General features: G+C 41.0%; 2 protein-coding genes and 1 pseudogene across 2 annotated transcripts; all 3 read right to left on the bottom strand.

The window, feature by feature from the left end:
- Positions 1-13,015: 13,015 nt before the first annotated feature.
- LOC102894542 lies at positions 13,016-20,185 on the bottom strand (annotated as a pseudogene).
- A 13,533-nt stretch (positions 20,186-33,718) lies between these two features.
- LOC102894292 (C-C motif chemokine 3) lies at positions 33,719-35,161 on the bottom strand. The gene is made up of 3 exons (XM_006925150.1): positions 35,095-35,161; positions 34,307-34,421; positions 33,719-33,854 (listed from the first exon to the last, which is right to left on the bottom strand). The coding sequence occupies exons 1-3, from the start codon at positions 35,159-35,161 to the stop codon at positions 33,719-33,721; spliced, it is 318 nt and encodes a 105-aa protein (XP_006925212.1).
- Positions 35,162-53,251: 18,090 nt separating this feature from the next.
- On the bottom strand, positions 53,252-55,951 carry LOC102898804 (C-C motif chemokine 3). The gene is made up of 3 exons (XM_006924937.3): positions 55,024-55,951; positions 54,193-54,307; positions 53,252-53,769 (listed from the first exon to the last, which is right to left on the bottom strand). The coding sequence occupies exons 1-3, from the start codon at positions 55,097-55,099 to the stop codon at positions 53,679-53,681; spliced, it is 282 nt and encodes a 93-aa protein (XP_006924999.1). The 5' UTR covers positions 55,100-55,951; the 3' UTR covers positions 53,252-53,678.
- Between the last annotated feature and the right edge of the window lie 7,368 nt (positions 55,952-63,319).

Below are 63,319 nucleotides of genomic sequence, written 5' to 3'. Positions count from 1 at the left end.
AAAGACAACCCATATCTGGAGTAAGTGTCAATTCTGCTAAGGTTGGATTGTTCTCCCTTACAGGGTGGCAGGATTCCAATATACTCAACATGTCACTGTATGGCTATATTTTCTCCTTGAGGGCAGGTGCCATGTTCAGACTTGACATATATCTCTGCAGCTAGAAGGTTAGGCATTCAGCAGTGGCAATAATTAAGTTGACCTTGATAAGACAGAACCCATGCTGTTGGGTCCGTGCACAGCCTCCATCCTTGCCACCATAGCATTTCTGTCCATGGGCTCATTGCACTTAGCACTATAGTGGCTGAGGGGGAGAGGCTGGCTGACATTCACAGGACAAGTCATTCTATCCAAATGCTCACTGACTTTCTCCTTTGCCGTGAATGTCCTCCATTGGCTCCCAAGCCCCTTTAATCATGAGTATTTGTCCAGTACTTCCAAACTGCATATGCCTGAATATTGAGCAGGTTCCTGTAGGCATCCTATATCTTAGCCTCAGAGAATTGCTGACACAGGAAAAGAGGGGTATGTATGATGGCCAAGGTGAGATGCTGTCAGATTATACCTACATGGAGCTGGAGAAAGCCTGTGCAAAACTTGCTGTAGTGGTAGCCAGAGCGAGAAATGGGGCTGCTAGAAAGGAAGTGGTAGACAGAGGTGTTTGACGCAATACCAAATACATGTTTGTTTGGTGAAAGAAAAAATGAAGGAACCAATGTCTGTTTTCACAATATACTGCCATTTCTTGACCTCCCTAATGTAGAAAACATTTTGTAAGTGGCTTTTGTGTACTTGCTGAGTCTTTTATTACTTTCCCTCCCCACTTCTATCAAGCATCATTGATGACATTTAAGAATCAGATTAGCTCCATTTGTTACTTAGATTGAGATACACAAGGGAGTAGGCTATGATATACCACATGTGCTGCTCAAGTCGCAAACATCTTCCAGGCTAATAACGACAGCCAGTGCTTTTTGAGCACTTACCACGCTCCAGGAACTTAGTTTGGTGCCTTGTTGGCATCATCGCACAAGGTGAGATGAGGTGTTTACTATTTGAAGTGCTTACTATAATTATTTCATAATATTGCCTAGCATATCCCATAGCTTTTTCCCTTACAGAAATACCAAATATCCTGTTATCTTTGCTTCTAAATTCTGCTCTTAACATATCCCATGATATGTTAAGACGCACAACATGTTCGTCTAGTATAAGCTGAGCTATCCTAAACTGTTACAGTGGAAGTGGAGGTCAAGAGCCGGCACTTTTGAGCTAAAATGTCTCCTCCTTGGGGTCGCCCACCTTCTTTCTCAGACCTGCACTTAGTCTATGGAAATTTTCTGCTGTCACTTTCAACTTCCCCTCTCACACCCTTCTTATCAATCCTTTTGTCTTGTGTCTGGGCAGGTCATAGAGTTTCAGAATAGCTGTTCCACACACGGGTCCCTTCTAAAGAAAGAGGCCTGAAGTTGCAGGGTTCTCCTCTGCATAGATTGCTGTTCCTTGAGTTTCCAAGTGAAGCCATGCCAGATGCCTGACCTCATCTGATAGATGCATGGTGACTAAAGAAGTTCCCTCAGGCTTGGGTTGTTGTCCCAAACAAAGGAGAGGTAATGTTCTAGTTCTCTCTCAGACCAGCTGTACATCCTATTGGGAAAGGCAGTCTGGTGCTTGCAGTCTTCAACCCCTTCATGGCCACATAAGCGTGGCCTTGGGGCTGGAGCACTTCCTTGCCAGAAGATGAAGAGCTGCACAGCTGTGCTGGGCTTATTGCCTTGTGTGGGAATATCTTTCTCTTTTCTGGACTCAATGTGTGCTCCTTCGTTTTGCTTAAGAGTGTACGACATATGGCACCAGGCCAACCCTAGTACTCTACTGGCTTCCAGCAGGGAGGGAATGGAGTCCTTCCCTTGCAGCACAGGAGAGATGACTGCAGATCATTGCCCTACATTGGCTTAGGATGGTACCCGCTGGCCATAAGGGACCAACACTCACCATTGAAGCTGATCTTGCTATGTCTCTTTTCTATGTATGTAGAGTGTTGTTCTGTCCAAAGCCTGTGTAATTCAGTCTTTTGTGGCAACTCTGACACCAATAAACCATGTAGTAGGTTGACATCTTGGAACTACTGTGGTAGACAAGAGGTATCACTTGCTTAACACATCCCAACTTTCAAAACACCAGGACTGGTACTGCTTTTAGACCCAGGCAGGAAAGAGCTCTGCCCTGGACCCCATGCTTTGGAGGACTCTTCATATCATAAACACACATAAAAATTTATCAAGGAACACAAAGGTACCTCTGTCTCTTGAGGTATAGTACTCAGTGTTGGCCCGGCTTGACCTGTAATTCTAAATTTCCACTCTTCTGACAAACATAGTTCATCCCTCAAGGAAAAATGCTTTGCCACCTCTCTTGCCCTCTGTCCTTAAAAAAAAAACAAAACACACCTGAGTGAAATGTTGTGAAGGTTTATAGGTGATGCTGCTGCCAACACTGGAGACAGACCTTCTTTTGGACCATAGAGAAGATTTGAGCAGCAGAAACCTTGAGGCAAGAGAAAAGATAAACCAATTAACTTGTCAAAATCTTTCCCCCAAGATAAGACGAATACTATCCATTTTTGCATAACAAAGAATTGCTTCCCTGTAGTGTTCAGTGTTCAGTTTCTTGCTTATTTTTCGTGTTCCTTTCTGTGGCAGAGGAACCCCCAGATTCAGGCTGTATATGTATAGTTTCACATGGTTGCAATATTAAGCAATTCATTTTACTTATAAATTTGTTAGCTCATTTATAAGTTTAAAATATTGGTATACCTGACATGGAGGCCTCCTGACGGATTCTTGCCATGGACCCTGTAAATGTTGGGTGCAGTTCTGACCAGGACCCACAGAGACAGGGTGGCTGGTGAGGTGACTTTCTTGGCTATACTACCTCCCTCATATCCTTACTGTAAATATCTATGATTGGAGGTAATTTGTGTATGCCTTTTCCTTCCTTGTGCATAATCTTAAACAGCCTCACTATTGCACATAGGAAAACCTTTCTTTTTAAGTAATAAGGAGAGTAACAGATTCTACCAACTCGTCTTCTTGTTTTTACTGATGTCTGTAAGATGGGGCCCAAACTCTTATTAGAGAAACAAAACAAATCCAAATGATAATATCTCCCTAAAGAGTCCCCTAGCTAGAGTCTATTCTGTCTTATAGCATTGAAACTGCTCTGTGATCACAAATGAATGGGGTCCACAGATGTAACCTGACCATTTCCTATATGCCTTGGTGATATCAAGTCAGGTAAGAAGTTTCAATTTTGCGCTAAGCACTTCTTCTAACTCTATCAGAGATTGGGTTTTGGTTTAAATATTCGACTTACTCCTTCCCTTGGTAGATTATTTATAAAAACGGCTGCAGTAATTCCTCCAACCCAGTATGCATGCACTTAGGAAGTCCCTTCCCATACTGACTCTGGTTTCGGCTATGTGACTTAACTTTGGCAGATGGGACAAAAGAAAATGTGATGCAAATGGAGACTTGAAAAGTGCTAACACGTTGAAATGAGACATGCTATTTTTCTTCTGGGAATCTTTATACCATTATATGTCCCAGACCATGCTAGTCTCTTGAAGGCTGAGAGACCACATGGAGGGAAGGATCACCAGATATCCCAGCTGTCTCAGTTGAGAGGTCATCCATCCAGCCCATAGAATTGTGAAAAATAATAAATGCTAGCTTAAAAGTTTATTATTTTTATTTTTTTAATTGACTTTATTTTTAGATTCATGCAAAATTGCGGGGGGAGGTATAGAGATTTCCCATATAATCCCTGCCCCCACACATGCACAACCCTGCCCCTCCCTTATCCATGTCCCCCCACCAGAGTGGTGAATTTGTTATAATTAAGAAACCTACATTGACATATCATTATCACCCAGGTCCATAGTTTACATTATGGTTACTCTTGGTATTATACATTCTATGGGTCTGGTCAAATGTTTAATGATATGAATCCGTCATTATGGAATCAAACAATATTTTTGCTGCCCTAAAGATCCTCTGTGCTCTGTTTATTGATGTACCCTGGCCACCCCTAACTCCTGGCAACCACTGATTTCTTTTCACTGTCTCCATAGTTTTGCCTTTTCCAGAATGTCATATAGTTGGCATTGTACAGTATGTTGTATTTTCAAATTGGCTTATTTCACTTAATAATATGCATTTAAGGTTTTCCACATCTTTTTTATGGCTTGAAAGCTCATTGCTTTTTAGTGCTGATATTCTATTGTCTGGATGAACTACAGTTTATTTATCCATTCATCTACTGAAGAACATCTTGGTAGCCTCCAAGTTTTGGCAATTATGAATAAAACTGCTATTAATATTCACATGTAGGTTGTGGTATGGATATAAATTTTCAGCTTCTTTGGGTAACTATTCAAGAAGCAGGGTTACTGGATCATATGGTAAAGAGTATGTTTAGTTTTATAAGAAACCACCAAACTGTACCATTTTGCATTGGTTCCAGCAATATATGAGAATTTCTGTTGCTCCACATTTTCGCCAGTGTTTAGTGTTGACAGTTGTCTGGATTTTGGCCATTCTAATAGGCGTATAGTGGTATCTCATTGTCGTTAATGATTGTTTTAATCTACTAAATTTTAGGGTGATTTGTTATGCAGCAAAAGCTAATTGATAGTTTCCCCTTCCGGCCATGAAGATTGCCTAATCTTTATAAGTTTGCTGAAAGCAAAAGTTACAGTTCCTCATCCAAGAGGAAGTCCGTTGCTTTTTATTGTTATTGAGGTAAAATTTACATACATAATATTAACCATTAACTATTTTAAAGTGTGCAGTTTTAAAGTGTGCACTTAATACATTCACAATTTGTGTAACTATCACCTCTGTTTAGTTCCAGAACATTTTTATCACTCTGAAAGGAATCCCTGTACCCTGTAAGCAGTCATTCCCATTCTCCCCTCCCCTAACTCCTGGCAACTATTGGTCTACATTCTGTGTCTATAGATTTGCCTATTTCTGGATGATTTGTATATGTGGAATTATAGCCATGTTGTAACACGTATCAGTACTTTATTCCTTTTTATGGCTAAATAATATTCCATTGTATGGCTGTACCACATATTGTTTATCCATTTATCAGTTGCACATTTCAGTTGTTTCCAATTTGTAGATATTATGAATAATGCTGGTATGAACATTCATGTACAAGCTTGTATGTGAACATATGTTCATATATCAGGTTAATGCTGGTCTCATAGAGTAAGTTAGGAAGTATTTCTTTCTCTTTTATTTTTTGGAAGAGTTTGATGTGTTAATTCTTTACATGTTTGGTAGATTTCACCAGTGAAGTTATCTGGTCTGGAGCTTTTCTTTGTTGGGGGATTTAGGCTCATTGCTTTTAGTTAAACTAATACTTGTTAAGGAGGACCACTGTAAGTACTAGTAAAGATGCTTTTATTCTACTTGTGGTAGAGGCGGAGAGGACTGAGAAAGTCCCTGCCATCCAGAGCTGTTGAGCCTTAGTGCCCAACGAAGATTTCAGGGGAAGAAGAGAGAGATCCCTTTGGATTAGAATGATGAGAACAATTCATGAAAGGCAACAATGATGAGAACAATTCATTTGTACTGGTTCTCGAAAATGGGACCGGGACTGTATACCATTTTAAAATGCAGAGAAAGGAGGAAGAGCATTCTAGTTAGAGGTAACTGCAAAAAGTAGTAATAACAGAAGACCTGAGCCACTTACTGTTTTAAGTGTTTTACAAATATTTTATAAAGATTTTTTCACTACATAGGGACAATTGTCGTCTCCTTCTGCAGTTAAGGATACAGAGGCACAGAATAGTGAAGTTATTTGCCCACACAGCTAGAAAGGGGAAAGCTGGAATTCACACCAAGATTTTCTGATACTAGGGCTTGCCCCTTAAAACAAAAGCATGGAAATGATAAAATGTGAGGCATGTTTTGCATCTGTCTATGCACATAATGTATAAATGAGCGTAAACATTTAACATGGTAATCAATACTTTAAGATTATTCTTTAAAGTAAATCAATACTTTAAGACCAAGGGGCTTTTTTAGGAAAAGTAAAGTTGGGAGGTTTATATATGTTTATTTATTTTTTAATCAATCGATCAATTAATTAATTATTTTTTTACGCCTACAGCACCTGGTCTTCCTAGGTGGTCTTCCATCCAAGTACTGACCAGGCCCAACCCTGCTTAGCTTCCAAGATCAGACATCCATATGCTTATCTTTCCCAGTACCCTTCTTTCTTCTGAAAACTATACTTCCCTTCTCTGAGGGAACTTCTCTGCCCATGTAGCTATTAGGTTCTGTGGGGCTCTGTCAATCCTTTGTCACAGGTGTGCACCCACCTTTCAAGCCCAGTAGTTGCAGTTCTTCCCCTTATGATGAAGGGGAGAGGCAGTTCCCTTGAGGTCCTATGGGTGTAGCTGCAGAAGAGCAAGTGAAATCAACACCGGAGTGCCTGGAGTCCTTTGCCCTAGAGCCAGTGTCCCTGTGTCATGCCCCTGGCATTCATTCTTTTTGAGTACATAAACCAATCGATTATTTTTTATTTTTCTTTAGGACGTTTTAAGTGGGCTTTCTGTCACATGGAGCTAAAAGTAAAGGAGCTTCCGTTCCCCACTCCTGGATTCTTTCTTGCTTCCTGCTAAGGATTCTGACTTTCCCTCCTTCAGTTCTAAGATCCTGACCTGTGAGAGGCCCAAATAGAACCACACAAATTCTTGATGTGTCCAGCATGGTTTTAATGGAATAATCCTCTATGTTTTCTGCAAGGTTCTGGCTACCAAATCTACACTAAGGCCTGGAGCCCTGTGGTCTCCAGAGGGCTGGGAATCAGGGCAAAGCTTTGAGCCTCTCCCTGTGTCTGTACATCTGACAGGTGTTCAGAAGTCTGAACTTCCCCTGGAAAGTACCCATCCCTACTTCCTCTTCTCAGGCATCTCCTGGCTTCTCACTACCCCCCTGAAGTCAGCAGAGGATAGAGCTCTTAAAAGAATATGTTACAATTATGTGGGATTTTCTGAGAGATGAAAGAGAGGCAGTGAGTCAGGTCAGTCTCTGGTTCTGCCAGAAGAGTGGTGTGAAACTAAGCCATGTTCACTAGGAGACTTAGACCTGCTTTTCTGTCCCCAAGAACATTAGGAAAAGGGGGAGGAGAAGGAGATGACGAGACCACAGAGAGCCCCTCTTCTGGATGCCTCTTTCTCCTCCTGTTTTTAATTTATGCTTTTCTAACACCTCTTCTCTTCCTCTGCTAACTCCTAACTCCTTCCCTCAGATCCTCCCCAAGGCTGGACTATGCTCAGGATGGACCTGCAGGACTGTCCTCCCTGCAGAAGGAAGGGGTTGCTACCATTTCACAGTCCCCCAAGATCTCAGGAAGATTCTGGGATGGGAAGGGGAGATTTGTCTGCACACAACAGAGCAGAACTTTGACTATGAAGCAGGGAAACTGGATTTGCCTTTGTTTCTGCTTCTGAGAGCTATGTGACCCAAGACAGGACACTTAGCCTTTCTGGGCCTCTGGGCCTTGAATAATAACTGCAAATAACACCAGAGAGGACATTGTACTGGGGTATTGGGATATGGGTTCATGCCTACTGACATAACCTGATTGCTAAAATTTCCAATCTTATGCAATATAGGCAGATATTATTATTGTCCTGTTACAGATGAAGAACCTGAGGCTCAGGAAGCCTAAATGACTCATGGAAGGTCATAAGCTGGTCAGCAGCAGATTTCTAGACTAGAAGCTCCTCAAGAGCAGAGATTCTGACTGTTTCTGCCCATTATTCTTTTCCAGCATGTTGAGAGAATTGGTGGCACAGAGTGAGCTCTCAAAAAAAAAAAAAATCATTCAATACATGTATAAATAAGTGAATGATTGATCAATGAATAAGCCAGGTTGGAACCTAAGTTTGTTTGATTCTAAAGCCTATGATTGCCTATTATGTCTTATCTATATATCAATTATTTTAACAATAATTACCATTTATTAATGCCTTACTATGGGCAGGGCCAGGACTTGGGTGTGGTGAGTGAGGCACTGGCTTTGGACACAAAATTTAAGAGGGCTCCAAAAAACTCAGTAATTAAGATAAATAACATTTTAATAAAACATTAAAAAAATAAAAATACCAAAGAATCCATAATGAACAAAGTATCAAAATATTAAATAAAGACAGGACCAGTAAAAGTGCTGCTATGTGAAGCCATATTGGAACCTGAGGCAAAAAGAAAATCGGTGGGGCTTTCTGTTAGAATATCCACCCATATGTCTTTCCCTCTGTCTGTCCCCCCATCTATGTAATACATACTTACTGAGTGACAACCATGTGCCAGGCCTTCTGCTTGGCACCAAGAATATCACAGAGAGCCAAAAGATCATGTTCCTATTCTCCTGGAGACAAACACTAAGTAAATAATCACACAAGTAAATATATACTTACTTATTCTAATCAATGATGCATTGGAAAGAAATATATTGGGAGCTTAGAGAATACCTTTCTGAGAAGAGAACATTTGAGCTATCTATGAAATGAGCAATGTTAGATAGGTTGAAAAGCAAGAAAGAGAGAGATACAGGTAAAGGAAATAGTTTGGGCAAAGGTTCTGAGGCAGGAAGCCCTAGCACACGTCAGACACTAACTGTGGGTGGAATCCTGAGAGCAGAGGAAGGAAGTACCTGATGGAGCAGGAGAGGCAGACGGCGGTCAGATTGTACAGATGGCACGCACAGGCCATGTTGTGGATGTGAGGTTTATCCTGAGGACAATGGGAAGCTTTTGATGTGTTTTAAGCAGAGAAAGCATGATCAGTTTCACATTTTGGTAAACTCACTCTGCGTAGTGTGTGAAGAATGAATTCAGGACGCCAGAGGTGAAGGCTACTGCAATCCTCCAGACGGAAAAGACCAGGGCAGGACTCAGCTATAGCCATGAGAATGAAGAGAAGATCTCCTAATAATGAGGGCAACTAGCTGGGACCTCCAGCTCATTTGCCAAAGTGGAATAGGGTGGGGGCTTGAGACCAAGCTGTACGACCACTTACTGCAATGACGAAACCTGAAGGAGGAGCAGTTCCACATTCCCAGACAGGCAATATCCATGTCTCAGTTCCCTCTGAGCTGATCACTCAGGTATCAAATGGGAGCAGCCACTGCAAGCTATGGCTTTGTGCTAACTGGGCTGGCCCATCCTCTTAGTATGTCCAATAAGATACACTTCAAAGACCTAGCCTCACTGAGTCTGAATGTCTTTATCCGTAAATGAAATCTATGCCACAGGGTTGCAGGGGGATTAAATGAGATGTCTGTAGAGCACATAATACCTGGCATGTAGTAGGTGCTCCAGAAATTTAAGCACCTTTTCTCCCTCCTGTGACCCAGGTGACTCCCCTCCCTGGTGGGTCAGTTGGCAATGGGCTGTCTGTAGGATTACAAGTCTCAGGTTTTTGTTAGCACCTCTGGCTGCAGTCCTCCCTTCCCAACTGCTTGGCTCTGCAACATTAGACCCTTACCTATGTCCAAGAGCTCACTGTCCCATTCTTCCCTGACCTTCCTTCCATCCTTCCTGGAAGGCTTGGGTGGCCTCAAAGCCCAGAAGCCACCAGATGTTCTTCAGCTCATGGCAGATTCCCGACTTTTAATTTTCGCCTTTAAAAGCCTGTTAAAATGCTCTAGTTAGTCACTCACACTTTAGTATGAAAGGCTCAGAGAGCTGATTTTAGGATGGCATCTGAGTGAGAAGAAAATTGAGGGCACTGGGCAACTAAAGATTAGGATCATGGAGATGTCCTAAAGAGGCCTAAAGGAGGAAGCTGAGGGCATCAGAGGGAGACTCATTTCCTGAATTTTTTCCCCTTTACCAAACTGGGCAACCTTCCTCCTCTCCCCAAAAGACATGTTAAAAAGGATGGTAAATACTACTCATTTGGGCCCAGTACCACTTTGATGCAGATTCACAAAGAAGGTTTTACGTGATTTTTAACCCCTGAATTCACATTGAAGACGCTAGAAGGAGGAGGCAGTGGGAGGTTAAAGAAGAATTCTGGAGAGGCTGTGGTAATGCTGAGAATAGTATTTCTCATAGGGAAGGCTGGAGATGCTTTTCTGTACACTTAAAGTTGGAGAGAGGGGCTTCAACCAGATGACTCAGCAATTTGAGGGATATAGTGGACAGTTGTCTGACTTTGGTCTAGAAAATCTAAACAAAGAGAGATGGGCTGGCCAGCTGCTTTAAGGGTAGCTCAAAGGGGAAAGCTGTTGCACTGAGTGGCTTATTTAGGGCAAAGAGTTATGTGAGTATTTCCTATGGTCCAGGTATGAGCCTTGAGCCAGAGAGAAAGTCAGTGTGGTGTCATCACAGGTCCTGTCCAAGGGGATCACCTGGAAGGGAGAAAAGGCCTCTACAAAGAGAAGTTAACACTGTCATCCTCAGAGCTGAAAAATGAAAGCATCCAGCCCAAACAGAGAAACACTTGACTGTCAAGGAAGCCGCAGGTGAGAGGTTCCAATGGTAGGTAGGCAGGTAGTGGGCACTGTAGAGAAAGGGTTAGCTTTAAATACCTGCCATGCCACAGAGCACTGGTGCTAGATGTCAGGAGAGACTGTTCAAAAAGGAACTTTCTAGCTCCCCTCGCCTTTTATTTCTATTGAGATAAAATTCACCATTTTAAACTAGACAATTCAGTGGTTTTTATACACTCATGAGGTTGTGCATCTATCACCACTATCTAATTTCAGGACATTTTGAAATCACTCCTGTTGGGTCAGAAATGTGAGGAAGTTCAAGGGCTGGGTGGAGAAAACCCTCCTTCCTTGACTTGCAGGCTTTCTATCTGCAAGAGGCTCAGTGTGGGACAGGGGGAAAACCTTGTCACAGTGGCAAGATTGAAATCAGACTTTCACAGAGGATTGCAAGTTTTATTTATTTATTTTTACTGATACTGTGTTTTGTGACTTAAGTGACTGCAGAATGGTTGGTATTATTTGAGAACAACTAAGAAAATCATGAGGATAGCCTTGAGTTTTATCAAGGGGAAGAGGAATAAATGGTTAGCACTCAGAATTAAAGACACAGCAGGATACTAAAACTAAAGTTGCTATACAATTTGCTCCCAAATTTGTCCCCATTCAAGGTATCAGTGACACATACGTAGGGCCTCTGATATATGTACATTACGGGATGTCTGACTCTTCTGGGATTGAGACTGATGCCAAATGCTTAACAGTGGTCTGCAGGTGGTCTCCTCAAGGGCTGCTCCTGGGCACTCACTGGGTGGAGAAGCTCTTTCAAGGTCTCTGAGACCCTTCTTTGGGCTCATTTCTTGTAAAGCCTGGCTAGGCTGGCTTTAGGACTTTATGCCATCACCTAGAGCAGCCCCTCCCTCTCCAAATATTTGCTAAAGCACTTCCTATCTTTGGGCTTCTGGAGGTTCAAAGAGGAACAGAGCAGAGTCCCTGACTCACTCAGTTCCATCCCTTTTCTGGAATTGGCCTTCTCTGACCTTTTGGTAATTCCGTCTTTCCAGTTAAAAGTAACAAACATCTCTGTTAAGCAGACATGTGGTTGGATCATTGCTTCTGCTTTTTGAAAAGCTGTAGAGTAAAAGCCACATCACCAGGTCTGAAGGGGAGTGATGGGGTTAAATTTTATGATGTGGTTGACAATAAGACAGGATTTGGGGGAGGAGAACCCCTTTCAATACTTTTCCAATAGTGGAACCCAGTGCTTAAAAACTACCCTGCTTTTTGTTTTAGTGGAGGTGAGCTCATTTTCTCTCCCCTGTTGCAATAGTCTTGAATAAAGTCTTGTTTCCTGTTTATCTAGTGGCATATTTTACTTTGCCACTGCAAGTCCCAGTGGTGGGGATCATGGGACAGGGCATCTGTCTTATAGCTGCTTGCCCATCGATCTCCATAACCCTCACCCACTCCTCCTTCTTGCTTTCCCCAACCGCCACCCAGAGCTCAGAGCCTCCACTTCTGCTTCCCATGTGTGTCCTGGGTTCTGATCTCTTTTGCTATGTTTGATCTGTTCTTAGCACTCTGTCTATTTTCCATGTCCTAGGAATTTTTTTTTTCAATTTTAACAAAGGATTTATTTGCTAGATCCCCCAAAAGCAAAATTCAGAAAATGCCCACTCTTCCGGCAAGAATAATTCTACAATAAAACATCTTCAGTCATCATCCTCTCCTCCTTTCTCAACATGTGCCCTTTCAGTGTCCATCATCACAAAGCAGACACACTTCCAGAAATACTCTGTAAAGGCACATGGCAATGTCCTACTCCTACCGCTAGTATACCTCCCAGCAGGTTAAGTGGAGCCTTTTCTATAGCCTCTTTCTTTAGATAGAAATTTATCGAAAAGTTTTCTTTTAACAAAATATTTAAAGATCCCTCCCCTTCCTCCCCTTGCTCATTCCACTTCAGTTATCTACTGGAAAAGTACAGAACTGAAAAGATTTTTCTTTCGCTGTGATCAAAACACTGAATCTTGAAGAATATCTAGGTTACTAATTTTTTGGGTTATATACCTAGAGATCTACAGAGGAAATCAAACCTCAAGTTCTGCTGCTTGCCAAAATGTATAACAGAAGAGAAGATTTGACTAGAACAGCTGAAAAAAAACTAACGGTCAGTCATGATGGAGCAAAGCAGGCTTTTTCAACTATCAACAGACTCTACCTCATTGATCACAAATCCTGCAGAGATCCAGAAAAATCTGAGTCTCAGATATAGAATATATTTCAAAGAGAGCCAGCAGAGAGTGTTTGAGATATATGAACAGAGTAGAATGCTGGTGAAGGCACAGAGCAAAGAATCTCATAGAGCTTTTAGTGTCATTTTCATTTAATAATCCAGTAGTATAGCAACTTAAAGACCTTGGCTGTGATCACACCAGGAGTTTTTATGGAATTGTTGTAGGAAACATAAGTGGCAGCTGATATTTCCTGGCTCACTGTGCTAAGTGAGCAGCTCCTGCACCAACTCCTCAGGGGGACCTGGATCGGGCATGTAACATAGGTATTTCTTGCTGGATGAGAGCTCTTTGGTGAACACTCTTTTAGGGAAAACTTTCTTGGCTTCCTCTTCAGGGATAGTTGGAAGGACCATCACGCTGTCTCCATCCTCTAATCAGCGGGGGTGGCAACCATCTTTTCCACTGTCAGCTGGAAAGAGATAACTACTCTGAGAATCTCATCAAGGTTCCTGCCGCTGGTCACTGGGTAGAGGATCGACAGCTTCAGTTTCTTATCAGGACCAAAAATAAACACCACAGGAGCTGACACAGGCATACCCTTTTTGTCCTTCTCTGCTGAGTCCAGCATGCCCAACAGGATGGCGAACTCCTAATACTTATCGTCAGTGACGGAAAAGGTAACTCTTCTGTGGGCTCCTTACCATAGTAAGCATCAATATCCTTACTATAGGCAAGATGGTCTTCAGTGCTGTCTATTGAAAGGGCAATCAGCTTAACGTTCCTCTTGGCAAATTCTGGTGCCAGCTTTGCAGCTCTGCCAGGCTCTGTGGTACATACTGACGTGAAGTCCTGAGAGTGAGAGAAGAGAATGCCCTGTGAGTCTCCCAGACAGCCATGGAAATGGATGCGGCTGATGGTCATATTGGCCTTGACGTTGGGGGCCTCGTACCCCAGAAGGAAACCTCTGGATGTGGAAGCAGTGGTGATGCTGGAGAGCCATCTCCTAGGGATTTGATGAAAACTCTAAACTATAGATCTTCCCTCCTGCCATGCACTCCTTATCTTTGGTTTCTCCAAAATTATTGTTTCCATAGGTTTTGGGCTAGAGGAGTTCTAAATGTGGGTGGTCTGCCACCTTGTACTGAACACACCATTAATTTCTAACCTGGCCCCACGGGTTCTTTCTCTTTGTAAAGAGATCTTTGAACCCAAATTCCTGGCCAGTTAATAAGAGCCTATCAAAAATATCAGAAAAAGCAAACAATTACCTATCCCTATAAGTAAGGAAATAAACTAATAGCGAAAGAAAATAATAATGGAAAATTCAGTTTAAACTGCTTTTCTCAAACAGTGCAGATTTATTAACTTCCATAAAGCAAAAAGTAGTCCCAAACCCTCAATACAATCCCATTTTGTCCCCATTTGATGACTCACTGGTAAAGAGCACCTGCAAGTCATTTATCCACTTACTTATTTCTTCCTTCATTATTAGGTGTTGAGTAAGAGGATGGGAAGACACCTTAAAGTGACACATTATGCAGGCACAAAGCTAGGCTTATGGAGGAAAAACTTACAGCAAGTTCCCCTCATCCCATGGAGAGGCATTATCCAGCCAGGTACCACTGGATGCAGCTTGGGGAATACTTCTGAAGAGATATCCTGCCCCTGAGTTGCTTCATAAATTTATAGGGAAGTTCGGAGGGGGGAACCAACTGGTCATGGAGTAATGGGAGCTTTCAGGACTGGTCTTGCTGGGAAGAGAAACATCTGGAGTTTAGATGCCAGGTGCCCTGGGATTTTGCATACTAGCATAAGTATTACCTTTTCTTAGAAAGTAAATGTTTTGAACTTTATGGGTCATACAAAATCTCTGTCACACCTGCTCAACTCTGTACTTATAGAACAGAAGCAACCATGGGCAATATGTAAACAAATGGGCATGACTGTGTTCCAATAAAACTTTATTTATAAAAATAGGCAACACCTGGTAGAATCTTGCTGATCCAACTTATTTTTAGGGTAAAGATTGGAGTCGGGAGATGCTGCCTGGGCCATCAGCAAAGAGTTTGCCTCCTAATTCACCTATCCAATACTACTTGGCAGTCTTGTGAGGGAGAAAAATATTAAAGAAATAATCACATATAACAAATATATAATTTTAAAACATGATAAAGGATTAGTTATTGGATTTTATTAAACAGTATGACTGGAGACCAAACTTACACTAAGGGTTAAAACAGATCCTCTCTAAGGAAGGATCATTTAACTAGGACCTAAAGGATAGGTGGGAGTTGGCCAGCTGAGAGTGGGTAGAATTGAAACCCTAGGAGAGGAAATAGCATGTGCAAAGGCCCTGAGACAAAAACGACGATAATGCCTCTGAAGTAGCCAAAGAAGGTCAGTGTGGACGGAGCACCTAAAAAAGAGAGAGGGTGGGGCAGGATGAGTCTCAGGAGGTAGACAGGGGCCCAATTATGAGGCATCTGGCAGGACATGTTATAAGGATTTTGGATTTTATTCTAGGTACAATGGGAAACTCTTGGAAGATTTTCAGGTGGTCACAGTGGAGAATGGAAGGAATAAGAGAAGAAAGGAAATGGAGAGAACAAGTGGACATATTGTCATCAGGGTGAGAGATCAGGATGACATCTGTCGGTGTGAGTGTTTTCATGTCTACAGGTATGTTTGTGTGTAGAGAGCTATTTGCAATTACTTTGATTTTTAAATAAATATTAGTTCAGTAGAGCAATAACTTTAAAAATTAGTTTCCTATAAGCCTTTTGCTTTACCCATCTTAACCTATTTATAAGGCCAGCAAAATTGAAGAGGTCCTGATTAATGCTGAACCAAGTAGACTAGACTGCCCTTAAACAAGCAGTCCTATTTACAACTTTGTTCATTAAATTTTTGTAAACAATTTAAGCCGCTTTTATTAATGTAATATATTGAATTTTTAAAAGTGCTCTGCATGTCCAATCTAACACTCAGGACCTCCCAAAGTACTTCACTCCTGTAAATAAAAACAAATTAAACTTATAAAGGTGGAAAATCAAGTTATATAAAACATTCCAATATTCTCTGTTAATTTAGCCAAACTTTTTTATATAATTCTACTCAAAGTCACAAGTATAAGATAATTTAATTACACATTTTTATTGGAATCACAAGGATAATCTGTTATGTACAATAATATACCATACTAAAATATATTATAAATGCTTTAATTTCCAAATCATATAGATAATTCCAGTGATTACAAACCTATTCCTAATCTTTGCATATAACTTTTAATATTCTGAGCCTGATTTACATCTTCCTATCTATGTTTAATTATGAACTTTCTGAAGCTTACTCTCTAGGGTACTGTGTGTTTATCTTACACAAATTGAGATTATTGGGCCAATTATTTATGGTTTCCACCAGATTACCATCCTGGCACCAGAGGTTGCTTATTGGCTAAAAGGGGCTTCAGATACAGGCTCGTACACTTCAAGAGTAATTCCTCTCCACCTTGACTGGGCACTTGGAGCTCTATCTTGCAAGTCGATGTCAACAGGAAGCTTAGAGTTCACTTCTTTTAAAAAAGGTTAGTGTCTTCTAGGTTCTAATTATGCCCTCGAGTGATTCTTTTGTTTGACCTGTGTAGGCAGCAGCCAGCACCTTCACTGAGGATGTAGCAAACTTTCCTCATGGCTAGGCTAGTTTTTTTTTTTCATTTCTTTAGTTGCTTAGGACATTTGTTACCTTCCCCTCTGGCACTAATGACACTAATGCTTATCCATTAGATCTTTCTGTAATTTTCTCTGATATGTATAGATGGAATTTTGCATTCCCTACTAAGGTTATGACTGACTTCCTTCAGCAATTTCTTTCTGCATAATTGAATTCTGAATTTTCATGGTTTTTCTTACTGCCTGGGCACCATTTGTAGATGCCTGATTCGATTCTGTGTACCTGCCAAACCCATGTTCAGTTCTGAGGCACATCATGAGGTCATACAGATGAAAATTTGGACTGGGGTGATGGTGAAGGAGCTTAAGCAAATGGATTTGAGAGAGATTTTGGCAGAGCTGACAGAATTTGTTGATGGATTGGATGGGGGGATGAGGGAGAGGCCTTTCAAGGATGACTTCCTGTTTTCAGCTTGAGCATCTTGGAGAATGGAGATTCTATTTCTTGAGAAGAGTAGCTCAGAAAAGGAGCACAGCATATGGCAGTTATAGTTCCACATTCACAGGATTCACAGGATCTCAGTATCTGTTCAGCTTCTCGCAGGGCCAAGCACCGCAGGTAACTAAGGGGAAGAGCCACACCTGAATGGCAGCAGGAGCGAACTGCCATTGTACTCTACTTTCTGTAACCTGTCCTGCAAAATTCATTAGTGGCTATCCCCCAGCTGGGAAGAAGCACTCTTTAAGACAGAGTTGTTCCAAATGTTCTCTCCCGGAAGCCCTCTCTGCTTCAGGCATGTTTCTGAGACTATGTGACTTCGTTCGTTCATTCATTCATTCATTCATTCATTCATTCATTCAACAAATAGTTTCCAGTGTCTACTCTGTACCAGGTGTTCTCTAAGCATTCAGGGTAGAGCAGTGAATAAATATCAAAAATCTCTACCTCATGAAGTTTACATTCTAACTTCAAGGAGACAGATAATAAATACATAGTACAACACAAGTTGACAAGTGCTATGGAGTCAAAAAAATCAAGTAGAGAAGGAGGTTGAGGAATTGTGCGGAGAGAGAGGTGCTACATAATATAGGAGGTTCGAGGAAGGCCTTCCTGATAAGGTGGCATTTGACCCGGAGGAAGCTGACCAGATATGGAGGAGGAGTACTCTGATAGAGGGAACAGGCACAAAACCCTGGGCCTGGGTCTTGCCTGTTGAGTTTGGAGAACAGCAGGCATTGAACTGGAATGGAAGAAGCTAGGGAGGAGGTAGGAGATGAGGTCAGATGTTATGGGGGCTGGTGGGCAGAATCTTGCAGGCATTGTAAGGACTTTGACTCTGAGTTAGGAAGCCATTGGGGATTTTTGAGCAGGAGAATAGAATGATCTGACTTATGTTTGAAAAGGATCATTGGCTATTCCGTTGAGAGATTACAAGCATGCAGCCGCTAAGGAGGCTATTTCAGTCATCTTGGTGAGAGACAGTGGGTTGTGGAATAGCAGGGGAGGTGGCAGTGGGTGCTCAGGTTTTGGATGTAATCAGGTACAACATATGCGAATTGGGAAAGAAAGAACAGAATCATGAATGACTACAAGATTTTGTTCTAAGCAGCTGGAAAGATGGACCTGCCATTTTCTTAAACAGGGAAGACAAAGAAGAAGCAGATTTGGGGACTTCACTTTTGGATCAGATAATTTTGAGAAACTATTAGATACCTTAGTGGAGATGTCCAGGCTGGAGAGGTATAATTTTGGAAGTTGTCAGTATGTAGGGGAATATGGAAGCTGTGAGTCTGGCTGAGATTGCCTGGGAAGTGAGATCGACAGAGATGAGTTAGGAGGAACTGTGCCCTGCATCCAGGCTGGAGAGGTATAATTTTGGAAGTTGTCAGTATGTAGGGGAATATGGAAGCTGTGAGTCTGGCTGAGATTGCCTGGGAAGTGAGTGAGATCAACAGAGATGAGTTAGGAGGAACTGTGCCCTGCATGGACTTTATAGTAAAATGGGAGTAATGATCTCTACACCAAAGGAATGTGGGGATGATTAAACGATGTTGTGCATGTAGTGGACTTCGCACAATTCTTGGCACATAGTAGGTGCTTCTTTAAGTTCCTTACTTCCCCCTGCAGGCAGACACTTCCACCTTGCTGGTGGCCAGGTGGCTGTGGGTTACCTGTATGACACGAGTATCATGTCTTTGTGTCCCTGCTGCTTAATCTCTGTCTACAGCTGTGGTGACCAGCTTGGTCCTCCAGCTTCAGGAAATTTTCTGTGCCCAACAGTGCACCGCCTTTACCCCTGTGCTCCCTCCCATCATCCTTCCCAGAGACCTTAGGCTTTCTCCAACCCCTCACTGATTCTTGTCCCTTTGTCTTTAGGATTTGAGCTCCACAGAAATTTTGATCACATTTTAGTGTGAATGGAGGTACAGAGAACTGGTTTTCAGCTCTCTGGGATTTGCGTGAGAGACGGAGCCCAATAGTGTTAGGGCTCTAAGGACTGGAGCTGGGCCTTGATTGGGGGGAATGTGAGAACACCAAAGATAGACTTTGCTAATTTCCTTACTTTACTCCTGACAGTAGATGGTCCCCATACCATACCACTACACTCATGGATGTACAGAGATTTCTTACCTGTAGTGTCAAATAGCATCCCTCTTCCACAGGAGCTTAGGATTGAAGGAGAAATCCATGAAGTGCCTTCCCCAAGGCCTGAGTTAGAGGGCAGGGCCACACCAGAGTCCCCAAACCGCTTCTCCAGTCTGCATCTAGCAAAGCATGGTCAGGCTGGTGTCAGCCTCAGCATCCAAAAACAGAGTATAGCACCTCCTGCCTACCTCCCCTTTCCTCCTCGTACCCACGTAACCTGGCTCTGTCTTTAGTTGGGGTAGTAGTGGGGGTTGGTCAAATTTCCAAAGTCATTGTCACATCAGGCATCAAGGAAAGGGGCCAAGGGAGCATCTGAAGAGATTGCAGGACTTCAGTGGTTGGGACAAGAGGCTTTGGGCAGGGAGGACAAGGAGGTGCTATTTATACTAGGTCTTGAAGGGTAGACAGAGAAGTAAATGTTTTAAATGGTTGAGATGGGGGAAGAGCTTTCAAGGAAGGATGAGTTGTAGCCCATGCATGGACAAAAGGAATAAGGAGGTATGTTAGTTATGTGCCTCAACTATCCAGTTCACATGCAAACAAACAATATTTAACATGGTTGCCTGTATTTTCACACCGTTCCCATTATCTAAGGTCCTGAATAGTTACTTGTTTTCCATACCCCGAATCTAACTCTGCCCTCATCATTCCACTATTTAAATTAGTTGATACTGAAGTGTTTAGAAAAGTACCTGACACGTAGTAAATATCATAGAGGTGTCTGTAAAATAAAAGAAATATTTTATTTCTTTTGTTGTTTTGCAACAGAACAAATTTAAACCACCAAGTTCTCTTTCTATAGCACAGTTTTATTCCAGCCAGGTGCCTGCAAAGGGAAGACAGATGCTACCTGGGGATCAAAGCATCCTCAGGCCCCCGAGGTGGGATATCATGGCAAAGCTTCAGGAGAAAGCAGAATTCATCAGAGCATGAGAGCAAGAATGGGCTTCATTTCAGGACAATGCCCAGGGACTGCCTAGGGCTGAGAGAGTTGGTTAGGGAAGGAGGATAGCTCTGTGGCCTCTTCTCATTTCCTTGGGCTTTGGTGGTCCCACGGCTCCCAGATCGCATGACTTGTGGTTCAGGTATCTTGATGTACTGTGGCACCCAGGCATCACTGGGGTTGGCACAGAACTTATATCTATTTTTGATAAGAAAGCTGTGGAGCAAGAAGGAGAATGAGAAACTGAGAGTCAGCAGCCAGGAGAGGAGCACATTTCACTCCACCCCACGCTTTTCCCAGTGTGAAATTCCCCCTCCCTCTCTCTGTCAATGTGGCCCCTTGCCGAGAGAGACCTCCGCCCCTATGCCCGCTTTACTGCTAGTCTCTCTTGTTTCCCGGGGAGTCAGTGAAGTCCCCACCAGGCAGTCCCCACTAGTTTTCTCTTCCCCAACTCCTTCCTATCCACAGGGACCAGCTCCCACCACCTCCCTGCAGGCCCAGCTTGTGTGCGGAAGTCCCCAGGCGCCCCTCGGCAGCCTCCTCCTAGAATCCCAACCCCTTGCTTCTGTCTCCCAGGCCCTGCTGGTTCTCAGCATTTGCACCCCCTTCCATTGTTGGCTGGGTTGTACTTACACGACCCCAAGCGTGTAGCACAGGTCACTGGTCCTGTCATAACTTTTCACAAGACGGAGTGGGATTTTTGGAGAGGTATAGGAGAAACAGCAGGTAGCCTGGTTGTTAGCTGGTTCTGTAAGGTAGAGAGCATATGATACTAAAGACTTCTCTGCAAGGAAGCTTAGACCTGTATCTGTATTCCAGGGAGCACTGGGGAGGGCTGAAGCGGGAAGAAGAGACAAGACAGGAGCCCATGGGAGAGAATGTGGCCTGGCCTCTCTCTGGCAGTTCTTCTTCCCCACATCTTAAATAATCTTCCTTTTACATCCGCCCCCACCCCATCCCGCCCACACACACTGCCAGGCCTCCTAACCTCTCCTTCTCTCAGACCCGCCCCAGAGCTGGGATGTGACTCTGTGGCCATAGTGTTTCAAATTTCTGACAGTCTTTGGGATTTGGGAATAAGAAATCAAAATTCCTGGGAATTCCCCAAATCATAAATTATTCTGTATTTTTCATAACTTTATTTTCATGTTTTTAAATATTAATGAGTGATGATACAGTAAACATGATAGGGTTGTACTAAAATTTTTGGAGGTTTTCTATAAAAAAATAATAAATGCAAGATTTATTATGATGTCTATGTGTTGTGACACAATTATATATTTAATAACATGTCGAAGGTTCTCTTATAGATACAGTTGGTAATAGAAAACGTGACAAGAAGGGAACATTAACACAAAAAAGTGTCCAATAAAAATTGAAAAAAATACTACAACTATTTAATAGTTAAAGTATTTGAAAGTTATTATCCAAAAATAAAAATTTAAAACACAGGAAGCATTAATTGCCTCATTTGTAGTCTTTGTCTTTGTTTTGTAACATATATTCCAGACATAGAAAATTTTTTCCATTTTGCATTGATGTTGGCCAGATTGTTGAGACAGTGTCCAAAAGCTTCAGGTTGGGTGTTAGAGAACACAGTGCTTCGCATAAACTCATTTCCTTTTTTAACGATGGGCATATCTTATCTGTTTGTCCTGACTTTGATTTTTCCATTCAAATTGATACTGCTTTTGCTAATTTAGATTTTATATACAAATTAGCAAATGTTTCTGGTTTCATTTCCCAGCATTCCATGACATTTATGTATTTTCTCTTTGTATTTCTTCTGTTAAACCATTTATAAAAAACTGTAGCCAATAGCAATTACTCAAAGACTGGGCAATGTCAGTGAACATTATTGTTCAAATAGTATAATATTCATATCGCCTAGTAAGAATCACAGTTTCAATTGCCAACTTGAGGACATACTTTGCTTCTAAATTCTAAAACTTGTTATTTCTTGAAACATCACTTATATGATTTGTGTAAAATGTGCTATATATACAAACTCATTCATATTTATCTAGCAGTGGACAGGGCCATGAACTCATACCTGTAACATGGCAATGGCTTCAAGCTGATGGACTGTGACTTCTCACCTATGTTTTTGAACTTCATAAAAATGGAATCATTATTATGATGCATTCTTCTACCGCTTTTTTTCTGTTAACGTTATGCTTCCAAGATTCACCCATATTACTGTTTGCAGGTATAGTATGTTTGCTTTCACTCCTGCTGATATTGCAGTGTATGAATAACTATGATTTAATTTTTCATTTGCCCCTTTTTATGTTTGCTAATGCCAGCAAGGCTGCTGTGAGCGTTCTTGTGCATGGTTCCCAGTGTACACGTGCAAGGGTATCTGTGGGATGTGTCTAGGAGTGGCTATGTGTACCTTTACTTTATAGGTGACAACAGTCTTTTCTAACAAACGATAAGAGCAATTCACACTCCCAGCAGCAGGGTGTGTGTATCAGTTATTTAATATTGAGTGGACATAAAATACAGATTGAGAATGAAGAGTAACAACACAACACACTCCTGCATCTTCTCTAATATTAATACTTCTCAAATTTTGCATTTAATTAAATTTTGAGGGAGCAGCCCTGGATGGAGGAGGGTGTCTGCCTAAACCCAGCTCATTGAAGCCACTGAAATCCCTTGTGTGACTGAAAGGAAAAAGGTGAAGAGAAGTGAGAGTGGGTCATGTGATCTCTCATGAACATTTAGTTAATAACACAATTCAAAATCAAAAAGGAAATAGAACCATAAAATAGCATACCTAAATTTAAAATAAATGTAAACAGAGCCCTGGAATTTGTCTGGAAGCGGCTTCTGAGGTCACAGGGGCTGTGCCTGGCTCAGGACCCTGTGCCCAATCTGTTCACATCTCTAGCATTTTCCTTGTAGGTTCCAGACCCCCTCAAAGATCTAATTCCAATTGTTTATGTATTCCTGGACCACAGCTTGCTAGGGCTGCCATAGACCTTTCCAGTCTCTTATATGGAGGAAGCATTGGTGAGAGGGAGAAATATATAAAAGGGAACAATTTAGCAGCAGAACGCCTGTGGGATATCCTCTCTCTCCCTCCCTTCCCTCTCCTTCCCTTACTGGGATCCAAAAGACAGTCTATTTTCAGAACCAGGAATATTCCAGTGTCCCTCAACTTTTTTTCATTGCTCATAGGGACTGACTTCCTTCTGCTATCCTCTCCTCTCCTCTATTCTCTGCCTGGAGGGAGCTCTTCCTTGACTTCCTGCTAGTCCTGAGCCTATGTAGAAACATCCCCGGAATCACTTCCTGAGTCCTGCACACCTGGCGGGGCCCCAGGAGGCTGGGCCTTCCCAGGATGGTGCCCCATCTGCCTGTCTGTGCCTTGCTGCTGTGAGTTCTGCTCCATTTCATGTCTTGCAGGTTCTCTCTCTCCGCAGGGGTGTGCAAGGGGCCCGGCTCTGACATGGTGCCAGGATGGGAGCATCAGCTGCTGGTCTCTAATAGGAAATTTGTGAGGAGACTTGGCGAGAAACGTATGAGAAGCAGCAAGTATTTATTAATTTTTATTAATCTTTCCAAATGACCAATTTTTGACTTTGTTGATTTTCTCTTTTGTTGGTTTTCTGTGTCATTGCTTATCAATCTTATTTTCTTACTTATTTTGGGTATAATTTGCTCAATTTTTCCTAGCTTACTAAGGTGGAAGCTTTATTAATTTATTTCATGCCTTTCTTCTTTTCTAACAAAAATTTAAAGCTATAAACTCTCTTCTAGGCTCTGCTTTAGCTTCATTTTTTAATACAATGCGTTTTTATCATCATTTTGTTCAAAATGTTTTTTAATTTCCCTATTTGTCGTGTGGGTAATTTAGAGTTGTATTCTTTATTTCCAAGTATTTGAGAATTTTCTAGGCATTTTATTGTTATTGATTCTAATTAAATTCCATTATAGTCAGAGAGTATACTCTTATTTTCATTCTTGGATATTTATTGAGACTTATTTCTTTGCCAGCATATAGTATATCTTGGTGAATGTACCATGCACATGTGAAAAGAATATGTATTCTGTACTTGTATTTTCAGCAGTTGATTATGTTATGCTTAGCTATCATTTTATACTTATCTTGGTTGGGGTTCCTGATCTTTGTGGCTCTGTAGTTTGATGTCTTTCATCCATCATGTCTTCAAATGATTTTTCTTTCTCATTTTCTAACTCTCTTTCTGGTACTCCAAGTATATGTATGTTAATTTGTTTGATATTTTCTTACATATCTTGTATGTGCTCTTTTTTATTTTCAACGTTTGATATTTTCTTACATATCTTGTATGTGCTCTTCTTTTTTACTTTCAATCTTCTTCACTTTTTGTGGTTCAGTTTAGATGTTTTCTTTGACCTGTCTTCAAGTCTACTGATTTTTTTTTTTCTTTTCTCTGTCTAGTCTGCTGTTAGCCCAGGCAATGCAATCTGGATTTATAAGATCTTATTTTTCATTTCTAGTGTTCTTGTTTGTTTCTTTTAAAAGGTTTCAGAGTCTGTGATGAAATTCCCATCTCTTCATTCATGATGATCACCTTTTCTACTAAATCTTTACTCATTTCTATCAGTTTTAAAAAAGTCTCCATTTGATAATTTCAACATCTGGGCCATCTTTAGTAATATTTCTATTGAATGTTTCTTTTTTTGATCCCAGGTCACATTTTCTTGTTTCTTCCTATGTCTCATAATTTTTTTTATTGTGTTGGTTATTTTGTATAGAACAATAGGAACTGAGGCAAATAATATACCCAGAATAAGCATGCTTCTTCTTTCATGCTGCTAAACTATAAGGCTAATTCAATCTGATCTATAGTTGAGCTGGATCTGGGCTTTGTTGCAGCTTTAGTTTGACTCATTTTTCACTGGCTTTAAATATTCTGAGGGGGAAAGGTCAAGACTTATATTTCAGCAGAGTTTGAGATCTGGGCATTGGCAAGTTCTCACGATCTCTAAGTCTTGCCAGCTTTCTAAACCATAGAAGATCTTTTTAATTTATAACCCATTTGCCCATCTGAGTCACTGGTAATTTTTCTTTACAATACTGCTTTCAGCTTTCTACACCTCAGGAGATTTCTTTTTGCTTATTTGCTCTAACCATAGAGTTTGAAGGGCAGCTGCCTTATACTCTGTGAAGAGGTAGAATGTCCTAGAGGGGTTTCTCTATGCTCTCCTACCCACTACCTTCAATAGCTAAATGCTTATAATGCCTTCAATAGATTTATCTCAGCTTTCCTGCCATGCTCTCAGCTTTTGGTAGCTGAAAACATGGAGAAAGTTGGATGAGTTTCTTTCATTTGTTCTGCCTCCTGCCTTTGGGGTGTAGTTGCTCTGAAGTTGGTGGAGGCCCCACACATCTCAGGGGGCTCTCCCTCAGATCTGCTGCCCCAACTGTGAGTCTGTTCATCATGATCTTTGTGAAGACTGTAGGAAAGAGGTGGCAGATGGGTGCACATTTCCTCTGTGTCTGGAATTCTAATCTGCTATGTTAACCCACACATAGCTAGTGGAGGTTAAAGTTCTGAAGGTCACTTTTTGGAGTTTAGTACATTTTGCTTTATTATTTTTTTTTCATTTGTAGTCTTGTGTGCGTGTGTGTGTGTGTATGTGTGTTTGTGTGATTATGTTTACTAAGGTATAGTTTAAATATGTATAAAATTGACCATTTTTAAGTGTACAGTTTGATGAGTTTTGAAAAATGTATAAAATCATGTAACCATCACCACAATCAAGATTTAAAATATTTCCATCACTCCAAAAAGTACCCTTGTATCCCTTTTGCAGTCATCACCTTCCCTCATCTCCAGTCTGCGGCAACAACTGATCAGACAACTGTCCCTATAGTTTTACTTTTTCCACAGTATTATGTAAGTAGAATTATTCAATACACAGCCTTTTCAATCTGGATTCTTTAGCTTAATATTACGCTTGTGAGATTTATCCATGTTGTTGCATGTATCAGTAGTTGGCTTCTTTTTGTTGCTAAGTAATAATCCTTTGCATGGATGTATAGTCAGTTCTGCTATAATGCTTATTTAGAGAATGAGAATTTATTCCAATATGATTGATATATTAGGAAACAGTTTGAGCCTAACACAGATTCTTCCATTTGCTTACATATGATTTTATCTGTGAAAAAACAGTGGGTGAACAAGCCTCACAGGAATACACAAAACACAGACATTTCAAACACCTACCAGCTACTTCAGTTTACCAGACGTCATGAGCCACACGCATCTACAACTGAAGTTCCAACTTTCTTTCTGATTTCAGATAGCCCTCCTTCTACCACTTTACAATAACTCACAGCTGCAACCCTTCTGACTCTCACTTCTACAAGTAAACTCCAGGTTTTTTTCAAAGTAAAGTGCCATATTTATTGTAGTATTTATATTAACTATTTAACGTGGGCAAAACTGTACTATCATTTTAATTAGATTTCTGTATTTGAAAGTGCACTGATACATGTTTGAGTGTTGTGTGCTCAACCCCATTTCCCTTAAGTCCTGTGGTTTTTATTGCATAATTTGGCATTGTGCAGTGATTTTTAGGAATACATGTGTCATTTAATAGCAGAACTGACTGTACCACAATTTGTTTATCCATCTACCACTTGATGGACTTTTGGATTTTATTTTGAGTAAAGTTTGGAGAAATTTTGAATAAAACTGTTATAAACATTTGTGTACAAGTCTTTAGACATATAGATGAAAATAGTAGAAAGTCAGAGGGGACAAATATAAAGATCCTGATATGGATGGAACCTTGACCATGTCTGTATATAGGAGAACTTGGCATGGAGTTCACTCTTCATTTATACTCCAAACCCTCAGCTACCTGTTGTATTTAGTGCCACCAACATATTTATTTTCAAGTCTAATAGTAGTAAGAAAGGATAATGGGGAAAGGTAAAATGTTTATTTCTTTTAGAAGCAAAATTATAATATTTAATACACTTAGATATGTAATATGTCTGTTATTTTCTTTATTTGTTCTTAACTTATGGAGAATATAAACCCTTATATAAGCTATGTATATCTTTTCTGAAAGTGGGGAAGTAGTTGAGGATTTCCTGTCTAAGTCGTAGAGTTCTGGTGTAATCTTATCAGTGGTTATTCTCCTTTATTTTCCAGCAGTAGGCAGCATCACTATTCTCTGTCATTTTGAAATTTCCTGTTGTAATTTACCAAGATGCTGACTGGGATGGATCTTGTTGCAAAAAACTGTTGTCTCATTCAAAAAAGACCATGCCATATATCCCCTGCAGAGAGGCCATCCCCTAGAGACAGATGGTGCCTACTTCTCCCCATACCTCTGGTCTATCGAAGCAGGAGATTTTATTTTAGGGACTATAAATTATGGTTTAACTTATAACATATTATTTCAGCTTTGGCTTTCCAGGATGCCATCTCCATCATAAGGCATGTTTCATTGCAGTGGCATGTCTCCTCTTTTTTGTTTTTTCCTCACTTCTCCAGTTTTCCTAAACTTCCCCTTTCATCCCTCTAATCAGTATTATTGATGTTCAAAAAAAAACCCAAAAAACCAAGCAACACAATGGCCATGAGTCCAAGCCTTACTTTTAAACAAATAAAAACATCTCTGTTATATAAAAGGTTATAACATAGTACAAAGATCAAACATTTGTTGAAAAATGAATATTTATAAATTTTTATTTGTTGATGGATTTGGTCCAATGTCTAGAGAGAAGATTTAATGCAGTCATTCAGTGTCACTTTGAATCACTATGAGATTTCTTAGAGGAAACATTCAATAGAAAATATAATTCAAAATTGGAAATATATAATAAAGGTGAAATAACTCAAATAAAATTTAAGTATGGAAGGCTCCAAAGTTTGGTTAATGGAAGGTAGGGTTTAGACCTATAAAAGTGGTAGCTTTTGGAGTTGCAGGTACCATTCTTGCTCAAGTCCTTGCTCCCCAATCTACTGATGGATTTGGTTCTTTCTTTCTGGACCCCTTAGATTCAGCTTCAGATTCCTGATGTACACCTTGACCCAGGCATCACTGGGGTTGCACAGACCAGTCAACCTCTTTTAGTTTGGAAGCTGTGGAGAGAAGAATAAAGATTAAGGAGGAGATAGCCAGCAAGGAAACTTCTGGGCTGATGGTGGCCCTTCCATCCCTCTTTCTGATGTGACATCTCAGGGTCAGTCACTTTCTTAGAAATCAGCACCCATACCTCAGGAGCCCCAGTTTCTCTGAATATATCATAGGGATCTCCTCATACAGCTTCCCTCCTGCTGTTACTTCCTCCCCACTCTTCTTCTGCACTCGGCCAACTTCTCTTGGTTCTTTATTAGCTCTGGACTGGCTCAGAAGACACCCGAAGGTCTCTTTTGTACCTGAGATGGGTCCAGAGATCTGGGTATTACATAATTGTGCCCAGTCTACCCCCCTATATCCATGGGGGCTGCTCCCTTCCTTGGGGTTTCCCAGTTTCTCATCCAGGAATGGGCAGGAGGGATGGCTTTTACACAACACTGGGCTTAGAGCACTGGCTGCTGGCTTCATAAGAGTCTGTAAAAAATCTTGAGAGATCTTCCAAAGGGTATAAGAGAAGCAGCAGGAGGCTAAGGAGTCAATACCAATGGTAGGAGGAGGCACAGCAAGAAACTGAGTCATTCAAAGCTAAAGTAAAATCAACTTCTCCTTGCCCTCTACCCCTGAAAAGATGAGAAGGAACTAGGAAGACATAACATTTCTTAAAGTTAGGGAACTCAAATGAACTGGGGCATGTTCTTTTTTCCTAGAAATTCTTTCTTCCTTCCTCCCTCCCTCCCCACCCTCTTTCTTTCTTTCTTTCTTTCTTTTCTTTTCTTTTCTTTTCTTTTCTTTTCTTTTCTTTCATAAAGGAAATCCATCTAGCCCATGATGTTACAGCACAACAGCAGAGCTCAAGCTGGGATATCTCTTATGTCACCCAAACAACAGGGTTTGGAGGAAGAGCTGACATATCTAAACTTACCTGCATCAATGGTAAATAAATAGACCTGGAGTATGCCTCTTGCCAATTATTCAGTGAATTTGACCTAAATTATCTTATTTATAAAGTGGAATTAACCTCTCTTGTTCTCTCTCTTTCTGAACGACTTGGTAGAATTTGATAGTCTGGACCCTTTTGAAAGAGAGACCAGGGTGATTCAAATCCACATGTTGAGTGCTCTATTTTCACTCAAGTGATCTTTGTCATCAGGGCATGTTTGATATAGATTTACCTGGGGCTAGAGAGGGTGACTTCTGGAAAAGACAGAATGGATGGTGGTCTCCCATAGTATTGAGGAGGTCTGGGAGCAGGGGGTCATGGTGAATTTCAAATGCTTCTGTAATGCTGGCAAGAGGTTCTGAGCTTGAGCATTAACACAGCTAAGAGAAGACATGGACACTTGCAGCTGGCACCTCCTTGGGTTCAGACCATTACTCCTTCTCTGGTATTGGAAGGTGGAAACTGGAGGTGATTGTAGGGGAAGAGTTTAATCACAATGTTGGTGTCATGCTGTGAGTTGCACAATCCAGTGATTGTCAATACCCTTTGGTTAACCAAGGGTTCAGAGTAATACTTGCAAGAATAGCTCAACTTCTCCATTGGTTGGGGGCACTTCTGAAGAAAATATTTGCTCAATTCATTGAGATCATTCTGAAGAAATTATTTCCATAGTTAGTGGGTGACAAGGAGTTGGTATTGCCACAGGCATCTTTGCAAGGACAGCTGTATCTATGAACTGTGGGTCAACTGTTTCTCTCCCATAGAGCAGAACATGCTGATGTTCCTTCACAACTGCTCTGGCTACGCAGAAGTGATATAAATGATGATGTCACTACAGTCTAAGTCATAAATAATCCTCAGCAGCTGGAATGAAAGAACCTCAGTCTAAGATGGCTTCCTTAGTCATATGTCTGATGCCTGGGCTGGGATGGTTGAAGGTTGGCTCAGCTGGAGCTATCAGCTGGAGCCGTCTACATGTGGCCTTCCATGATAGCATTCTTAAGACCCAAAGACAAGTGTTCTCGGTGAATAAGGTAGAAGCCGCATGGCCTTTTATGATCTAGATACAGAAGTCACATCGCATCTCTTCCACTATAAACTATTATTGATCAAAGCAGCTACCAACCTGTCTAGATTCAAGGAGAGGAGACCTAGATCCCATCTCTCCATGAGAGATGTGTCAAAGAAATTGTGGCCATGTTTTAAAATCACTACGGTATTTTATCTGTAAATATTTGCATTAGTTTCTTATTGCTGCTGTAACAAATTATCACAAATTTACTGGCTAGAACAACATAAACTTACTCTCTTACGTTTTTGGAGGTAAAAAGTCTGAAAAGGGTCTCACTGGTTAAAACCAAGGTGTCTATAGGGCTGCATTCCTTTTTGGAAGCTCTAATGTAGAATCCATTTTTTTTTTTATTGTCTTTTTTTTTTTGGCTTCTGGAGGCTGCCCACATTCCTTGGCTACACCAACTTTGTGATTACATTGGACCCACTCAGATAATCGAGGATAGCTTTTCCATTTCAAAGTCAGTTGATTAGCAGTCTTGATCCCTCCTTGCTCTGTAACATAACATATTCACAGGTTTCAGGGGTTAGCACGTGCACATCTTTGGCAGGGCTGGCGGTGGGGACATTATTCTGCCTACCACAATATTTCAGTCCCTATCTTAAAAATAAGGATTAAAAAATACAATCACAAAACCATTGCTTATTTTCCATCTGTATATCCTCTTCAGTGAAATGTCTGTTCATGACTTTTGCCCATTTTCTAATTGAATTGTTCATTGTTTTTACTGAGGGTTCTATGTATATTCCAAATATAATTCCTCTGTCAAATATATGGTTTGAAGATATTTTTTCCCATTCTGTACTTTTTAAAAAAAAATCTTCTTGATAGAGTCTTGAAGAACAAAACTTTAAAATTTTGATGAAGTCTAACTTATTAACTTTTCCTTTTATGAATTATGCTTGGTGTCAAATCTGAGAACTCTAGGTCTTGAGATTTTCTCTTTAATTCATTTTTTTTTCCTAAAAATTTTATAGTTTTATGTTTTCCATTTAAGTCTATAATCCCTTTTGAGTTAATTTTTGTGTAAGGTGTGAGGTTAGGGTCAAGGTTCTTCTTCTCCACCTCTTCTTCCTTCTTTTTGTCTATGTATGTTCAACTGTTCCAGCACCATTTATTAAAGAGGCTATCCTTCCTTCCTATTCCTTCTGTAAGTATTTGGTAGAATTTGCTTATGAAGCCAGTAAGATATGAAGATTTTTTTTGCAAAGAATTTTAATTACTGGTTTAATTTCTTAAAAGAAATAGAATTATTTATATTTTCCATATCTTTTTGTTACATAGTCTTCTTGTGTCAGTAAATTATATTCCTGATAAGAGAGAAAAGGGATTGTACTTTAAAAGAACAGCAAAATTTTGTAAGCATTTATCATCCTGAGCTGGGGAAGTACCCGGGGATTGAATTTTGAAGATGCTTAATTAAAGAAGCTGGGACACAAGAATAGATAAAGGAGAGCTTATTGACTTGGTGATACTCTTTCTGGAAAAAGACTGTAACTTCCTGATAAAGATCCCAGGGTTTGGTGCAAATTTGTTTCCAGGAAAGCTCCAGAAGCCTGGAGAAAGCAAGGCTTGTACTGAATGAAGTTAAAATACCGGAATTGTCATGACAGATGGCGGAGGAAGGGATGAAAAAGTTCATGGAAGTGGGCATGCTGGAGTGTATATACTATGTGAGGCTGGAAGACCCACCAATTATATTCCATGGGAAGGCCCAGAGAACACATTGTTCACCAAAGCTATCAGGATTCATGGATGAGACGGACACCAGCATCTCTAAAAAGTTCAGTGGTATCTCTCCTCTGTAGGCCAGGGCTGATAGTGGGAGTGGCTGGCAATAAGAATGATGCCCTCCCTCCTCGAATCTTCAAAATCATATCTTCATTAGTTTTGTTGAAATTTTAGCCATTATCTCTTTAGATACATCTGCTGTCTAATTCTCTCTCTCCTCTCATTTAGGGATTCCAATTAAGCACACAACAGATACCCTACGCTATCCTCTGTGTTCTCCTATCCTCTCATTTATATTTTCCATTCTTCTGTTTCTCTTTGTTTCATTTTGCTGTGTTTTAACTTTACCTACATTTCTTCAGTTGTGATTAATATGCTGTGTTTTTATTTCAGTTATTGCATTTTTCAGTTCTAGAATTTATTTTGACTTCTACAAATCTGCGATGATACTCGTTATAGTTTCCAGTTCCTTGCCAAAAAGTTCAAGCTTTTTTTTTTTTTTTTGGTGGGGGTGGGGGTCGGGCATTAGTTCCATCAGCATCTGGGATCATGTTAAAAAAATTTCAGAGTTTGAGATTTTCTAGACCATGCAGGTGTCTGAAGCTGGCCTCCTGTCTGTTGAAGGGCTGGTTCACTTCTAATTTACTTTTACTCCCAGGACATCAGCCCAAACAGAGAATGATTTCTTAAGGTCTTTTCATTTGGGCAGCCCTGGACTTTCAGTTTTCCTCCAGCTCATTGAGGCTGTGAAAGGTCCAGCTCACCTTCTCAGACACCTCTTCCAAATTGCAAACAGCCTCACTCTAGAAGAGGCATCTAATACCAGGCTCACATCTATGGATCTGTCTTCTCTGGGATCTTAAACTAACAATTCCTTACTCCTTGCTTGCCTAACTAGGCTCTCTCTTATCAGGGAGTTATGCATTCCTGGTAAATCTGTTTCAAGTGGAACATAGGCACGTTGAGACTATTTCCTAGTGGTTCGTTAAGAATGTGGGACTTGCTCTGGTCTGCAGTTTGACCCCACATTACTAGCTATGTGACCTTGGGCAAGTGTCTTAAGCTCACTGAAACTGTTTCCTCATGTGTCAAAGGGGGATAATCAGAATATATACAACACAATGATATTTTGAAGATTAGACAATACATGGAAATCCCTTAGTATAGGGTGTGGTTCATAGTAAGTCCTCAAAAACTGTTAGTCTTCATTCTTAAGAAAGCTGAATTTATAAAAATCCATAAATATGCATGAGAGAATGCTTTGCTTTAGTGTTCATTTATGTGGCGGATTTCCCTGGTGTGTATACATTCGCATTTGTCTTTAATACTTTGCTTCTTTTTAGCCTAGGAGCAATGTGTCTCTGGTGTAAAGCCTGGTGTCATTGGAATGACAGTCATCCCCTTTCTCTTGCCTTCCCTTCTTACTCAGATGCCTCTAATCATTCCATCTCATTCCTCCAGACAATGAAACTGATTTATCAGAAGGGGGAGAACACAAAAGAATAGCCAGAAGTCCAAGATTTACTTTAGAAAACAAAAAGAATCTTTATTATCCTGACAGTTTTAACAGAGTAAAGGGCTCATACAAACTCGATAAGCATCTGTTGATAGGTTTGGTCCAATGTCTACCCAAAGACAGGAGCACAATCATTCACCATCACCCTGAATATGAGTCAACCACTGAATGATTGGGAAAGGGTTTGGGAATAAGAGGATGTTATATGATTTCTCAGAGAAAGCATCAAATTGAATAAAATGATTTCTAATATTTAACACCTTATTAAATTAAAGAAAGGTTTCGGAATGCGGTGAGTGGATGAGGGAAGGAGTCGTAAGAGAGGGAACTTCTGGGGTTGCTGGGCATTCCCCTACTTTTGTTCCTTGCTACCCTCTGGAACGCTGGACCACCGGACCAGTTGGGGATTCTCCAGGTGGCTGATGTATTCCTGAACCCAGGCATTGTGGGGATCGGCACAGATATGCTGGCCCTTTTTGGTGAGAAAGCTATGGAGAGAGCAGAGGTATTATATAGGGCATGCATGATCATCTGTAGCCCCTCAGCTTCATCCCTGTGGGCAGCTTAGAGCTAGTCCACCTTATCAAAGATTCATCTCCAAACCTCAGATACTATCGGTCCTTCTGAGTGACTTATGGACATAACCTAAGGCTACCTCCTTTCTGCTGTCTCTTTCTCTCCTCTCTTCCCTCTACTTCTGGGCACATCTTCCCTGGCTCCCCGTAGGTTCCATTTCATGTCAGGAAACAGCCCCAGTGGCCTTTTTCTGTGTCCTGCATGGAAAAAAAGGCCCCCAGAGGGCTGGGCTTTCCCAGGATGGCTGCTTATCCACCAGAGGGTACACAAGTGGACAACTACTCCCTGCTCAGACTCCTACGGACACTCTCCTGCTCCCATGTCCTGTGTCTCCCCAGGGGTGAGCAAGAGGACTGGCACTTACATAACACCATGTTTGGAGCACTGGCCACTGGTCTTAAAATAGGTAACCACACGTCCGCGGGGGATCGGCCGGGACGTGTAGGTGAAGCAGCAGGTGGATGCCACGTTAGTCTTATCTGTGGGGGAATAAGAACAACAGGAGTTTCTCAGGAGCACAGGCACGCCCGAGAGGGTCAGACAGAAGTAGAGAGAGACGGCATAGCTCAGCCATGAGACTTGAGGGAAAAGGAAAATGGAAATAATTTGACTTTGTTTGTTTTTCATTAATTTCCTTAGTCTTATCTTTGGTTTTGTCTCTTCATTTTGGTCTCTATCTTACTCTACAGGGAACCAAACTCTAGATATCTGCTTCCTTTTCCTAACTCTTTTTGGAGAAAATTTATTATTTAATCCATTAAATCATAAGATAGCTGAGGGAAAATAGGGACAATTCTTGCAACTCTGGGGAATAGCTAAGGTAGGCAATTCTAAAACTTACCAGCACCAACGAGATCTAAATAGACCTAGACTCTACCTCATGCTAATAACCCAATAAATTAGACTTTAATGACCTCATCCAAAAGGTGAGATAAGATCTCTCCTAACTCCCATCCTGCAGCCCAAATCAATAGACTTTTTTTTTTTTTTTAACCCTCTTGAGGAAAACAAGTGTCGTTTTTGAAACCCCATTCGAGATTTTCTAATTTCCCACGGAGGTTCTCAGGCCAGAGCACTTGGAAGATGTGGTCTGACTTCTGTCCAGAGTTCGGGGAGCAACTGTCCTTAAAGGAAACTAGACAATATACTCACTTTCATCATAGGAGCAGAGGGCCATAGTGCAGAGGAGGACAAGGACGGTAGCACCAAGGACCTTCATGGCGCTGGGCAGGCAGAGGAGTGTGGGCAGAACTGAGATGGGGCTTTGGAATTCTCTACTGCTGCCTTCTTTCTGAGATCTTCACTCTCTTTCCTCCTTTTATAGGCAGCCCTGGATAGTGGGAACATAGAAATCGGAGGTGCCTAAACAAGAAATTTTAAGTATAGTGTTGTCATGTGAGTCGTACAACACAGGATTGCCTAGGGTTACCAGAGAGGTTTAGGGTAAACACAAGAATGGTTCAGTTGCTAATTTGGTTGGAGTGCTTATTGAGGAAGTTGTTTCTCCAGATGAGTGACCAGGAATTGACATGATCCAAGGATCATGCTTAGCTGTTTCCTGTTCACATGACAGACATCTCTCTGAAGTAAGTGGTCACAGCCCCCTTCCATAGAGCAGAGCACTTTGATGGGCTTCACAGTGTTCTGACCACATATATGTGACATTTGTAATAATATCACTGAGTCTCAAGCAGTATAAGCCAAGCTAGCCACACCATAGATGGAAAGAACAGAATTGGGAAGCCTACGCTGGATGTGGATCAGCAGCAGTCTTAACACACGTCCACACTCTTTGAACAAGAAATTCTACTTCCTGTAATTTATCCTATGGAAATGAACTCGCAAATGGGGAACATTTTAATGACAATGTTGTTTGTTACAGCTTCTCTATTGTTAAATAAGTGACACCAAACTACACACTCCACAGTGTTGGAATGATAAAGTAAATCCACTGAGGGACCACTAGCCAGCCTCTTAAACAAATAGAATGACATGAAAATACTTAATTTTTAATATTAAATATTAACAAACAAGATGCAAAATTTCATATGTAATTTTATTTCAAAAATCCTGGGAAGAAAATAAAAACAGAAAGAAATAAAGCTTCCTACCTATGCCTATAGGATCCTCACCCCATGTCCCATGGGTTGTCTCTCCCCACAAGCCCTGCTTCTCTCCAGGAAGGAAGAATAGTACTGACATTACATGAGGGTAGGAACACTGACCATTATTAGTGTCACCGTGATTATCAACATATTTGTGATGGCTTTAGAGAGAAGCAAGGGAAGCGGCAGGCAGTGGGGTGTCTGCCCTATCCGCGAGTAAGTAGCAATCGAGAGCCTGAGAAAAGCCAAGTCAACTTCTTCCACCCTCTAAGGGGGCCAGCAAAAAGCTGAGGGAGATGTTTCTGCTCAGGGCTGCAAAGTAGGGCACAAAGGGAACCAAGGAAGCTAAGCATTTCTTTACCTTGAATTTTTGACTCTCTGCCTCTGTCTTAGCCTCTAGCGCCCTCTTCAGGGACCAAAGCTATTGGAACAGTTGACCCTTGTTCCATCTCTTTTGGGGAACTTCATCTGGTCCACAGATGATTCTGTAAATCACCTCAAAGGTGGATCTCCTTGGGAGAACTAAGGGGAATCTGCCATTTGGCTTATCCTAAGAATCAAATGGACCTGGGTTTGAATCTTGTTAATGGTTGAGTTAGCCCTCAATTTCCCAACTAAAAATGGGTCCTAGCCTTCCTCAGATCCAGAGACTAGTGAACAAATACTCCCTGCTCAGACTCCTACGGACACTTCCCTGCTCCCATGTCCTGTGTCTCCCCAGGGGTGAGCAAGAGTACTGGCACTTACATAACACCATGTTTGGAGCATGGATAGATAAAATTCTTTGGGAAATAGCCCAGAACATTTTGAAATGTTCTATGTTCTTCACTTTCACTTAGGGAATCTCAAGCCATAGGACTTAAGTGATAAGGTTTAGACATCAGTCCAGAGCGTTGGGACACAACTCTAAAAGGAAGAAAGGATGAGGGCTGAGAGAGCCTTGTGGTACAGATAATACTTGTGAGCTGAGGGCCATGGAGAGGAGATGTCCACAGGGGCAGCTAGGAAGAGTTTGCTGATGTTGAGCAGGCTTAGGAGTATGGGCAAAGCCAAGGCAGGGCAGGGCACTCACTGCTGCCTACATCTTTCTAGTGTCCAGCCTTTGTCCTTGCTTATTTATAGGCAACTCTAAACCATGAGGAACTGGTGGCTGGGGATGGCCAGAGGGGAAGTTGGTGTCATGAGTTGCACATGCTGGGGTACCAGGGTCACACAGAGGTTCAAGGTATATAAGAATAGCTTGATTGCTCACTTCTTGGGGGTGATTGTGTGGAAATGTTTTGGACAGTGAGAAGAGGTGAGATGATGTTAATGTCAGAGGTAACATAGAGAGATCTATAGATTAACAGGAGCCAGGAGTTGTTATCACTGAGGTACCAAGCTTAACTGGTTCCTTTGATCAAGAACATCTCTGTCTATGAATGGCATCATTCTCTTTTCCCTTCCACAGAGCAGACACATCTAAGGTTCTTCACAGGTGTTTTGACTGCGTAGATGTGACATATATAATGATACCACAGAGTCTTAAGTAGCTTGAACCATGTTTGATCTAGACCCAGTTGGGTAGAATAGAATTGTGAAAGCCTGGGCTACAGACATGACAGGAGTGACAAGGTCAGCTTTTTAAACATTCACAAACATTCATCAAACATTTACAGGTCCCTACAATATGCCATCACTGTGTTTAACAGTAAGGCAAAGAAATGATATGGGGTGTCTATATAGATCAGGAGCCTTGAATGTTCTTGTTTTTTGACACAGAAAGTCTATAGCTAGGAAAATATTCAACAGAAATAACATTATTTATTATTTATGAAGAAAGTTTTCTACATGTAGACGTTTGGTACAGTTTATTTATAACAAAAATTGGAACCAGTTCAAGAGTGCTATAATAGTGCATAATAATAGTAATGCAATAGGCAACTCTTAAACATACTGGAATGATTTTTAACAGTTTTATAATGTTAAGTAAAAATAAGAAAAATACAAAATTACATCTATAATGTGACTACAATAATGACCCTCTAAAACACAAAATAAATAAAGGAAGTAAGCGAAGAGAACTATCATGAGCCTAGAAAAAATGCACTTGAAAGAAGTAAACCAAAATGTTATAGTGGTTAGAGTTGGGTAATAATTTTTCCTACCTTCAAGAAAAGAAACTTTGCTCAGATTATGCCTCAATAGATGCCACATTACGACAGGGAGAATGCAGAGGAAAACCTCCCACATCCTTACTTGTCCTTGCTTTGCTGTCTACCTAGCTTTCAGAAACAAATGTTTTTGTTCTTTTCCGTATTTTATATATTTTTAAAATTAGCTCTTACCGCTTCTGAGGGGGTAACCTACAGTTCACATAATAAATCATGTAAAAAACCCCAATTTGAATTAAAAACACTAGTAACCTTACTTTTTCTTTACTCCTGTGAGACTCCCTCCTGTGCCAGTGCATGAGACTTTGTGACAATGTGATGCCCAAGCAGTGATAGCCATTTTGTAACTATGAGGTGATAAGTAGTCCAAAGAAGAAAACCAACAAAATGATGAGGAAAGGGAGAAGTTTTAAGAAGAGTCCTTGATGACATCATCGAACTGTCAGACAAACCCTGAGAAGGCCATCTTGACTTTATAAGAAAGCAAAATGTTCTAGGATTTTTGAGGAATGAGGACTTCCTATTTAAATTGATATACTCTCTGAGTTTTTAAGGGCTAATTATTTTTACAAGAAGTGAATATACTATAATTTATTTAATTGTAGACCGTCTTTTTAATTGTTACAAACAAGCTGTGACAAACACCATTATGCATACAACTTTCTTCATCTTTGCGTTTATATCCATAGGATAGAGCCCTGGCAGAGTGCTTTGCTTGTCAAAAGTAAAAACATTTTAAGGCTCATCATTGATATTAGCCCCCATTTGGCCCAGCTAACCCAGGGACCAGCTGTTTTGTGTTGGTCTCAGCCTATCAATAGTGATACTAGAAGTGCCTGGGGGCACTCACCTGGGCCCATACTACTTGTGGCAAGCCCTTACAGACATTTCTCTGATAGTAGCTAAAGTGTGGCTGGACCTAGCCCTGTGGTTCTTATTACAATTGCAATATACCCTTCAGCAATAATGATCAGAGAACTTTGAAAATACAAGTTTTATTACTCCCAAGTCCTAGAGGGTATACAGCATGCCCAGGGCCACACACCAAGTTTGTGAGTAAAGAGCTTGCATCTGGGATTCTGCCTTTATTGGGGTCAAGGTAGGGTGCCTAGGGTTTTGCAGGTTCACTCTTTATTGTTGAATTTTAAATATTAAGTGGCAGTTAAAGCCCAGAACGGAAAAAGTAGAGTCAATCAAGTGGTAAGTTATTTAAGTCATCCAGGACTTTCTACATATGGAAATTCATAGGTGGGGCAGCCTGGCTCTTTATCTAGTTGTGTGGCTGGCAATATGTTTATTCAAGATGGATATCTTTGAAATAGATGTCTCCACAATCAGAAGCTTAATGTCAGGCACTTACATTACAATTAAAAAAACTAATTGTCAGGCACTTAACACTGCACAGGCCTATTGTGAAATTCAGTGATTGTTTGATAAATGAGCCACGGTCTGAAAGGCCAGCCTCCATCTCGTGCCCTTCTGTAGCAGAGGCTTCCCCATTTCTGCTGTCTCCATCCAGAATTTGGTTTTAGCTTGTGTCGTCCTTCGCAAGACTCTATGGCATTATCTATGTTACATCTATGCCATTGGAACAGCTGGGATGGATATCAAGAGGTTCAGCTCTTTGGGAAAATTTCTTGAGCTACAGATCTGCTCTTGTGAGAAGGTGCCAGCTAATGTGGTCCCAGGGTCACACCAGCATCTCACCTTTTCCCAATGTGGAAACCATTTCCTTATCAAGTAAGCAAACAAACCATGCTTGCAAATAGCCTGCACCCTTGTAGTGACCCAATGCTTTTTGGCTTATGCAATTCACAGCATGGCATGAATTCTTTCTGAATTTCTGATTGTCCTTCGAATTGTCCTTTATTCTAGGACATCCAACTGTAAAGTGAATCACTTGCAGACACTTCCACTTTTTACAAGTTACTCTCTCGACATCTCTTTACTGGGTTTTAAGGGGAGGAGAAGTGATGGTCTGTCCTCCACAAAGGTAGAACCCACTAGGCTGGCCACTTTCCTTCCCCTTCATATATCTCTGTATCTCTATATATCACGAACTTGTCAGTTTGCCTGAGCCAAACTGAGCAAGGAAGAAGAAAATGAGATAAGAGGCAGGGCAGAGAAAGGAGTGTTGGGGGCAGCGGCACTCTGACCACACAGAATCGGTGACCCTGTGGAAGGTGTCTGGGCTTGAGCCTTCTTCTCAATGACATTACACATAGACTGAGGAATCATATATCTTACCTTGTCTAGGGAAGACCCAGTTTATGCCAGTCATGGCAGCATAATTACTAACAGTATGGAGGGACTCTAACAGCAGGAGCTGGTTGGTTGGTCTCAGGGCTGATGTCCACAAAGCTCCCTGGCTGTGTGAACAAAGGGTGCTGAAGTCCAGTCTGCACTTCATCTGTAAATTCTTGTGCCTGGCAAAGGGCTAGGTGCACTTCAAGAAGATGCCTTTTCTTAGTGTGCTCAGGCTAGCAAAGGCCCAGGTATGCTGTCAGTAGTGTGAGCTGAGGGAAGGATGTTGGGCAAGATTTTACTCTCTTGCCCAACAGGGAACTATGCAGAGAGAAGAGTCACATGACCCCCCTCCATGCGAAGGAATGCATGTGCTTCCCAAGAATATCAGTGGCCTGTCAATATTAAAAAGCAAAGCAGAGATAACAAGCAGAGGGGAACAGGGACTGCATCTGTGAGCAGTTGAGATGTTTTCTCTTTACTCCATATCACCCCACATAGACCACCCCGTCCCTGCAATACCAGAGGAGTTAGGCCTTGAGAAGAGAGCTGGGGGAGGTATCCAGAAACAAACTAAAGCCTCATCACACTCTAACACCTCTGCGCCTGATTTGCACTTGCAGGGGGTATGAAAGGTAAGAGAAGAGATGAGATCAAATTTGAGATTAGAGTTTTAAACTGAATGAATTTTAATGATTAAATGTGACCAGAAAGTTACGAGGTCTGCCCAAAATGTTAAGGTAGAGCCAATGGTAGGAGAAAAGTTTAGTGTTTTATGTTTCTACTCTGTAAGAGTCAGGGTAGGACAAGTTATATGTAGGTAACAAACAAACCCCCAATGGATTAAAATAAAAGTTTCTCACTGGCCAATATCTGATATAGGTTAGATCATTGGTTCTCAAAATTTACTGTGCATCCGAATCACCTGGAAGGTTTGTTTAAACAGAGATTCCTGGATCTCACCCAAGAGACTCTGATTCTGTCTGTCTGGGATACGGCTCAAGATTCTGCTTTTTTGGTGAGCTCTCTTAGGTGATGCTGATGCCGCTGGGCCATAAACTATACTTTGAGTAATACTGATCCTAGTATTACTGGGACTCAAGAATCCAGGATACTTCCATCTTGTAGCTATGATTTTTGAATGAGAAAGAAGGAGATAGAAAGGACATACTGCTTTTAACTGTCTTGGCCCTGAAATGACACATATCACTTCTGCATACAGTCTGTTGACCAGAATTAGTCACATGAGCTCAGTTCACCTGCAGTGTAGTAAAACATATGAACCAAGGAGCATTAACTTCCCTGCCACTTATTCTCAGACAAGAGGCTAATTATTGAAAGAGGCCCAAACAATGTGAACTTACAGTCCATGAGGGATGAGGGTCTTTTGCTTTTCCTTTTCCTTTTCCTCTGATTATTATAAGGTGAATGTTTAGTATTCATCTTACACATGAAGTATGCATGCAATATTCAGGCTGTCAAGATGTGGACTGAATCAATTCATGTGTCAAGCTCTATTGGGAAATATTTCAAAGTTCATGAGCCAGTTGTATAAGTTATCAGATGTTGAGAGCCCATAGAAGAAGAAAGGATGAGACTAGGGCTTCTATTATCACTCCTAATAATGCTGCCACACTTGTCATGAGTGGTTTGCTATAGTTTTGGGCAGAAGGAGAAATTTTTTGAGATCAAAATGTGAAGGGATTATAAAATATTGCATGGGAAAAGCTCTGCGTGCAGGTGTGTGTGTGTGTGGAGAGAAAGAGAGAATGGGAGAGGGAGAGAGAAAGAGAGAGAGAAAGAGAGAATCTTTAGTCAAAATGTACACCTTGGAGCTAGACAGGGTAAGTTTGTGGCTTTGATCTCTTGATACAATAGATAACATGATATTAATGAACATTCAAAAGTTCTCTGAGCCAGACTGAAATCTAAAAGGCTCATTCCTCAGGTAGACCCAGATCTTGAGCAAGTGGTTCCGATATCTCATATCATAATTGGGAGTGGGTTGTGGGAGAATGAGAACAAGGAGGGCCGAGAAGGGGAAAGTTTTTAGAGTAAGCCGCTAACTCTTAAAATCTTGTCTTTTGAATTAAAAAATAACATGCTGATATGTATACCATATCAAAGGACAAAGAATGGAAAATGAAAAGTAGAGATCTTTATTTCTTAAAAACCATATTTGCCAGAGGAAATCATATTTAACAGTTTGAGAAACATAAGATGTCTTTCTTATGTTTATGTAACTATGTATAGCTTTATCAAAGCCTATATTATTATATGTATTCTGAAGCAAATATGTGATAATATAGATATTAGTCTGATTATCAATACACGTATGGGATGTATATTCTATATACATAGTTTTACATTAATATCATCTATATCTTTTCATCTCAATACATCTACATGTACTTCATCCTGTTCCGTGGTTTCAAATTTATTATATGGCTATACTATGATGTTTTAAACTATTCCTCTTTTGATAAATTTGTTTCTTTTTTTTGTTGCTTTTACAAGCAGGGCTGCAAAGAACATCATGTGCCTGTACCTTTGTGTCTTTAGATAGAGTTTCTCAAAATAGATTCCTAGAAATAAGATAGTTAGATTGAGGAGTATATACATTTTAAAATTTGCTAGAAACTGTGTCATTGCTCTTCAAAAACCCAGACTACCAAAATTCTACTTTTTGATACTAAAAAATAGATAGTTTAAAACAAAATGAGGAAGAGCTTAGTGGTAAATCCTTATTGATTAATTCAGTGATTTTTGGTCTTCTATTTGCATGTAAATCACATGGGGGTTTGGTAAAAATCTAGATCCCCAGATCCAAACTCAAGAAATTCTATTGTGGGCACTTTAAACAACCATCCCAGGTATTTCTGGGATGCTGTGAGAAACAATAGTACAGATTTGCATTCTTATATTATTTATTAGCTGCATGACAGTGAGCAAGTTGTTTTAACTCTCCGAGTCAACATTTCTTTTCCTATCAAATGGGGCTAATAATAGTACTTAGCCCTTGGTGAAATTGTTAGGATTTAAAAGACAGAACATAATTCTTAAGAAAGCTCAATTTATAGAAAAATAAACTTAAATGCATGAATGTTCATCAAGAATGAATTTACTTAGTACATATACATTATAAACTAGGTATATAATATTCTGTAAAATAATCATTGTTTTATTAAATAACGGTTTATTTGTATTTTTATTATTTTTTAATGTTTAATTTTGGACTTTAAGGAATATGTAGACACAGGTATTATTGTCGCTTCCTTTCTGCTGACTTCCCCTCTTCAGATTGTCCTACTCTTTGTCCCCCATCATTTTTTCTTCAACCAGAAATCCCGACTTTTTCACAAAACAAAACCAATAGAATCAATATTGATGATTTTATAGAATCGCATATTTTGATAAAATAAAAAAAAAATAAGATTGGTTTATTTTTTAAAATTCCATTATGTCACATAGCTTAACACAGAAATGGTAAATAACATTCTATAAATATTTGTAGTTGACAGTTTTGAAACAATTTCCCTTAGAAAATGCTAAACATAACCACTCACCTACATACTGAAAATGTGTCAACCATTGTGTGATTGGAGGGGTGTGGGGGGTGGTGAAGAGTGTGTCAAAACCAAGCAGCCAAAAACATATGGAAACACATTACAAAAGTTAAATAGTCTAAATAAATTAAAATTTATATTAAGAATCCTAGAACGTGGTTGCTTGACAACCAGCTCATAGTAGAAGTAACTTCAGGAGTTGAAGGAACATTCGTTCCTTGGGCTCAGGTCCCTAAGCCCTAATTTACCCACAGGTGTAAGTGGTTTCTTGTTGCTTCCAGGTTGCTCAGGGTTTCAGTTCTAAGGTAAATAATGTACTTTACATGAGGACCTAGCAGGGTTGGCACAGACTTGCTGGCCTCTTCGGTATGAAAGCTCTGAAGAGGAATAGTGTTATAAAAATTGAGGAATCAGTAAGAGAATCCCTGGTCACATGTCACTCCCTTCCAACCTTCTCTGCCTGGGGAAGCACAGGGTCTGCCAGTTTTCTCAGGACCATTCCCCAACCTCAGATCCCTAGACCTTCTCGCAATGACTTAGGTGGTCTTCTCAGGCAGCCTTTGTCTACTATCACCTTCTCCTCAACTCCCCCTGCCTAGGGCAGTTCCTCCCTGGCTCCCAGGCCCAGACCAGGGTAGAGAATACCTGCATGGCCTCTCCCTGTGTCCTGCCACCAGATTGGACCTCAAAGCTCGGGGTTTCCTAGGATGGCCCTCATCCACCTGCTGATGCCTTTGCAGGCTGCTCCCTACTCCAAGTCCTGGCTCCATCCCTACATGTCCTGCCTTTTCCCAGAGATGGGCAGGGGGACTAGTTCTTATGTAGCTCTGGCTGCTGGTCTCATAAGAGCCATCTGTTATTTTGCCAGAGATCTGCCAAGGAAACTTGGAAAAAGCAGCAGATGCTCCAGGGCCTGTGCCCACTCTGAGGAAAGGGGTAGCCTGAGCCAGGGCCATTTTTCATTGAAACAGGTGAGCCAGCTCCTTCTGTCCAATGATCAAGTCAGAGGAAAGAAGATGTAAATAGCATCATCATTCAGTAGGAATGAGGAGAACTGGAAGGAGGTTGGGAATTTCTCATCTCATCAATTTTTTTCTATCTCTTATTTTTTTTTTTTTTACTAAGGTTTTATCTTTGTTTTGTTTGTTTGTGACATATTCCTTTGTTTCCTCATTTTGCTTGACTCTCTGTGTCGGTTTCTGTACATTAAATAAAACAGCCATTTCTCCCAGTCTTGAAGGAGTGGCCTTAGATTGGAGGTAAACCTTGTCATTCAACCTCACCCTAGCTCTTGGTTGTCTTTTGAATCTTTGTGATTATCCAAGTAGCCTGATTTATTTTTCCTGGTTGTTCAGAGTGTGCCAACACCTGTCGATGTCCCAAAAAGGGGTATCCCAGCACCTGAATTCAGGCTGATTGGAAGCCAGATCCTCAGGCAGAAGCTTTTAAAGGATGCAAATATATACAGCCCAGTGGGACTGCAAGTATAAGCCCTGCTGGCCACCAGACCAGGTGATCTGGAGGTATCCCTTGGGTGATAGTCACAAAAATTGGGGCTCCGGATGAGTGTATAAGCTCCTTTCTGAGAGATATCAGCGAGATGTAGTGAGGCAGAGGGAGAATGCAAAGGTGGTGTCCCCTGGCCTCCATTCCCTGGGAGCACCTGTAGCCTCTAGATGTGTGCCTAACCCGAATTCTGCCCCTCAGGCCAAAGCACCACAGCCAGCAAATGGGCTTTTACAGAGAGACTGGGGTGTATTTCAGTCTGTTGTTTGTGCAGTGCCCTGCAAGTGGTAGCCTATTCTCCCCATTGTTATAGTCTTTCTGATCGTTACAGTCCCATGGGACCCAGGAACTCAAGTGCCCCTGCCTCGCTCCTGCCAATAGAGCCAGATAAGATGTTGATGGGGCAGCCCCTGAGTGGCAGTCACAAAAACCCGGGTACCACACATGTGTAAGAGTGCCCTTCTGGGAGATACTGGTGCTGTGGAGCGTGGCAGAGGGAGAGCATAAAGATAGCATACTCTTGGGGGCGGGGAGAAAAACAGTGGCACCTGCTGGCTTTAGCAAAGCGGAGGGAGAATGCAAAATGGTGCCCACTAGTTGGAGGGTAAAGATGGTACATGCTGAGGAAAAAAAAGTCTAGAGTTAAAAAATAATAATAAAACTGAAAGAAAAAAAGGCGCCAGCCAGCTTTAGCAAGGCCAATGCTCTAATGTTAACAGATGAACAGCATAGGAAATGCAGTCAGCATTAATGTAATGGCTACGTGTAGAGCCAGAAGAGAGACCGAGCAATCAAGGGGATCGTTTTATAAACCATATAAATGTCTAACCAATGTACTGTATACTTGAAACTAATAATAAAATTTTTTAAAAAATGATAAAAATTTTTCAAAAAATGAATGTCTCTGACATAAAATCTGGGCGCTTTCAGAAGGCTGCTTCTGCACTGGGCCCTGGGGAGAGTCTGTGCCATTTCTCAGTTCCCTACAGGCTTTTGGGTGTCTTAGACTGGGCCTGTTGTTTTTCAAGGCCAGATGTTTGAGGAGCTTGTCTCTCAGCTGCAGAGCTTAAAAGTTGGTCACCTGATTTGGAACATTAAACGCTTCACTCCTCGGGGAGAAGCTCTGGGTTTGTGAGCTCCCTCCTGGTTGCACAGCTGCATCTCAGCCTCTTCCACTCTCCTTGATGTGGCTCTTTTCTCATTTGCCCATGTGAAGTAGCTCACTGCTCAGCTAGTTTTCAGGTCTTTTTCAGAGAAAATTGTTCCCCATGTAGCTATAGATACAGTGTGTCTGCGGGAGGAGGTAAATTCAGGGTCTCTTTATGTCATCATCTTAAACTACATTCTCTATCTCCTATTTTTCTCTTAGTTTTGGTCTCTGTCTCTCTGTGGGAATGTAGCTAATGGAACAGTCTGCCTCTTGTTCCATTTCTATTCGGGAAACTTAATCCAGTCTAGAAGATATTTTTTCCAGCAAGAGACTGTCTCTGTAAGTCACCTATAATGTTGTACTGAGGTGAGTTTATTACTCAGCTGATCACTGGGAAGCAAGTGAAGTTGGATTCTGCCTCTTATGGAAAACCTACTCATTTTTCCATTCCCAGAATAGGACAAGCCCCCACTCTGCCTTCCAGGTATATAGAATAGAAAGCTATAACTCCTTTGGGAAGAAAAGTTCCCTGAAGAGATAACCCGGAGAATTCTGAAAACCCCTTGAGAAGTTCTCAGTTTCACCTGAGTGCCCCCAGACTTTGGTGATGATGGTCTGACCTGAGCCAGAAAGTGGGGAGACAACAGCAAATGGCAGCAGAAAGACCCTCATGAGAAGAGGCCTAAGATCAGAGGGCCATGGTGAGGAGGACAGCAAGAGCCCAAGACTCACTGATGCCAGCCTTCTTCTGGGGCCCAAGCTGTGTCCCCTACTCTTAGGTAAGCCCTGGACCATGGGAAGATGGAAACTGGGGGTGATAAGAAAGGAAGTGTTTAAGTGATGACTTGTTGACTTGTATATGGGGTCTTGGGTAACCACAGGGCTCAGGGGATTTGCAAGAATAGTTCCAAGTGCTCACTTGATTGGGGCTGTTGATGGGGAAGTGGTTTACACAGTGAGAGAAGTTGAGAGGTTCACATCACCTGGGACAACACTTAGCTGGTTTCTTCTCACTAGAGCTCTCTAATCATAGTTTCCCCCAGCAGAACAGAAACACCTCTGTTATTCCACAGCCGTTCTAACTGCATAGTTGTTACATATGCCATGAGTCCTGAGCAGTACAACCCAGCTTAAACTACACTCAGATGGACGGAGCTGTATTAGCGATGCCTGGGCTTCAGGAGTCATGAGAACACAGGCAGCCTTTCAAACACCTGCCCCTTCCAGGGAGATTCATCAAGGTCCCCAATATGCACAAAGCAAAGGGCATAAAGACGTGTTAGATACGGATGCTAATGTACGTAAGGAACTTTAAGGTGATCTTACCCTTTGGCCAAGATAATCCATGGTTAGAAATTTATTTCTAATGTAAGTAACTTCCAATATGGAAAAAAGACTTATGCATAAGAATTTTTGTTCCTCGGCATATTGATAGCAATTTAAAATTGGACCCAATTTAAATCATCTATGATATGGAAATGGCAAAGAAAATTATGGCATCTTCACTTGGTTGGCTATTAGGGAGCCTTTACAATGTGATGACATGAGAAATGCTTATGTTACAATGATAAGTTTTAAAAAACCCAAGATGCAAATCATCTCATTTTAATTAGGACCCACCCAGTATCTGGGGAAGTGGCCAATTCCACATAATATTTTTTGTGGATGCTCTTCCCAGGAAAGAAGGAGAATGGAAGCAGCAAATATGAGGTGTCCCCTGTCATCTTACCCTTTGGCCATCTAATAGTAAAGGACTTCCCTCTCTTCCTCAGCATGGGCAATTTCAGTAATGACGACTCATTACTCTGAGAGTTCTTTCATTTTCTCTGTCCCTGGTCTTCTGCTTATATGAAGCAGGGTGGGTGGTGCTTGGTGCAGGCCCATTTCTACCCTACTTAGTATGTCCTGGAGCAATCATGTAGCTTCATTTTTTGGAAGTTACTTTGGCACCACAAATTGCTGAATGTCTGTTTAGCCTCAGATTTGGGCAATAGTCATTTATAAGGCAACAGGAAATACACAAGTCAGCATTTAAAAACAGAATAATTCAGGGTGGTGGAAGACTAACAGTTTCTAACCTAGACAGCAAAGGAGAAGAAATGTCCATCACATACAAAGTGTTAGTATTCTTTATATATCAAGAAAAAAAAAAATCCACAGGAAAAAGACAAACATGTTATAATGAAAACATGTTTTTCCTGACCAGCATCTATTCTACATCCTTCCTAATGCCATAACCCCATAGTTCCTCTGGGAAGCCACTCTTCCCTGTAATTCTTACGCTATACATTTATGTGAAATTCATCCAAACTACAATCTAAGAATTTGGCTTTATTTGCTTAAGCAGATCGATGAAACCCATCCCCATAGCCACAGCAATCGATTAGGTATTGGGTTTCTGACCTAAGTCGGTCAAATCTATTTTTTTCAATGGGGACACAGCCTCTCTCTACCTTGAAGAAAATGAACAAGGAATCATGTAACACTGTAAGGTACCAGCAGCCATCCTGGGACTCTCACATGGAAAGGGCATCAGAAAGAGAAGAAAATAGGGCCTGTGTGATGTCACAGGGCCTTGCCCAGAGCCAGAGCCACCCCCATGCCCTTTGGTCTTGTATCCACAAGTTTCGTTTATTCAAGCTTCTTTGAGTTAGATTTGTTTGCTTGCTTTTTTTTAATCTTTGAAACTACCAGCAGCCCGAGGAATACTGAGTCCTGTATCTGTGCAGAGGTACAGGGTCTCTTAAAAGTAACAGCCCCTGACTGAAGTATGGGATTGGCAGAACTGAAAAAGTAGGAGGCAGTTTGGTGAGGGCTTTGTTAAATGGAAGTTGTTTTTAAACTTTGTTGTGCATAAGAATTACCTGGAGATTTGTTAAAATACAAATTACTGTGCCCCACCTTCTAAAAGTGAAGAGGAGGGCTCATAATTTGCATTTCTAATGAGCTCCCAGGTGTTGCTGTACTGTCATCTGGGCACCACCTTTTGAGAACTGCTCTTGCATGGCATTGCCGCACTGTTGGTTGAACTGTGGTCTGTCGAATGTCAGTGCTAAGACCCTGTGCCAGATACTAAGGCTGCAACATTGAGGAATTTGATAGGTAAGATTCTGATATTGGAATATAATAGCTACTTCTTGCATCTATGAGTAAGATCCCTTAAATGAGTTTAGACTGCTTTGAAATGGGCTCTTCCAAAACTGGAAAAGGAAAAAAATTGGCTTTGCTAAGAAAGGCCTTTCTAACGTGTTGACTGTTTCCAATAATCATGAATCTAGAAGGGCTGTAAATGCGGAAATTTCTACTCCAGGCTAAAGTTAGTGACAGCAGGAAGGTGAGAGACTTAATAGGAGAGAAATCTGGGGTCCAGCTGTGGCCCTAAATCCTGCTCCCCACCCTCTCTTGTGAAATATTTGTCATCCTTACTTAAAATGGACAATCAGCTCCTTGTGAAGGTGTTGGGAGGATGCGGCTTTGTGTTGGGCCTCAAATATTTATCATTTCCCCATGTTGCCCCACCTCTGCAGGGGCCAAGATGGACGCAGAAGTCTCTCAGCAGAGGGCTGGGAGGTAGGGGTATAAGTGTGAGTGTAGTATTGAGACTCAATACCACACATTCCCAACCCCAGTTAAAATGTAAGATAAAGGATTGGACAAGCACTCTGCATTTGGTTCTCTAGCTCATGGAATTGACTAGAAGCAAAGAGATCAGAAACCTACTATTATTAAAAGGCTTCTCATTGCCAAAGAAACCATAAGACTAGCCCCAAATGACCGTTGATTGCTCAACACCTAAGGCGAATCTCAGGCTTCTAATTTATACGGACAGGAAGTAGGCAGCTCCCAGAAAAGGGCTCTTCCCCAGCACACATATGTGTCCACGGAGGACGTTCCCCAGGAAGGTTAACCAGAGAAGCTGACCCAGAATCTCATGCATGTCTCAGACCTTGCAAGGCCCTATAAACTGGTTAACAGTGCAATCCTCATTCCCCCTTCCCTCACAGAGGTCTTCGTTCTATTACTCTGTTCACAATACTTGTATTTAGGGAATGTTGAGCTGATTAAGCTTCTCATTTGGCTTTGGGTTGCTGGGCCTCGAGAAAAAGGTCAATGTAAATGAGCAGATTTGTTTGTCCCAAGATGCTGGAAGCCAACAGAGGAGAAATGGCAACACTTTCCCTGCGTTTTTGGAGACAAAGACTGTTCCTCCCGTTCTCCTGACAATGCCTTCACACTTACCACAGGTGTGGGTGGTAATGGTGTTAGGGGAATAGCCCCTCATAATGGAAGGGGATGATTATATGTTGCGTGGAAGATGCGTGTGTGTGTGTGTGTGTGTGTGTGTGTGTGTGTGTGTGTGTGTGTGATGTGAAAGCCTTGGGCAAAAAGACTAGTTTATTGCACTGCCTTCATTATATAAAAGCCATTATGGCATCAAGACTGTTATGACTGGCCCAGCTGAGCTCTATCTTCTCTGTGTCAACTTAGAATCCTAATAGAAAATCGTTCTGCTGGGTAGAATATCATCCATCAAAGGGTAGGGTAAGATAAGACCAGAGAGTTAAGCAATACCTACTCACTAAGAAATAAATTGACTAAAAAGGAACTGAACAAAATAAAAATGAAAAGTATCCATTCCTAAAAAAGTAATATATTAATCTCATTTCCTCTAAGAAACCGCAGTTAGCTATTTACCTTTCCAAATATTTGCAAATATCTATATTAATATGACTTTAAAAAATAAAAACAAAAATAATATCATTTTATACATACAGTTCTATAGCATACATGTAAGAGTATATATGCATATAGTAGATGTAAACAGATATACCTTTTGCACATAATATTATGGACACTTTCTATAAATATTATAGACATGTATTCTTTTTATTGACTGCAAAATATTCCATTGGTGGGCATCTCAATCCTCTACCAATTTAATCCTTTACTGATGGTCGTTTCCATTTTGCTGTTTAAAATCACGCTGCGAAGAATATCCTTGTGCCTATATATTTCTGTCCTTTGGTAGTGTCAGTGCAAAATAGATTCCTAGAAATGGAAATCAGGTCGAATGATATCTAGGTCAAATAATAAAAGTGCATTTTAATGTTTGCTTAATAGGAGTGTTTAATTGTACTGGAAAGAGTTCAATCACTAAAATTCTAAACTAATTTTGGGTATAAAAATTATTTTATTTTTTATTTTTTAATTAAATTTATTGGGATGACATTGGTTAAATATCATAATTACATAGGTTCCAAGTGTACAATGTAATAATACATTATCTGTATGTGCATTGTGTGTTCACTACCCAAAGTCAAATCTCCTTCCGTCACCATTTACTTGACCCCCTTTACCCTCATCTATCTCCCACCTCTCAGCCCTTTCCCTCTGGTAACCACTAAACTGTTGTCTGTGTCTATGAGTTTTTATTTGTTTGTCTTGTTCATTTGTTGCTTTCTGTTTTATAACCCACATATATGTGAAATCATGTGGTTCTCATCTTTTTCTGTCTGACTTACTTCACTTAGCATGAAATTAGATTATCTTAAACAAAATGAAACAAAATCGTGACTCATAAAATTTTATACATGTTTTGGTTTTCACATGTCTTTTGAATTTCTCCTTCTTTGGCAAAAAGGACCCTGGCTTAGTGTACATTTCTTATAACTCTAACTCAGGCAATCCATCTGTTAAATAACTCAGCTTTCTCAGGAAACTTATTATGTAGAATCCTCCTCCGCATGTAGGCTGGTTGTCTTTCCCTTTCACATTAGTCATTTATTTTGTGGAGCATGGGTTTAAGGAAAATAATGTGCAATATACCTATTACCAAATGCAGATATGTGCTGCATTTGGAAAGAATGGTAAATCCTGTTGACTATTTCAGTGGTTCTCTCAGCTGTTAACATGCATGTTGAAAACCTGATAGGCTTGGTACAAATATCAATTCTCAGGTTCACACCTAAAAATTCTGATGTGAGTGGCTTAAACAATCATTGCTTGCGATTTGAGTACAGGTACATTGCCTTTTGAGAAATAACTTGACCAGCGGTCAAGCATAACGTATAGTTATATCAAAATCCAGTTTTGCAACTTAATTGTATCATTTACTTGCTGATCTTGGCTAAGCTGCTTAACTTCTCTGAGTGCCAGCCCCAGTCTACACTTCTGTCAGATGAGGATATTAATAGTACTTAAGCTATACTGTCTCATTGTGAGGATCAAGTGGACACTGCCTAAAAAAGTACTCCGCCTAGAGTAAGTCTCAAATATGTTAGTAATTCTTATTAAGAAAGCTCGATTAATCATAAATATATACTACGGATATTGTTCTTAACGTTATCCATTCTAGTAGTGAATTTTCCTAGAGTGTGTACATTATGATTTGATTTTTAAGATATTCATAATTTCAATGTTCTGGCAATGGGGCTCCAGTGTAAAGCAGAGTATCTCTGTGGTAGCCCCCCTTCCATCTCTCCTAATTTCTCTCCATTTCACATCTTCCTATTCTTTGCCTGTTATATTCCTTTCAACCAATGATCCTGATTTGCCAGATAAATGAAACCAAAATGAAACCAATGCCAGTTTACTTTTTAAAAGAGCATCTTTATTATTTCTCTGGGCTGAGCGCAGCACTGAACAGAAAGATTTAATACATATTTGTCAGTCTGGTGGCTTTGGTGCCACCTCTGTCTAGAACAAACTGATGACAGTTCCTTAATTGTCACCAATCACAGTGCAAATGAAAGAGGAGGGGAAGGGTGCTGAAGGAGGTATCCTGAGATCTCTTGGAGCAAAGAGTTCCAAACACAGAGTGACATTCTAAATAAATTACGAAAATTAAATAGTATAAATAAATATACATTTAAGTTAGGAAGAGTCCCAGAGTATGGGTTGGCGACAGCCTGCCCATAGGAGAGGTAGCTGTGGAGGTTACAAGGGTGTTTCCAAGGCTCAGGCCCCTGCTCCCCATCGGCCCGCCAAGGTCACCAGGTTCCTTCCAGGCCACTCAGGCGTTCAGCTCAAGATCACTGACGTATTCCTGGACCCAGGCCTCACTGGGGTCAGCACAAACCTGCCGGCCTCTTCTGGTTTGGAAGCTATGGAGAAAGTGGAAGGATTACACATTGAGGAATCCAGCAGGGAGAACTGGGACCACCCTGACCCCTCCACCCCACTCTTTTATCCTGGGCAGTCCAGGGCCCTGCCCACTTTCTCGGAGATCCTCTGCCTATCTCAGTCTAGGCAGCTGCTCTCACTGACTCAGGGGCTCCCTCAGAGGATCCTGCTGCTGACTCCTTCCTCTCACTTCCCTCTAGGCTGGGCCAGCCCTCCCTGACTCTGAAAGCTCCTGGCCAGGTCAGGTCACACCTCAGAGACCTGGGTCCTACATACTTGATAAGACATCCTAGAGGACAGGGCCTTTCAGAATGGTGCCTCTGGTCTGTCTGTGCCCTTGGGCACTGCCCCCACTCCACACACTTTCTGCCTCTCCAGAGGTGGGCAGGAAGACTGGCACTTACATGACACCGGGCTTGGAGCACTGGCTGCTGGTCTCAAAATAGTCGGCTATAAATTTGCGTGGAAACTGCCGGGAGATATAGGAGAAGCAGCAGGAAGTCGGTGTGTCCGCGCCATCTGTAGAGGAAGGGACAGAATGAGCCTGAGTCATAGTTCAGAATGAAAGGCGAGATCTGAGATCTAGTCCCCGAGAGGGTGAGGAAGACAGGGAGGAAGACAGCCTTGCTCACAGCGTGGGCTGGGAGACAAGGTCACTAGAGGGCCTTAGGTGTTTTTGCCTAGAAATATCCCTGTCTCTGTCCTTGTTACTGTCTGTATCCTTCTTTCTCTTTGACTTCATTGTGGGCGGTCTTTGCCTTTGTAATGCAGACATCCAAGCAGACTGTTCTCATCTCCCTTCAGGAAATTTTATCTGGTTCAAGAAGCCATACCCCAACAAAAGGGAAACCTTGGACATCTCTCCTAAGATATCCCACGGACAGAGTTCTTGGAGGGACCTGGGTTGAGTAAGTGGAAGAATGACACCACTGGAAGGCAAGCAGACTTGGATTCTGCCTCTTACAAACTCATTTGCTTAGGTCCCTATTTTACCATTTGTAAATGGAATTGTTACTCCCCTACCCAACTTTGGCTCTCAGATATGGGGACTAGCCTAGCTAATACTCTTTTATGAGATGAAAATAAAAGTCTTGCAGAAAAAAGCAAAGATCTTTTGTAATGCTTTAGGAAATTCTCTATTTTCTCTTAGGGGCTCTTAAGACCACAAGAAAAGATGGATGTGGTCTGACCATGGCCAGAGAGGGGTGATACCCACAGCAACAACACAGACTCACATGGCGCAGAGAAGACCTGGCTGCAGAGGGCCATGGTGCAGAGAAGAACGGCGAGGGCAGCCCCGGAGACCTTCATGATGCTGAGCGGGTGGAGTGTGGGCTTGAGCGTCAAGAGAGCAGAGATGAGAGTGAGCTCTTGCTGCTGGCTGCGTCCTTCTGGAGTGCGAAGCCATCTCCCCTGATCTTTATAGGCGGACTTCGCGGATGAGGAAATGGAATCTGGGGGTGAGGAGGGAAATTTTTAAGCATGGTGGTACTGTCATGCTGGATGTTGCACAACTCAAGGTCCCGGGCAACCACAGGGGCTCAGGATATCCAAGAATAGCTTTTCTGAGCTATAAGTTTCAGCCCACAACTCGTGACTTGTTCTGGTTTCTTGTGAGGAAATGGTTTCCTCTGAGAGCAGGAGAGAGAAGAGTGTGTGTTGACCTGGGGCTATTCTTAGCTGGTCCCTTTCCATAGTAACTGATCTATACGTGAACTGTCCAGCTCCATCTTTTCCACAGAGCTGAAACTCCTGTGCCTCCTCAGCTGCTCTAACCACATGGAGAGGGTAGATGTGATGATGCCACAGAGAGTGGATTAGCCTCCCTTGCGTGCAAGAGAGGAATCCCCGCGAGAGGACTAGGAAGCATGAGGTCATGTTTCTGTCATTTGTTCATTCATCAAACAGTCACTGAATGACTAAGGTCACTGGGTTAAACACCAGTTGAGAATCATAAAGATCCATTAGATGTAGGTGTTCATGTTTCAGGAGCCTAAAAATATTTATGCTCATGAACCTAAGAACACATTTTTAGGGAAGAGTTCTGAAGAAACAAACCCAAATATGGAAGCATCTTCAAACATAAAGACATCTGACCCCACATCATTTGTACCTCTAAAATAAGGACACCTAAAATTTCCTTTATCAGGGAATGATAAATTTCCTTTATCAGGGAATGATAAATGGACTTTTTATTATCAAACCCTTAAACTGAAGTGAAGTAGCATAAATATAATCATAAGATCAGTTGTAAAAAAGTGAGATGAAAAATTGTACAAATTGTACAAGATGAAGAATTGTACAAATATATATGTACACACATATATGACAAATATTATGACCATATATGTATTTTATATATATATATAAATGCTGGGCATGGAAAAAATAAAAAGCATTGGAAATGAATGCCCGAAAGCATCAACAGTACTTATATATGTGTGATAGATCTATGAGTGCTTAATTTTCTTGTTTTCCTCTTTTTTCTGGAGTATTCTCACTTTTTTTAAAAAAAGTGAGAATGTATCACCTTCCTTGTCAGCCCACAGATACACAAACACATTTTGTTTTGAAACATTTACAACATTGGTTGGAAGTAGGTTGTTAATTATTTAATTTTAATTTGAAAGAAATTTTTGAGAAATATACTGAAGTTTTTGTCCAATGGTCTTTGCTAGAATGGAGACTTGATTTCCATTTCTCTGACCTATTTTAAGGAACTCATATGATTACATAAATAATGCCACATTCAAAGCAGTTTTCTTTTCTTCTTCTTTTCATTCATAATTTCAGTGGTGTGAAAGGGTTTACTTTCTCAATGAGATCTGTATTTTATCCTTTTCCATTCTTTATTATTTTATTGTTACATAATCAATAAGCATAGATCACATTTTATATTGAAAAGTAGATTTAGTTCTTTTTGATGGTCTGTCTTCTAGATGTTCCTCGTCTAGTAGGGGCAGGTAAAGTATATAAATGGGTAACCACAGCACTTAGCAGAAAGTGCAAAGATTTCTAGGAGAAAAATAAATGAAAGCTCAGAACACCAGGAGGAGGGAGCAATGATCTCTCTCGGGCAGGTTGAGGAAGGCTTCATGGAAGGGACGGAACTTTGATTGGGTCTTGAAAGCTACATGGGATTGGCACATACACAGATGGGGTGGTAGTAGAGGTCCAGCTGGTGCAGAGTCATAGGTGTGAAACTGCTATCTCAGCAGGAGTGAACAGTTCAGTGTAGCTGCAGATGGATGGAGCAAATATGGATGATGAAACTAAATTGGGGCCAAACCAGGAGAATTTTGAATTTCCCTAGCAGAAGTTAGAACAATGGAGGAAACAAGACATAAGCAAAGTGAGACTACACCTTAAGAATTCTGACCTCCCTGTGTCTATAGAGTTACTTCTCTTAAAACATATGAGCAGTGTTTTATCCCATCCCTATGATTGCTAATGATGGTTGTGAGGGAGGCAAAGCAAAGACAAGATCAGGGGGCACCAGCAGATTTCGCTGAGGCTTTAGCAAGTAGGTGTGTTCCTTTGTTACTGTCAGTTCCTAAAAAGGAGTCTATCACTTGTTTTACTGGAAACTCTAGATCACAAATGGTGCCTCCTCCTCACCCCACCTCCTCTGCCTCAGCTATCAGTTGATACCCTAAGTTGCATTCCCTCCTTTACTTCTTGGGGGGAACCCCCTTTATGATTCAGTTTCTGAAAGCTGTCTTCTGTAAGTTGGAGAGGGCAAGAAGAAGGAAATGGAAACTGCTGAATCAGTAACTTTCTGATAGTGCATCTTATTATCTACCTCTATGGTGACAGCGCTTACCGCATGGTGTTACAATGAGCTATTTCTCTAATTTTCTCTTCAAAAAATTTAGACCATGTCCTGTGGACTTTAAACCAAATTCATATCATGTCTTGCTGATGGATTTAAACCAAATCCTAGCACATGATGATTATGACATAATGAGTTTTATAACATAGTCTCTAGTTTTTATAATTTTATTCTTTTTAAAAAAGGCGATTCATTGAATATAAAATTCTATCATAGTGATTATATATTTGTAAGATTTTCCATACCAATCCTAAAACCAAAAAATAGCCTTTTATCATATGTGTTTTATTTTATTGGAAAAGAACATACTTGTATGCAAAGTGTGTGCTTATTATGCACACATTGAATGAATAATGTTTGGGAGCCTTAGGATGGTTGAATTGGTTTTGAGGGGTCTTAGAAATTTTCTAGGAGGCAAATTGATGTTCCCAGGTAAAATGATTTCTCCAGGATCACACAAATAGAGTTGGTCAGTTTTATATTTCACTGTCTGCATTATCTCCAGCAATAAACACAATGCCTGACACAATAGAGCTTAATAAATATTCAGTGAATCACTGAATATTCACTGTTTTGACATACAGTATGTGCTATGCTCAAAGTCCCACTATGGAGTTGAAATATTAATATTATATAAAGGATCAGAAAGGCCATGGTGTCAAGGTCTTGATCTTTGGGAGCTACCCAAGATCTCTTAGGAGGTGGTGACAGGAAGTCAACATGGTGGATCCATCAGCATGGAGGGGCTTGATTTGTGTCCTAGTTTTCTGGCTCATTCCAGCATCTTTGAGGCCCTACCTCTGTCCAGCAGAGTGTCCCAGCCACGAGCACAGAGAATTCTGGCTGAACAGTTCATGTTCTGTAATATCACAGCCTTTGTCCTGCTCTGCTTACCTCTTCTTTGCTTCCCAAGCCCCGGACCTCCTGGATCGGTTTTCTTCCAGTTTCTGGCCCTGCAATTCCACTTCCCCAGGTGTCAATCTCAATTCCCTCCCTGTGATAACAGTGGTTCCCATGGGTGGGTTCGGCCCAGTTTTGGCCTCCTTTTGTCAGATGTGGCCTTGAGTCAGATTGCAGCAAGCTCAGCCTCCTCTTTCATGGGGGTGGAAACAGTATCCTAGGGACCCCTTTCTGGCATCCTAGAGAGACAAGGTCTCCATGAAGCCCCTTCTCTCTGCTTGTCTATCTTGAGTTCTCGTCATTCCTGTCTGGCCATTGTGTGTTGTGTGTGTGTGTATGCAGTAGATCAAGGTATACATCTTAGTATTGGATTAGATCCTTCCCCCTGCTCCTCTACTCATCCTTCTGTACTCTCTGTTCAGCGAAAAGTGTCCCCTTCCATCCAGCTTCCAAGCAAAAAACTTGAGAGTCACCTTGGCCTGTCCTTCCCCTTCACCTCCTACATCTACAGTGGTCCTTCCTTGTCTGCGGTTTTGCTTTCCTGGGTTTGTTACTGCAGTCAAGCATGGTCAAAATATTAAGTGGAAAATTCAGATATAAATAATTCATAAGTTTTAAATTGTACACTGTCCTGCTCCATCCCACTGGGGACATAAATCATCTCTTGGTCTCCACGCTATATGTGCTACCTGCCAGTTTGTCACTTAGTAGCCATCTCAGTTCTCAGATCACTGTTGGTATCACAGTGCTTGTGTTCAAGTTAACACTTATTTTACTTAATGTTGTCACCAAAACTCAAGAGTAGTGATGCTGGCTATTTGTATATGCCAAAGAGAAGCTGGAAAGTGCCTCCTTTAAGTGAAAAGGTATGTATGTAGTATAGATAAGGTTCAGATTTGAGGTTTTAGGCATCCACTGGGGGTCTTGGAACATATCCCCCACTATTGTATTCAATCTATTGTATTTTGAAATTGTACACTGGGGGTCTTGGAACATATCCCCCACAGATAAGCGTGAGGGACTATTGTATTCAATCTATTGTATTTTGAAATTGTCTATCTGCTTCTTACCATTCCCACTGCCATTGTCTTAGGTCAGGACCATATCACTTCTTACCATGACAGCTGTAACAATGTTCTACCACTGTTTTTTTCTTCCAGTTTGCCTCTCTTCAATCTGTCCCGTCATCGCACAGCATGCAAAGTGATTTTGCTGATCAGTCTCTGTCGCTTTCTGTTGAAAATCCTTCAAGTATTTTGCATTGTTTCCAGCATGAAATGGAAGCTTCTCTGTAACCTGAGCCCTGTCTTCCTCGCTGGCCACATCTCTTGCTACCTTCAGACTTCCTGGAAACCAAGACTCAGCCCTCTGAACTACATGTAATTCCTTAAAAGTGCAGATCTCTTTTCTGCTTTTCATGAATGAGTTGTCAACTTGACAAGGCACAATTTCCCCTTCTTGTAAATCACAAGGAAGAGTGAAATGCTTTAAGCACGAGTACGTCCTATGGCAGCTGCTGAGATTAATATGTAGAACAAATAAGAAAAATCACTATTTAATTCCCTTCATTTTCTAAGGAAAAGAGAGAAATCCATGGATTCCACTGTTCAAACACATGCGAAATGTAAAACGGAAAGACATTTTACATCATAATTACAGAACTTTGGCTGTTAAGCTTTCACACAAATTTATAATAAGCACATTTTCTTCCTTGGTGTCATTTCCAAATCTATCATGTATTAGCTGTGTGTTCTTCCATAGTTACTTACCTCTCTGTGCTTTGGTTTCCTCATGTGTGAAAAGGGATAATAATAGTATCTACCTCAGAGGATTGCTATGGGAATGAAATACATTAGTTTTTATAAAAGTATTTGAATATCAGTGGCTCACAGTAAGTGCTATGTATTAGTTACTGTTATCATTATTATCCAAATATTTCAATTAATCTATTTTATATATTTAAAAAATGCAGGTCCTTTGTTCTTTGCCTGTATAACCCCACCCCATGCTCTTTGCTTGGCTGATCATCTTCAAGTCGCAGCTCAATTTATAATAGAGAAAAGTTAGAATAACCTGAATGGACTGACCTAAGTAACAGAAGGGTTAAATATAAATTTTGGTATAATGTCTTGGTATTTCCATGCAATGAAATATCATGCATGTCAATTTTGAAAAAATTTTTGAGTTCTTAATGACATGGGTAAATATAAAGTAACAATAATAAGATACACTAACAGTATTAAGCAACAATAGTAAAATGCTAAACTAAAGAATGCTGGGTAATTTTTGTTTTCTTATTTATGATTTCCTATATTTTCTAAATTTTGTATGGTGACCATGTATATTTTCTATTGAAAACAAAGCAAACTAGTATAAAGTTTTTTATACTAGTTTTTAGAAGCCTTTCTTAACACTTTACCACCACTTTCCAAGGCATGCATCCCCAATGCCTGACATAGTACCTGTCATATAGTGGGTACTCAATAAAGTTTTGCTGAATTACTTTTCTCTCTTTCTGGATATTTCAGTCTGGAAAGAGCTAGAAAGAGGTGTAAAAGCATTGTTTGAAGGAAGAAAGTTGCTTCATAAAGAATACTGAAGGTTTTCTTGAACTCCAAAGAGCAGACTGTGGTGGGTGATAAAGGCCCTTTCCACTTTAAGAAGAGTGAGGTGGCTGGCTGAGGGGTGGAGTATGGCCACTCATATAATGAACTGCTCCAATCAGTTCACTGTCTTCCACCATCCTGAGCCCTGCACTTTGCGTAACTGTATACTTCTTTCTTCAATCTACAATCCCATTTCCCCCAAGTGACTTGGCTCCCATATTGGCAAAGCCAAAGGATTTGCCTCTTTTTGGTTTATTATTGTGGCAAAATGACCAAAATATTTCAATTAATCTATTTTATATATTGAAAAAGTACAGGTCTTTTGTTCTTTGCCTGAATGACCATGTGTTCAGCTCACCTTGGATTTCCAGTCTCAAGGAATCACTTGCAAAGACTTCTCTAGTCTAAGCATTCCATCTCCTAGGGGTGTGCACTCTCAGCCCCAACACCCAGTTGTCTCCCCAACACTCATGCATCTCAGCTCTCTCTAGGAGAACACAGAATGTCAGGATTGACCACCTCTACTACCTGCTCCTCAGCAGCTTTGTAATCTTTTCTGAGAGTCTGGCACCTTCAGAGAGATTCCCTACATGTGCTCTCTCAAAGGGTCACAGCTATAAAGGAAGTTTGATCATCTCAGGACCAAGACTCGGAAGACCTTGTATCTTGACACTCATCCTTTGCAGCCACGATCCAGTCTTTTAACTTCTCTAGGTTTGCTTCCTAACCTGTTCTGCAGCAAAACAGATTAGGATTAGATAAAACCATGGACATGGACATGCAGGGAGAAATCAAAAGTACCAGGCCTTTGCGAGTTCATATTACTGCTGGGGTTGCCAGTCCTGCCTGCAGTTTACTGATGCTGGGACGACAAAATGACGAAACAGATATGAAAGTGCCCAGAATGGAGTTATGAGCACAGTGCCAGTCAAGGGTGTAGAACGGGAAACTTCTATATTACCACGAGTGAGGGGAAGTGAAGTTTCCTTATAGTGATTGGGCGGGTAACCCACAGAATGCATTTGGTACTCCCTGGAACCATGGTTGACACCTGCTGTCACTTCTCACACCCCTAACTGGAAAGAGTTGAGTCCTAAAATAGTATCACTTTTATAAAAACCATTGGGTATGTGGGTCGAGGGCAGGGAAATTATCACGTTATCGGAACTGAGGGATCACATTTTGAATAGAGTGTCAGAATGACCTGTTAATTCTTACTTCATTTATCTAAATGAAGTTCACGTCCTGACTCCATGTTACCTATCACACCTCTTCCCATTACAATTTGGATGCTTGTTAAACGAGTGTTTGTTTAACACCTCCTGTGTACACAGATACAAGCATAACATGGATTCTGCATCAAGGAGTTCGCTTTCCAGTGGGGGAAGCAGCCAAATAGATATGTTACAGGTGATATGATGGAAGTAGCTCAGGAGCTGTAGGAACATGGAGGGAGATGCAGAAGTCAGTTGGAAGAGAGGTCAGGAGAGGTTCTCTAGAGAAGATGAACACTTTTTTATTGTGTATTCAAGATGCATTTGTTATTCTTTCTAGACTATTACTTAGAAATGGCCTCAATGTACAAATCTTGGAGACCACTGATTTAGCTAAATATATTGGCACAAGCCCTTTGTACTCTTGGTGTGGAATTTTACTAATGTGAACACAATATTATTGTTGGGACATTCATGAACAAAACATTTTGTCTCCATGACCCAAAGATCAAATCAAGGCTAGGAAGCAAAATTCAATGGCCAAACTCATTATGTGGCTCTATGCAGACTCATCACCCATTCTTATCTATTATCATTCTCATAATGCCTTAGAGGAAGGATCTACAAAATCTCTCCACAACTTGAAGATCACTACACCCCACTCATTTAGATGGAGATCTCCATGTCAAAGGCTCTTTCTTAGCATACAGTGGGATCTAGCCTTGACTTGGAACTATCAATCTACAGCCAAGGGATGGCTTTCTTCATTCTTTGGGCTCTCTGACATTTTGTTTCTACTTCTAATGTGACACTTACTTTATTCCATCTCATGAGATAGTTATTTTTGTCACTGTCGACACCATCACTAGACTAACAATTTTTTGATGGGAGGGATGGGGCTTCCTTCCTCTCTGCCTTCCCCGACAAAAAGCAGATGACATAAATTGGATTCAGTATAAATAGCATGGATAACAAAGCC

Source organism: Pteropus alecto, unplaced genomic scaffold (genome assembly GCF_000325575.1).
Source record: "Pteropus alecto unplaced genomic scaffold, ASM32557v1 scaffold98, whole genome shotgun sequence".
In the NCBI taxonomy this organism is placed as follows: domain Eukaryota; kingdom Metazoa; phylum Chordata; class Mammalia; order Chiroptera; family Pteropodidae; genus Pteropus; species Pteropus alecto.
The sequence above is the reverse complement of the archived record's forward strand: the minus strand, read 5'-3'. Positions and strand labels throughout refer to the sequence as shown.

What these genes read in the sequence shown, in the direction of transcription:
- LOC102894292 (XM_006925150.1), bottom strand. Translation starts at nt 35,161, where the DNA reads ATGAAGGTCCTTGGTGCTACCGTCCTTGTCCTCCTCTGCACTATGGCC. An exon ending in CCTCTGCTCCTATGATGAAA is followed by an intron (nt 34,422 to 35,094) that starts GTGAGTATATTG and finishes ATTCCCCCACAG; the next exon opens with ATAAGACTAACGTGGCATCC. An exon ending in TGCTCCAAACATGGTGTTAT is followed by an intron (nt 33,855 to 34,306) that starts GTAAGTGCCAGT and finishes CTCTCTCCATAG; the next exon opens with CTTTCTCACCAAAAAGGGCC.
- LOC102898804 (XM_006924937.3), bottom strand. Translation starts at nt 55,099, where the DNA reads ATGAAGGTCTCCGGGGCTGCCCTCGCCGTTCTTCTCTGCACCATGGCC. An exon ending in CCAGGTCTTCTCTGCGCCAT is followed by an intron (nt 54,308 to 55,023) that starts GTGAGTCTGTGT and finishes CTTCCTCTACAG; the next exon opens with ATGGCGCGGACACACCGACT. An exon ending in TGCTCCAAGCCCGGTGTCAT is followed by an intron (nt 53,770 to 54,192) that starts GTAAGTGCCAGT and finishes CTTTCTCCATAG; the next exon opens with CTTCCAAACCAGAAGAGGCC.